We start from the raw sequence: 72,089 nt of genomic DNA, 5'->3' as shown, positions 1-72,089 counted from the left end.
AGTAAAAACTAAGCAGACGAACAAAAATGCTTTTAACCAATCATGAGCTCCCTAACCATAGATAACATCTTTAGTGCCAGACCAATCGGCGACGGCTATTACTATTTTCTTGCATGGGACCTCGACTCGACCTTGCCGTTGACATAACCGGGAAGCCCGGAAGGCAAATTTGCGGTAGTTCGGCAGTCGTTATAAAATATATAACGTTTTAAAGCTCAAGCAAAAGCTACCCAGTTTTATAACATTTTAAAGACTTACTCCCAAATAATCTTTGGTATTGTGAATAGTTTTGTCTAAAGAATATTAGTAGTAAGATTTTGAGAGTTAGACCTGTGGGGGAACCGGGGATCCGGGGGAACCGGGGGATCTGAGTTGGCGCTTGGCGCTGTTGGAGCCACTGCCGCCGTCGAGATCGTTGGCACCCAAGGGTATCTTATCATAACTGATAAGGAGAAATGTTTTCGATGGCACCCTCTTATTGACTTTGACAATGTGATGGTGGAAATATATCTAAGTATATTGGCTCGAATGTTTTTCAACGCCATGTTGACTTTTGGTAACGTGGTGGAACAATGTGGCGGGGAAATACGTACGGGAAAATACGTGTGGGGAATTATTTGCTTTCGATGGCGCCCTCTTATTGTCTTTGCCAATGCGGTGGTGAGATATATTTGTGTTTAAATATATCTACCAAGCGCCATATTGACTTATTACAACGTGGGGGAAATATTTCTATAGTAAACTTCACCTAAAACTAGAATTGATCATTATTTTGTGGCGCCTTCTAAAGTCAAAATGATTAGAGTATAAAGATCCCCCAAAGATTAGAGCATACTTTATTCTGTTCCTGACTTCAGACTTGAATGTTTCTGAGCTATTATCCCGAGCTTTTTCTTAGTAAAATTGTGCAGAGGGTAGGATTTTACTTTCTTTTACAAGTCTTAGGAAGAGAGATTACAAGTTTAATTTTAGATAATTTAAATTTTAAGAATGTTTGAATGCAAAGTTTGCAAGCGTCAGTATACTACGAATAAGCTTCTCATGAGGCATATTCGTGAGAAGCATGAGGGGATTAAATTTCCTTGTAGTGATTGCTCCGCAATCTACACAAGACGTCAGAAATTAACGCTACACCGGGCCAAGTTTCATAGCGATAATAAAAGGCGGAAAATTGATGACGCCGGTCCTTCGACCTCATTAACCGTCCCCGTTCGAGACTCCCACCCCGTTGCGGACGCCACTCCTAGAGCGTCGTCGAGTTTATCGGTCCCCACGTTAGACGATCCGACTGGACAGGCGCGATGCGCTGATTCTGATCTTCTGGATGACCTGACAAGCCAGGAGAACGAGGATATCCACGATTTTATGGATACGATGGAAGCGGACAACCCGCAACCCTCCACCGCCACACCTGTCGTGCCCATCCACGATCAACTAGAGGAGTTGAACGTATTGCGTAATGCAATCTTCTGCGCCAGATTCACACCCGCTGCGGTGGAAACCGATGTAGAACTTTATGTTAACAGACATAGGGTAGCTATCGAGAATTATCTTAAGCATAAATTAACCCAGGATAGAGGGATAAAATGGTATTTAACCGTTCGAGTGTGTTACACGCGTGATTTAGCGAATTCAGAACAGGAGGTAGAATGTCTCATTTATCACAGAACCCGAAATCTCTCTATTATAACACCCAACGTTATTCCGAGACAAATTGATTTAGGGGTTTTAACCTTAAAACGTTTAATCGAGGAATACGAAGCGCAAGGTAGTGGTTGGGTATTAGATAGAATTATGTTTCTTCAAATAAATATTATACCATATATGCCACTACATGAAGGTACGTATTTCGCCACCCCAAAAAAGTTAGCTTCTAAATGGGCTATTCTTAACATTAAAAACACGGACAATAAATGTTTCCTATGGTCCATACTAGCGCATTTACACCCCGTTAACGCCCGAAATAACCCCAATTTCGTTGAAAAGTACGTGAGATTCCAAAATGAACTAGATATAGCGGCAATCACATTCCCCGTAGAAATAAAGGAAGGGACGTTAGAAAAGTTCGAGCGAGTTAATAATCTATCGATAAATATCTTTGGCTACGAAAATGAGGTTTTCCCTCTCTACATTAGCTCGAACAGGGTTGACGAAGCACGTCAAATAGATCTATTACTATTAACCCAGGGGGAAAAGAAACACTTTTGTTTAATTAGCAAACTGAGCCGACTCTTGTCGGATTTCACTAAACATAACGGTAAAGCCTTCTATTGCCGATATTGCATGCACCGTTTCACCGGAACTAGAGCTGAGATGAACCATAAGGAACATGTTAAAGAATGTAGTTTACACGGGCCACAAAAGATTCGCATGCCGGTAAAGGAACCCATCTTGGAGTTCAAGAACATCGCCTGGCAACAAAAAGTAAGTAACTTTACACGTACTAAACTGGGGAGAAAATGTTGATATTAATATGTTTTCTTTTTTCTATTCCGTTAGGTAAAATACGTCATTTACGCCGATTTTGAGTCTGTTCTCGAAAAAATACATAGGTGTGATCCGGATGCCAACCTCTCTTCAACCACCAAAACCTCACAGCACATTGCTTGCGGATACAGTTACGTCATAGTTGCACATGACGGAACAGTGTCAAAACCTGTGACGTACCGAGGGATGGATGCAGCCGAAGATTTTTTGCATAACCTTCTTCTTGAAGACGAAATCATCCAGAGAAAACTCAAGAACAACACGCCCATGAACCTGACTGACCCGGAAGTAGCGGATTTTGCTTCCGCCCAAGTCTGTTACTTATGCGGGAAAGAGTTCACACCGGATAAGACCACGACCACACGGACGGAGCCTACAGGGGAGCGGCTCATAATTCCTGTAACCTCAAATTGAAGACGTCGAATTTCGTCCCCGTCTTTATGCACAACCTCTCCCGCTATGATGCTCATCTCATCATGGACAAAATTGGACTTTTTAAGAATGAGGAAATTAAATGTATCCCGACGAATTCGGAGACATACATTTCATTTTCCTTGGGTAACCTGCGGTTTCTAGACTCTATCAGGTTTATGCCAGCCTCGCTCGACTCTCTCGTCTCCAACTTGGCCAATGGAGGTGCGGACAAGTTTAAATGCTTGAACTCTGTCTTCAAACCGGACGAAGTGACGCATCTACTGAGAAAACAAGTTTACCCATACGACTACTTTGACTGCGTGGAGAAATTTAACGAGACGGAGTTACCACCGAAGGAGGCTTTTTTCAACTCTTTGACCGATGAAAAGGTTAGTGACGAGGATTATTCTCAAGCTGAAACGGTTTGGGAAAAATTCCTACTAGTCGCTAACCTCGGCGAATACCATGATTTATAAGTAAAGACGGACGTTTCACTCTTGGCGGATGTATTCGAAAATTTTCGAACCATGTGCTTGGAATATTACAAGCTAGACTGCGCTCACGCCTTTACCGGTCCCGGTTTTTCTTGGCAGAGCGCTTTACATATGACTGAGGTTAAACTGGAACTATTATTAGACCCTGATATGCATCTTTTTATCGAGAAAGGTATCAGAGGAGGGGTTTCTCTAATAACACACAGGTTGGCCGAGGCCAATAACCAACATCTTCCTGAAACCTACGACGATACGAAACCAAGCTCCTACATCACCTACCTGGACTGTAACAATCTTTACGGCACAGTAATGTGTCACCACCTACCTATGAGGGGTTTCCGATGGTTGGAACCAAGTCAAGATTTCACCAAAGACGTTGTTTGTAACCATCCTGACGATGACACTCAGGGTTTCATTCTAGAGGTAGACCTCGAGTACCCGGAGAGTTTACACGAAGATCATAATTGCCTACCCCTGGCCCCTGAAAGACGGGTTGTTACCCCCGGCGAGCTATCTCCATATTAAATAGATCAATTGAACAAACTAAAACTTAAAATTAAAGACAGTCTTCCCAAATTAGTTCCTACTCTTCATAGCAGAGAAAAATACGTGCTCCATTATCGAAATCTCAAGTTCTACATCGCTAAGGGTATGAAATTAGGGAAGGTTCACCGTATTCTCACGTTTGAACAAGGTGCTTGGTTGAAACCTTTTATCGAGTTTAATACGGAGAAGCGGAAGATGGCCGCTAACACGTTTGAGAATGACTTCCTCAAGTTGTGCAACAACTCTGTGTTTCGAAAAACAATGGAGAATCTGAGGAACAGGATAAACTTCGATCTTGTACAGACCCGGGAGATGGCAATCAAGAAGGCGAGTTCCCCTGCGTTTGAGAGGTTTACCATCTTCAAGAATGAGTTAGTTGGAATTCACCAACTGAAGAAATCCCTGACCCTCGACCGACCGATTTACACAGGCTTCGCCATTTTGGACTTATCGGAACTGGTTATGTACGATTTCCATTACAACACAGTGCGAGCTAAATATGGCGAAGACGCCAAACTTCTTTTCACCGACACCAATTCCCTGACCTACCAAATATTCACCGACGACCTTCCCCGAGACTTTGCTGAGAACAAGCAGATATACGACTTAGGGACCACCCACTCTTCAGCGAGGAGAACAAGAAGGTTCTAGGAAAGTTCAAGGATGAACTTAATGGGGTTCAAATAAAAGAATTTTGCGGTCTCCGTCCCAAGATGTACTCCATCCTGTCGTCGAAGGGGGAGAAGAAAACGGCGAAGGGGATTTGTCGTCGTGTGGTGAGAAAGAAAATACGTCATGCAGACTACAAGGAATGCCTACTACAACGGAAACTAACCGTAGAAGAGATGAACAGGATTTTGAGCTTGAAGCATGAACTTTTCTCTGTAACGCAAACAAAGCTTGCGTTGAACCCGAGCGACGATAAGCGATACATCATCGACGGTGTATCCACTTACTCGTTAGGACATTTTAAAATTAGGGATCTATAAAAGAGAGTTTTCCTCCGCGGCATAGCCCGGTTTCTCTCTTGAATTATTTTTCAATCGTGTAACTTAAATATCTTAGAACTGTAAATATCTTAGAATTGTATAACTTAAATATCTTTCTTGTAAATTTGTATCTGTTAATATATATATATATATATATATATATATATATATATATATATATATATATATATATATATATATATATATATATATATATATATATACTTTTTTTCTTTATCCTAATTTTTAAAATGTTGTTGAAAATAAAAAATTATAATTATGTTTAAAAAAAATGAATTCTTATTCAAATTTTATATTTACCTAAACAAAATTTCATTTGCTTTCATTGTGTTTTCAGTCATTTTACACCAGTTTCAATAGTATTTTGCTCATGTTTTCAATCATTTACAACACTTTCAAATGTATTTTCGACATGTTTTCAATCATTTACAACACTTTCAAATGTATTTTCGTCATGTTTTCAGTCACCCCCTTAAGTCTAAGAACTCGGAGATCTGATCCTCCCCTGCAAAGGTTGTGTCTTATCAGTCGTCAAAGAGTTGTGACTAATCAGTCATTGATGGTACGATATTCTATTTTGTTTAGGTAAATATAAAATTTGAATAAGAATTCTTTTTTTTTAAACATAATTATAATTTTTTATTTTCAACAACATTTTAAAAATTAGGATAAAGAAAGAAAGTATATATATATATATATATATTAACAGATACAAATTTACAAGAAAGATATTTAAGTTATACAATTCTAAGATATTTACAGTTCTAAGATATTTAAGTTACACAATTGAAAAATAATTCAAGAGAGAAACCGGGCTATGCCGCGGAGGAATACTCTCTTTTATAGATCCCTAATTTTAAAATGTCCTAACGAGTAAGTGGATACACCGTCGATGATGTATCGCTTATCGTCGCACGGGTTCAACGCAAGCTTTGTTTGCGTTACAGAGAAAAGTTCATGCTTCAAGCTCACAATCCTGTTCATCTCTTCTACGGTTAGTTTCCGTTGGAGTAGGCATTCCTTGTAGTCTGCATGACGTATTTTCTTTCTCACCACACGACGACAAATCCCCTTCGCCGTTTTCTTCTCCCCCTTCGACGACAGGATGGAGTACATCTTGGGACGGAGACCGCAAAATTCTTTTATTTGAACCCCATTAAGTTCATCCTTGAACTTTCCTAGAACCTTCTTGTTCTCCTCGCTGAAGAGTGGGTGGTCCCTAGGGTAGTCGGAGAAGTCGTACATCTGCTTGTTCTCAGCAAAGTCTCGGGGAAGGTCGTCGGTGAATATTTGGTAGGTCAGGGAATCGGTGTCGGTGAAAAGAAGTTTGGCGTCTTCGCCATATTTAGCTCGCACTGTGTTGTAATGGAAATCGTACATAACCAGTTTCGATAAGTCCAAAATGGCGAAGCCTGTGTAAATCGGTCGGTCGAGGGTCAGGGATTTCTTCAGTTGGTGAATTCCAACTAACTCATTCTTGAAGATGGTAAACCTCTCAAACGCAGGGGAACTCGCCTTCTTGATTGCCATCTCCCGGGTCTGTACAAGATCGAAGTTTATCCTGTTCCTCAGATTCTCCATTGTTTTTCCAAACACAGAGTTGTTGCACAACTTGAGGAAGTCATTCTCAAACGTGTTAGCGGCCATCTTCCGCTTCTCCGTATTAAACTCGATAAAAGGTTTCAACCAAGCACCTTGTTCAAACGTGAGAATACGGTGAACCTTCCCTAATTTCATACCCTTAGCGATGTAGAACTTGAGATTTCGATAATGGAGCACGTATTTTTCTCTGCTATGAAGAGTAGGAACTAATTTGGGAAGACTGTCTTTAATTTTAAGTTTCAGTTTGTTCAATTGATCTATTGAATATGGAGATAGCTCGCCGGGGGTAACAACCCGTCTTTCAGGGGCCAGGGGTAGGCAATTATGATCTTCGTGTAAACTCTCCGGGTACTCGAGGTCTACCTCTAGAATGAAACCCTGAGTGTCATCGTCAGGATGGTTACAAACAACGTCTTTGGTGAAATCTTGACTTGGTTCCAACCATCGGAAACCCCTCATAGGTAGGTGGTGACACATTACTGTGCCGTAAAGATTGTTACAGTCCAGGTAGGTGATGTAGGAGCTTGGTTTCGTATCGTCGTAGGTTTCAGGATGATGTTGGTTATTGGCCTCGGCCAACCTGTGTGTTATTAGAGAAACCCCTCCTCTGATACCTTTCTCGATAAAAAGATGCATATCAGGGTCTAATAATAGTTCCAGTTTAACCTCAGTCATATGTAAAGCGCTCTGCCAAGCAAAACCGGGACCGGTAAAGGCGTGAGCGCAGTCTAGCTTGTAATATTCCAAGCACATGGCTCGAAAATTTTCGAATACATCCGCCAAGAGTAAAACGTCCGTCTTTACTTATAAATCATGGTATTCGCCGAGGTTAGCGACTCGGAATTTTTCCCAAACCGTTTCAGCTTGAGAATAATCCTCGTCACTAACCTTTTCATCGGTCAAAGAGTTGAAAAAAGCCTCTTTCGGTGGTAACTCCGTCTCGTTAAGTTTCTCCACGCAGTCAAAGTAGTCGTATGGGTAAACTTGTTTTCTCAGTAGATGCGTCACTTCGTCCGGTTTGAAGACAGAGTTCAAGCATTTAAACTTGTCCGCACCTCCATTGGCCAAGTTGGAAACGAGAGAGTCGAGCGAGGCTGGCATAAACCTGATAGAGTCTAGAAACCGCAGGTTACCCAAGGAAAATGAAATGTATGTCTCCGAATTCGTCGGGATACATTTAATTTCCTCATTCTTAAAAGGTCCAATTTTGTCCATGATGAGATGAGCATCATAGCGGGAGAGGTTGTGCATAAAGACGGGGACGAAATTCGACGTCTTCAATTTGAGGTAAAGCTAGATTCCCACTCGACCGAAAAAAACCGGCGGAAATCACACAGCCAACGGTAAAAATTTTAACTTACGCCGGCGTTCGGCGGTAGACCGTTCACACTACGACTGAATTTTCTGTTTGGCGGTAGATATTTTTGGGTCACGTGACAGATTTGAGTTGTTTCCACAACATCTATTTCACACTCTGAATTGGTATCTTTGTCCCCTTGTCGCTTAGATCGTACAAGAAGGGATATTTTCTGTTTCTCGGTAATGTCTTCCTTATTAACATCTTATCTCTTTTTACTTCCGTTAGTTTAATTTTTCTTTCTTGGTGGTATGTTTCCGATAAGCCTTGGTCAACCACAAACAAATGGCGGCTATCAATCGATCTCGCGTGTGCGTGCGCTCTTGAAATTTATGACGTGGTCAGTGCTATAATTTCATCCCCAGTAGCACAAGCCTTCCGCATAACAGTCGGTTAAAGGTCGAATAGTCGGTTTACGGTCCAGTCAGCTGTAACATGCTTATTTCGATACTTTTCCGACTCATGAAGGCGACTACTTCTTTTAGTTGGCAATGCCGACATCTATCTGACAGTTGGAACAGAGATGGTTTAAAGTAGGCTTGCCTACCGTCTAGAGAATTTCAACTTATTTTTTGCCAATTGATTACCGACTCTCTCGCGCTAGTCGGTATTGTGACGTTTAAGAAGAGTAAAATTAAAAGCAAAGTTATGCTTAGGCCGTTTAGTAACCGACATTTATCCGACTGTTGGAACTGTGGTGGTTTGATGTAGGCTTGCCTACCGTCCTAAACACGTAACCCACTTTTGCCAATTGATTACCAACTCCTTCCCGCTAGTCGGTATGGTCACGTTATAAAAGAGTAAAATGAAAAACGAAGTTGTTGTATAGGCCTTTTTCCGTGGGACGGTTCTTTTGACTTTTACTATTCCGCATATGCCACCAAATTTTTTTTGGTTATATATTTAACTTATACTATATTTCGACCCACAAGCAGAAGTTGATAATACTATATTTTTGGCAACACTAGAAACATAACGTTACAAAAAAACTGCAAAGCAAGATAACACATCTGATTTTCTTGTTTGAATTTTCCCTCCTGTAATTTCTCGGGTCAGGTGAGACGCCTCTGTTCTATTGGCGAAACCAAAGAGGGTAGAAAGAGGGAGAGTAGAAGGCTTGGCTGGAGTGTTCTCGCTTTGAAAGTTTACCTCTAAGCTTCCGGTGTGCGCGCGCATCTTGCTCAGCCCTCTTATTGGTTGAAATACCGTCAACCGGATATTAGGCGGAAAATATAACCAATAAATAAAAAAGAAAAGCGAGAACACCCAAAATGCCTTGCCAAAGCCGCTAGCTTCTACTCCCCCTCTTTCTACCCTCTTTGGCGTAACTAAGGTAACGCCATTCACGTCATCATCGAAGAGGGCGCTGCTAGTGCGAAAACAAGTTAGCCTTTCCAGTATCTCTGACGCGGCTGGGTCGTCAGAATGTTTTAACGAGATTTTTGTGGTCGAAAATGATTAGTTCTAGGCTTGCTAACTGTTAATTTCATCGCTAAGGTTCTTTGTCACACTATATAAACTAGAAACGTCTTCGTTTGTCACGTAAGGTTTGAATTTTGTTATTGAATTATAAATTTATCTACTTTTTAGAGCCAGTTTTATGCATAAGCCTTTGCTTTTTTACCTAGCTTCTCATCTGCTGGGAACCACACCCCTATAAAGTGAAACCAAAACTTAAACGTTTATGTATACCTTCCGTTTCTTTGTTTGAATATAAAAGAAGCAAGTGCTTTGGGGCGCTTGAAAATCAAAAACCTTATATATTAAAGATTTTTGGTTGTGAAAATAATACTGAATTCCAAAATAGATCTCAATTTGTTTTAGTTACAGAATTTTTTGCGGTTTCAAACATTTTAAGAGAAAAATGTGTGAAATAATACCCTTTAGAACTGTATGTTTTTCTTTTTCCTTAAGAAAACCTGTAAGTGTATATCAAGGTTGCCACAGTGCCTGGATATCCTGGAAAAGTCAGGGAATTTAAAAATGGGCCAAAAGGTCAGGGAAAAGTCGGGAAATTTTAAAAAATTTAGCAAATTCTGGGAACTTGATTTTAGTGGGTAAAAGTTTTTATTGAAAGAGTAATGAAAGTTTCTCCTTATCCTCTCTTAACACAGAAAACTCCATGAGCAATCCTTAAAAATGTCTAGAATTGTTTTTATAAAGTAAATGCCTTCAAAAAAGCTCTTAAGACTGTTATTTATAGTTAAAATGATTCTTATTCATTTTGGTGCAACAAATACATTGGAAAACTTAATGTAGAGAGTTTATTTAATTATAAGCACTTAAAACGTGCTGTAAAAATTTACCCTACCGCCCTAAAAGGTCTGGGAAAATCTGAGAAAAAGGTCAGGGAAAACCTGGAAAAGTCCGGGAATTTTGTTCTGAAAATTCCGTGGCAACCCTGTATACTTTTCATTAAGATTTTTGTAATTTAAGAGACAGTAACTGGCCACATCGAAGATATTAACAATGAATATTAATAAATGCTTTACTTGATGTAAATATTATACTCGCCCTGAAAAATTTTACTTTTGGTTAAAACCAATTAGCTAGGCAGCTAATATTTCCATTCGACTAGTCGTGTAATATCGAATACATTGTTTAATATTTGAAATTGCTATAATTGATGCTCAACCTGTATGTTACTTGAAATATTCAAAGTACAAATTCTAAAGTGATTTTCATTGAAAATGTATTAAAGAAATTTCAATACTTGGTATCAGTATCCTTTACTATAAGCGAATGAAGCCTCGAGTTAAGGCTTGATCGTCGCAAAACCGTCGGGCCTCGAGTTAAGGTTTGATCGTCGCAAAAGCGTCGGACCTCTTGCTGACAGGCGGTTAAGTCGACTCTCAAACGTGTTGGATGAGGGTCCTATTTCATTCGTGTCGTAACAGTCGGTAAACCAGTGGGCCGTCGTCCCACCGGGCGGACATTTCGATTCTCAAACCCTTACTCTACCATCCCTTTACCGACGATTTACCGTTCCTATACTAAAAAGCCGCGAAATCGTCGGATTGAGCCCGGCTTTAGGTAGGCATAATGACGCCAACCTATAGTCGGCCAACAGTCGTTTTATAGTCGCCTCATAACAGTCTGAAAACCGGCGGGCCGTCGTCCCGCCGGGCGGACGTTTCGAACCTCAAACCCTTACTCTACCAGCCCTTTACCGACGATTTACCGTTCCTATACTAAAAAGCCGCGAAATCGTCGGATTGGGCGCGGCTTTAGGTAGGCATAATGACGCCGAGATATAGTCGGCCAACAGTCGTTTTATAGTAGCCTCAAAACAGTAGGAAAACCGGCGGGCCATCGTCCCTCCAGGCGGACATTTCGACTTTCAAACCATTACTCTCCCGACTTATTAGTGACTTTTTACCAACTCGTCGGTAACACACAAAGCCGACCATGTAGGCCCTACGTCGGCAGTGCTACTGGGGATTGGCTGAAACACCGGCGTAACGCCGAACACGACCGAAAAAATAGAACACAACTTACGCCAGAGAGTATAGACCACCGTATACCGATGAGATTCTCGGTATACGGTGGTCCTGTGAGGAGGAGGGGGTTTATTACCTCCCACTCTTCGTTCTTCTCTGTAGGCGGTGGTGCGCCGGAGGGTAGGGGGGGGATTGCTAGGGGGGGGTGAAATTGATGACATCACGTGATATTGTTGGCGGTAAATTTGATTTGTAACGCCCCCCTAGTTGTGGCGGGAGATTTAGTTGATTATTAAGGTGATGGCGCGAAATTTGAATTTATATTTTAGTGTATTGATCTGACGTGACGTGACTTGGCGATGGTAAAGGTATGTAGTGCCCATAGTGGTATTGTAGGATATTGTATACATTTAGTGGATGATTTATATAGGTTCAGTAGACCCTTTCTACACCGTCCTGTAATGCTATTCTCTGTATGATTTTAAGGTATCTCCATGTCTGCTTATGTCATACTAAAGAACTAGTTTTAATTGAGATATGGTTTACATTGCAAAAGGTACCAATTAAGCTACGACGCGGTTCTACAGCAAGGGTGTTTTGCATTGGTTATTATGGTACTGAGTTAAAACAATAGTACATTTTAATACCATAAACGAGGTATTACAACAGTTTTTTGCACAGTTTGGTAGTTGATTAGAAGCTAAAATGAAGCAGTACTACTAAAACATCATAAATAAAATTTGATTCACATTAGTTTTAATACGAATTTGGAGAATAAGTACAATTACTCGAGTAAAAACGCGAAATATTCCTAAAAAAACATCAGAAAATACGGGTTACATAGCATACATCATATAAAAATAGAACAATATTACGACATGCGAGATCATTAAGTACATATATACCCATATACCATCATAAAAAATATAGCAATACTACTTTTAATATGGTTTAAAAGCTACAATGGTTATTATACGATTTTAGTACAAATATGAGGCTAGTTATTAAACTAAAATGTTCACAGGATTGACGAAAAAGGGACCGTCCATAAACTACGTCACACTCTTATGGGGGGGAGGGGGTTTCTAAATTTGTGACGGTCCGTGACAAGGGTGAGGGAGGGGTTCTTCGATGCGTGACGTCACATTTAGCATTGATTTTGTTACGAAGTCAGTAAGAGGCCGATTGGCTCTCTAACGTTATAGAAGAAGAAAGACAACATTCCATAGTCCACCGTTACAATAATTTACCAAAATTGTTATTCCATCATCGCTTAAATAGTAAAAAAATTTAACCAATTATCTACTATTGAACCTTTATAAATCCAATTAAAATAGCGCATTTAAAATAAATAGCGTAAACTCTCTTATATCTCTGTTTATTCGCCCCTATTATTTGTGAGGATGAATCAAATCCCCTGCCGATTGAAATGGTTTCGATTCTTTGGCAAATTTTCTAAATCTCAAGCTCGATTAGTCTGTTTTCGGTGACAGTGTCGAAACCTAAAAAGTGTTCCCCTTTAACTAAGCTTTATGGAACTTTTTTGAATCTTATAAAAAGCACATCCAGACATTAAAATTCTAAAAGTCAATCAGAGTGAAAAAGCTTTAAACGGAAGAGAACTTGAATTTTCAGCCGAGCAAAATATTTCAGGGAGGGCGGCATATCACTCAAGAAATTGATCAAATTAAATTTGTAAATTAAGACAAATCATAGTGCGGTGGGGGGGGGGTTTAAGAAATGTGACGTGGTTTTTAGGGGAGGGGTCTGAGAAAAGCGTGACGAAGCGTGATCTGGGGGGACGGGGGGGTCAGAAAATGCTTTTTTTCGTGACGTAGTTTATGGACGGTCCCAAAATATATTTTTCCTGACGCGCTATACACGTTAAAATACTGATATACGATTACGGATGAAAATATCGAAATATTACTAAAAAACGTTACTATAATTATCATCAAAAAAATAAAAATTACACTTATACAAAACAGTATACTAATTTTTAAACTATAGTGCTAATATATACTAATTAAAAAAAGCTTACTAGATGCAAAAACAGTACCAAAAAACACTGTATATTCGTTAAAATATTGTTACATGTTAATAGTTAAAATACGTTAATATTACTATAAATAATACTTGAGATACCTATTAAAATACTGATACTGGGTATCTAAAATATGTACAAGTAACTTATGTGGAAAATGTCAAAGATTCTATTTAATATAACCGTATGGGGTAGTTTTATAATCAGGTAGAACTCTAACTTTATCCACTACGACCTGATATGTTTTGGTCTGGTTGATCGTGATCAGTGTGTGATCTTGCAGACGTCTGATTTGAGGGCCAATAGGGACTTGAATCGTGTTCATTTGAGGTTCACCTTCATTGTTTACCCCCAGTAGTTTCTTCATTGTTTCAAAATTTATATAATTTTCTGTATAGGCGTTTAAATAAAATCCTTTAACTTTAATAATGTTGGTTTTTTTGCCCGTTTTAGGGTCGAGAATGTCCATAGAATAGTTCTTTGGTCCAGCACTCTCCCATTCACAAATATACGCATCTTGTCCATAAGGTTCTAACTCATTTTTAAGTTGCCCCAAATAATCGCCTGTGGGTAGCAAATGAGCGCCGTCTGGCGAGAGGTATAGTAAACTATCCGTGTCATAATAAAAACAAAGGTCACCGACCTTTTCAAGATGTTTTAGTAAATGTAATCGGGCCATAGTCGTAGTAAAACAAGCGATGACTACGTTTGTGTGTTTGTGCACAATCTCGTTTTCGAGAATGTGTTCGTACTTTACTAGTACTGTGTTTTCGTTGATTGTTAATAAACTTTTCACCTCCAAGTCTGGATTTAATATTAATCCGTACAATTTGTTGGCATCTTTGATTAATTCGGTAGAGGTGTGTCTTGTTTTCTGGCCAAATTTACCCCAAAAAGAGTTGAGCATAAGTTTGCTAAGGCATCTGAGACCTTCATTTTTCTCTATTCTTGTGATATCCAGTTCGACGCCCTCTTCGTCTTTGAAGTTTTTAACGTAGTTCTCCTTATCTTCTAGAGTCTGGCAATCTGCAGGAAAGCCACTAGCTAGGGTTTTATACTCTAAAAAGGTATTAACATAATCTTTAAACAGTCCACCCTGTTTTGTTTTGGGATCGTACTGTGTGACTTTGTATGACCAAGCCTTGTACATTCGCGTGATTGTGTAACCATTCTCTACTGCATGGCGTAACTCATCGACTACCCATGTACCTCGCAATTCTCTTTGTTCTGGAGTATGTTCACAATCATCTTGAAATTGGGTTTTGCAGCAGGTGTAACATAATGGAAACGTTAATTTTCCATTAATACGAGCCGGCAGAACGGGATGAATGAGGTTTTGCGCCGGTAAGATGTCACATTTAAGAAGTCCATCAAACGAAAATATGTTGGGAAAGTTGTCTAATATTATTTCAGGGTGGCCTATAGGTATCTTGGTGGTTTTGTTAATGAAAGGGTATAAACTTGTGAAATCCACGTAATGAATACGCTCTGATCCTGTTGTTTTATGGTATAATTTCGTGGCACAACATCTGCCTCCGAAGAATGCATCACGGGGGTCTAATCTTTTTACTATTTTAGGCTTAATATCATTATGGTTTAAAAACTCTGTTATTTCGGGTTTATTCGCTTTTTCTTTCTGCCATTCGCATTCCCATTTGATATTTACTATATAATTGAGGGATTCAAATTTGGATAACACGTTCATGCTACTAAAATATCTAGAGTTCAAAGTCTGAGCAGGGTCTCCATGCAAAGCCTTGTTTCTGTTTAAAGGAAAGTGTATTTTGCACCCATGATAGAAACACCCCCAGTATTCGAATATTTCCTTGTTGATTTCACAAAAACCGTCTACTTTGAGTTTTTGTATTCTGGTTTCTTTACCTCTAAAGGATGATTTGATAGATATATTTCGTTTGTGTGCGGTCCACTCAAGCCATTCTATAGCACCCATTGACTGATTTTCACTAAGTCTATAATAATTTGCCGGTATGATGCCTATAGTATCGGGTTTAAGATAATTTCGGCGAAACACGTGAGAGCACACGCCAGGAAGAGTAATTGCGCCGCAATTAAATGGATCAACGCCTGTTACTTTAAGCAGTAGGGTACGAAAAGTTAAACAACCTAGGAATAGTAAAACCGTGTCGTTCTCACAATAATAATTGAGTTCCTTCAAGAAGTCGAAACCTTTACCTTTACAATCTTCTGCGTTATGCCATTTTAAGAAGGCATCTAAATTCTTCCTTGTAAAATATTGACAACCATAAGCTTCGATAGGGGGCAGATTAGTCTCTATAGCATAGTTGGTTTCATTCTGTCTATTTACATCAAAATTGTGTTCTATTACATTGAATAAAAAATGGGGGAAATACCCTTTGACTGCATCAGGTATACCAAAAGTAGCGGGAAACTTTGCTAAGGCTACAGGGATGAAATTATAAGAATCCAGAAATAACAAGTTAAACAATTTCATTTCTAAAATTCGAGTTCCGTTAATTTTCAAAGATGGAACGAATTTTTCATCTCGATTAATGATTTCTCTAATTAGTAACTGATTATCATAATTACTGCCATAGTGAGACAGTATGATGACGTTCTTAACGGCATGCAATTGCATTAAATAATCTAAAAATAAAGCTATAGGATTTCCGCCTGAAAATTGCTGTTTACGCTTACCAAACTGACTACACATAATACAGTTAAAATTTAGGGATGTTTCATCTATACAAAACTCACACACTGTTATACTGACTAACAGGATAGCCTGGTGTTCATAGGCTCCTAACTTTTCCTGACAAACCTTAGTTTGTATACATTCTATATCAAAGAAAATATACATAAGGTTGGGCTGATTAGGTCTAGGCTTTTTAACGGATAGCACTTTCAGGGGTTTATCTTTGATAACCTGGATATAACATAAGTGATTGCTAGGTTGATATTTCTTACAGATCTGACAATATATATCCCCACACGTATGCACCTCAGTTCTTCGGGAAAAATCAATAATATTTAAGCAGTCTTTACAGTGAAAAAGACGCTCACATAGCGGCTTTTTACTGCTGGAAGATGCTAAGTGGCTTTGATAGCAATCGTCGCCTAAGAACTTTCGTAAACAAGATTCACAAGCTATCTTGGGGCCTTGGCATATAGTGGGTCTCATGCAACTAAAACAAAAGTCATTACATTTATGCGACTGTATTCGCCAATAGGGTACGAGACATTTTTCGCAGAATCGGTCATGATTAAAAAGTGGTCTTAATCTTGTAATAACGTTATAATGGTTATTTTCATTCAATAAAAAGAGGCGGGGCCTAGTATCATCGGGATCGTTTTCACCTAAAATCAAAACAGGGACGCTGTTTTCGAATTTGTAGACGAAAATCGAATATTTATTTAAATAAACTTTGAACTTTTGAAAAGATTCAACCGTCCCACAATCACTAGCCCTTACTCCTGCCTTAAGACATAGTTCTAAAGCAGCTTCTTGCTGCATTTTGTTCTCATCTCTATATGTAGATAATGATTGGTAATGGGTCTTTATAATCTTGTCTCCGGTTGTATCATTAGCATAATTTCTATGAGATATAGCTACACAAAGAGCTCGGGCAAGACAGATGTTATCTGAATTAACTATACGTACAATACCACGTCTATCTTTGCAAAATAGATTAAAAGGTTTAATACCTCGGGGTAACGTGAGGGTCTTCGTACAATGCTAAAAATCAGTTTAATAGGACCCAGGAAAAATGATTCCATTTCGTCATCATATAACATAACACTAAGCTGGTCAAAAAGAATATTAGGGTCGACTTGATCTGCTCTTCTAAAAGATAATTCTAGTTCGGACCTACAAATAGTTGCCACACTCTTTAAAGTAATTTGAACGTAATCTGTAGGCCTGTACTTACTAAGAACACATTTGGTTACGGTACATACACTAGCGACGGGATCTTCAGTAATTCTGAGAACCACCTCCCGACCATACATGTTAAAATGTTTGTAAAATCTCTCACTTTGTCCTAGTATCTCGCAAGAGGATACGGTGTCAATAGGTATGGGCGGGTCCGTTTCTCCTCCTCCCCATTGTACATCGATTTCATCGTCAGAAAGCGCCTCTTCAGAACCGTTCTCCCTCTCTAAGGTATCGTTCAATAGTGTCTCTTCTACGGGTGGTCCTTGATCCGTTCGGTCTAAAAACTCGGATATCTCTTTGTCATATTGTGAGCTGTTGAAGTCGGCGATTAGTGTTTCTTCTTCTTGTATAACCCGTTCAATTTCTTCTTGTCGTTTCGCCATACGATCTGAGTATTCAGTTATTAAGGGACTCGGAATTAGATTCCTTAGGTTTTCCAATTGTTCTAGGTTATTACAGTCCTCGGGTGTTCGAGCAACTGTTTTCATATATTCGAGTAAGTCGAGGCAAGCTTGACTAACATTTAAGTCACCTTGTACTACGAATTGTGGCAGAATCTGAGGTCCGTGCACTGGATCTATTCGCAGATAGGCGCATAGGTAGAAATAAAACTCGTATATTAAACGTAACGGCCAGGGTCTATTTATAGTCAGTTCGTTCAAAGTTGTACGGAGAGTTTCAGGATCCATGTTTATCTTTCGGTGTTTGAAGATCGACTGTGTATTTTGATCATTTCCTTAGCCCCTTTTATACTAAATTTCATAATAAAAACGCGCAAATTCCTCAATCATTTAACAATAGCCCTTATTGCTTATCAGTCATCAGATGTTTTACTCTCAAGGAATATTCTTACAAACACCGTAAATACCTAATTTTATTGGGATAATAAATAAAAAACATGGTATGTAAAGTATTTATAGAGATTCTCAAATGAGAAAATACCCTTTGTTATCCTCACGTCTGTTAAATAATAGCGTTCCGAATTTTTCTAACAGGTCATAAAAACCATTGTAAATTTTTCAAAAAAAATGCTACCTTAAGCTAACGAAATTTCTTAATAGACACGCCCACATTATTCAATCGTTCAACAATAGCCTGATTTATTGCTTATCAGATGTTTTTCTCACTATGCATTTTCGGACCCATGCCTGTTAATAGTTTAGATCAAAAGAACGATGGATTTGCTTTATGTCAAAAACAATGTCGCCAAAAGAGTGGCCTATAAATAGAATTTTGTTACAAACACCGTAAATACTTAATTTTATTGGGGTAATAAATAAAAAACATGGTGTGTAAAGCGTTTCTAGAGATTCTCAACTATGGTAGTATCCTTTGATATCTTCACATTGTACACTTTTCAAAAAGTTACTTTCAACTCTACCTTAAGCTAACCTATGACCCTATAGTTTCTCACGGTCCTGAATATGATTGTGTAGGCGAGAAGTCGGCCTGCTCCATGACATAAACTTGGATATAACACATTTGTGTGAGCAATAAATCACAAAATAAATTCCAATGATAACAAATGGTTCGACCAACCCCCAAAGCCATTGCATGAACGTGTTAACGGAATAGGCAATAATCAGCCCGGTAGTAACTAGGCATTTAAATATAACATATTTAATTCCTTAAGAGGCTAAATTTCTAAACTTTTGAAAAAGAGACAATGCCAATCGAAATAGTATTCGTTACATACCGACGATATAGTGCAGTGTTTTGGATGCAAACTGCATTTTATTAGCCTGGAAACCCATTCCTTACGAAGATAGAAGAAATTACTATAGGTTAAATCAAATGCAATTTAAAATGAAAATTGAAAAAAATGACTTTTTTTATTAGAACTTATACTTTTAAAGAAAGTAATATTTTACTTTATATTACGGTCTTTATAAATTTTATTCCTACAAAAGCATCCTTTGTTATAATCTTACAAAACTATAAGCCTACACAGTCAGTCAAATATTGACAGGTAAAAAGAGGAGACCGGGAAAACCCGGTCCACAGTACCTGCCTTCTTGTTTTCTTGCATATTTATGGAATTACAGAAGATGTAAAATATTATTTTCGCTTTGGTCGGTGGCATAGTAATTGATTCAAAAAAATTGTTGCTTATGGTGTACAGATGGTGTACAGAACTAGGTGTTATCTTTTATAAGTTTCCAATTGAAAAAAAGGGGAGGGGTTGCAAGAGCTGAAGAAACTTACTATCGACCAAACATCAAAGGTAAACCGAATTGAACCTTGCGTTGACAAAACATCCACCCCCAGGCCTGTTGCTTCTAGATTTGTATGGTCCTGTAGCGCGTGTAGTAAGATACAACTGATTCCGTATATATCTTACATTTTTTAAATGTTTATATAGCCTTCCCTAATGGCGTTAGCTTGTTATCGAATTTATTCTCCAACACGGTTGCATACTGCGGAAAAATAACGCTATAAAGGAAAACTTTTTAGAACTCCAAAAGAAGAATTTTATGGTATCCGCCTGTTAGGTAATCTCGGGATTGGAAGCGGCGATGTTTTTACATGCATTGTACTAAAAGATCCTAAAATAGAATACCAAACAGTGAACATAGCCCCCCCCTCCCCGACCAAGCCTCTTCAAGAAAAAAATATATCACAATAGAATTTTTACTAGTTGTAAAGGGTCGTAGGACGCCATGAACGCGTTGAACTCATTCTAATTTAGGAGTGGAACCTTGCGTTGACAAAACATCCACCCCCAGGCCTGTTGCTTCGATATTTGTATGGCCCTGTAGCGTTTGTAGTAGGATACAACTGAGTCCGTATATATCTTACAATTTTTAAATTGTTTATATGGCCTTCCCTAATGGCGTTAGCTTGTTATCGAATTTATTCCCCAACACTGTTGCATACTGAGGAATAATAACACCGTAGGAGCAATTTTTAGACTTCTACAATAGGAATTTTATGGTATCCGCCTGTTAGGTAAGCACGGGATCGGAAGCGAAGATGTTTTTACATGAATTGTACTAAAAGATCCTAAAATAGAATACCAAACAATGAACATAGCCCCCCCCTCTCCCCGACCAAGCCCCTTCATGAAGAAATATATCACAATAGAACTAACACTAGTTAAAAAGGGCCGTAAGACGCCATGAACGCGTTGAAATCATTTTCAAAACTAAGGACATCATCCTGCCTTCCACTATAGTAACCTCTATAAGCTTTTAACGTGGATTGTTACTATTCGAGACTGTAAATACGGTTAAAGAAGCTTGTACTGTTAAACCAAAGACGGATGATCAAAGAAATGTTGAAGGGAGTTTTTCCAAATATATCCAAAAAGAAAGACACCTGAAAAATAGTCCAATAGCAAGGCTTCGGACCAATTTTCCCGCGAAAATTTTTACCCTTGTACATGCTAACCATCTTGGAGTGTCGTGTTTGATCTCGAACACGCCTTGACCCTAGTAAAAAGTATAAAATGAAGAGGTCGAGCCTCCAAAGGCACCACTTTCTCTCAAGCCAAAGTCAAAAATGAACCAGCAGCAACAACCCATGGACCTTTCTTCAACAGGGTAAGAAAAAAACTTTTTTAAAAAGTTATCTTTTTAAGAGAAGACTTAGAAAATCTTTCTCTACAGCTACGTCCACGGAGTGGACACTCCGTACTCCCCCTGTGAGTTCTCCGACTCACAGGGGTCGTACAGTTCCGGGACACCAGAACCCGACCGCCGACGCCCTCAGTGCGTCGTCGGGCCGCAGCGGCGACCGGACAGCCCAGCGTTATCAACGCCGCCACCCCCTTACAAAAATCTTCTTAAGAGTTCTAAAGGAATTTCTTTGGAACCCTACGGAGCCCTTGGGATCATTTTCCAAAGAAACTATTTCCAAAGACTTCCATGGAATTTCCTAAAGAATTCTTGAGATAAATTTCCAAAGAATGGCTTGGGATTATTTTCTAAAGAAAATCTTTAGGAATTCTAAAGATAAATTTCCTAAGAAGGTCTAGGGATTATTTTCTAAAGAAATTCTTTAGGAATTCTAAAGATAAATTTCCTAAGAAGGTCTAGGGATTATTTTCTAAAGAAATTCTTTAGGTATTCTAGAGATAAATTTCCAAAGAACGTCTTGGGATTATTTTCTAAAGAAATTCGTTAGGAATTCTAAAGATAAATTTCCTAAGAAGGTCTAGGGATTATTTTCTAAAGAAATTCTTTAGGAATTCTGGAGATAAATTTCCAAAGAATGTCTTGGGACTATTTTCTAAAGAAATTCTTTAGGAATTCTAAAGATGAATTTCCTAAGAAGGTCTAGGGACTATTTTCTAAAGAAATTCTTTAGGAATTCTAGAGATAAATTTCCTAAGAGGGTCTTGGGATTATTTTCGAAAGAAATTCTTTAGGAATTCTAGAGATAAATTTCCAAAGAATGTCTTGGGATTACTTTCTAAAGAAATTCTTTTGGAAGTCTAGAGATAAATTTCCAAAGAATTTCTTGGTATTATTTTGTAACGAAATTATTTAGGAATTCTAGGGATAAATTTCCAAAGTAGGTCTAGGGGTTGTTTTCCAAAGAAGTTCTTTAGAAATGCTTGAGATAAATTTCCAAAGAATGTCTAGGGAATATTTTCCAACGAAATTCTTTAGAATTCTTGAGATCAATTTACAAAGAAGGTCCATGGTTTATTTCCAAAAGAAATTCGTTAGCATTATTGAGATAAATGTCCAATGAAGCTCTAGGGTTGGTTTTCCAGAGAAGATCTAGGGTTTATCTTCCAACGAAATTCGTTTGGAATTCAAGAGATTAATTTCAAAGGGCCAGATATATTGCAATTATGTTTTACATATAATTATCTCAAAATATTTTTACCCAAATTGTTTAGCTAAAGTTTTCCTAGATAGACATTAACTTGATGGTTAAAAAAATTAAAAACGTTTCACGAAGGCTTGTCCCGTAGCTAAGGCTAGGCAAGCGCTGAAATGGAATGTTACATTTACCCATTTTTTTATTATATTTTTTTGCCTTCAATAATCCGTGAGGTGTTTATGTAAAGGATAAAATAGATTAAAAGTAAAATAAGAGTAATTAAAATCGTTATGTTTAGATTTACAGGGAATCTAAGCTGTCAGTCGGAAGTTTTGCTTAATTCTCTTATGGCATGTTTTATCTTTATTTCGAGCGTAATTAAGAGTCCAAAATAAATATTTTTTTAAAAACATTGTAGAGGAAATTAGGTTAAACGCGTTTCTGATACTCGAAAAACTCTCAGTGAATATACATTATTAAATTTAACAACGACGTCTGTATCTACTGCTTGGCCGTTAAAGCCTCCAAAACCCACTTAGTACCCCATACAATTGCACAAGGTTTAAAACTTTCTGCCGTTTACGGATGTTTTTAATACGTCGATTAAATGTCTGACTTTTAAAGCAACTTCACTCTGCATGCGAGAACTTCCCTCTCTATAAGGGGTGTAGTTCAGCGTATAAGAACTACACTTCCTGTATTGGGATATGGTTCTGCATGTAAGAACTATCCTCGTTTCAAGTGGCTAAATTAATTTACCCACTTCTCTATATATTTCCCAAGAAAATTCCAAAGATATTTCCCAAGAACATTCCAAAGATATTTCCCAAGAACATTCCAAAGATATTTCCCAAGAGAATTCCAAAGATATTTCCCAAGATAATTCCAAAGATATTTCCCAAGAAAATTCCAAAGATATTTCCCAAGAAAATTCCAAAGATATTTCCCAAGGAAATTCCAAAGATATTTCCCAAGAACATTCCAAAGATATTTCCCAAGAAAATTCCAAAGATATTTCCCAAGAAAATTCCAAAGATATTTCCCAAGAAAATTCCAAAGATATTTCCCAAGAAAATTCCAAAGATATTTCCCAAGAAAATTCCAAAGATATTTCCCAAGAAAATTCCAAAGATATTTCGCAAGGAAATTCCAAAGATATTTCCCAAGAAAATTCCAAAGATATTTCCAAAGTAATTTCCAAAGAAAAAGAGGCCAATATTCCCCAATTTCCTAAAGAACGCCTTAAGGATTTCCAAAGAAATTTCCCAAGGAATTTTCTTAAGAGTTCTTAAGAAGATTTTTGTAAGGGCATCGCCACCACCGAGTCCATCACTTCCCCCTACCCCACAGCCGACGCCCGAACCTCAACACTATTATCAACCTCTTCCGGCCATACACTATCCGTGGCAAACCATGCCTCGGCCGGGAGAGGCTGACTTAAATGTCAATAGTGACTTGTAAGTGAACCTTTTATCTTTGGGGTAATATAACGCGAAATTATAATTTCTATTTATTCGTAGCCTCGTTTACCAAGTCCAATTGTACCTGGTGGTACTTTCGGAGGTCATTGGGGATGCTGATTATTTAAATGACCTGCTGAATCAGGTTCGGCAGGTCATTTATAATCATTCGATCTTCATCCCTGATGAGTAAGTATTTTTAAAAGGTTTTATTCCGTAGATATTTTAAACTAAATTTTTAAACCAAATTTTATAATTTTTATTACAGCCTCCTAGCCTTTAACTGCCGAGGGTTCCGGTAAGCTAAATACGTTTCTTATACATAATATTAACAAGTAATAACTAATTTTACTCTCTCTCTCTTCCTTAGTGTAACCCTCGAGCTAGGGCAGTTGGCCTTGTACCGCCGGGTACGTTTTTTGGAGGTGCCGGCGCCTGCTGCACTAGTGTTCGAGAACTGGGATGACGTACTATTCCATGGGTTCTCGGCACTAGTGCAGATCCTCAGCCGACCGTGAGGCGGCGGGGGGGGGGGTAGGGGGGGGCTAAAAAAAAATGTTAAAAAAATATTTTTTTAAATTTTTTTAAAAAATTGTAAATTTTTTGAAAAAATAAATTCTGATTTGACCTTATATACTTTTCTTTATTTAAATTAAGCTTATATTTTTACCTTTCAAAGTTTAGTTTATTTTTCTAAACTCTAATTTCATAGGCTTAAATAGTAAAAGGGAAAAAGATAGCTTAAAAATGTATGATCCCTTACAAAAATCTTCTTAAGAGTTCTAAAGGAATTTCTTTGGAACCCTACGGAGCCCTTGGGATAATTTTCTAAAGAAACTATTTCCAAAGACTTCCTTGGAATTTCCTAAAGAATTCTTGAGACAAATTTCGAAAGAATGTCTTGGGATTATTTTCTAAAGAAATTCTTTAGGGATTCTAGAGATAAATTTCTTAAGAAGGTCTAGGGATTATTTTCTAAAGAAATTCATTAGAAATTCTAAAGATTAATTTCCAAAGAATGTCGTGGGATTATTTTCTAAAGAAATTCTTTAGGAATTCTAGAGATAAATTTCCAAAGAATGTCTTCGGACTATTTTCTAAAGAAATTCTTTAGGCATTCTAGAGATAAATTTCCAAAGAACTTCTTGGGATTATTTTCCAATGAAATTCGTTTGGAATTCAAGAGATAAATTTCAAAAGAAGGTCTAGGGTTTATTTTCTAACGAAATTAGTTTAGAATTTTAGAGATGAATTTCAAAGGGCCAGATATATTGCAATTATGCTTTACATATAATTATCTAAACAATATTTTTACCCTAATTGTTTAGCTAAAGTTTTCCTAGATAGACATTAACTTGATGGTTAAAAAAAATAAAAACGTTTCACGAAGGCTTGTCCCGTAGCTATAAGACTCAGCAAGCGCTGAAATGGAATGTTATATTTACCTATTGTTTTCTTTTTCTATCTTTTTTTGCCTTTAATAATCCGTGAGGTGTTTTTGTAAAGGATGAAATAGATTAAAAGTAAAATAAGAGTAATTAAAATCGTTATGTTTAGATTTACAGGGAATATCTAAGCTGTCAGTCGGAATTTTTGCTTAATTCTCTTATGGCATGTTTTAGCTTTATTTCGAGCGTAATTAGAGTCCAAAATAAATGTTTTTTAAAAAATATTGTAGAGAAAATTAGGTTAAACGCGTTTCTGATACTCGAAAAACTCTCAGTGAATATACATTATTAAATTTAACAACAACGTCTGTATCTACTGCTTGGCCATTAAAGCCTCCAAAACCCACTTAGTACCCCATGCAATTGGACAGGTTTAAAGCTTCCTGCCGTTTACGGATGTTTTTAAGTCGATTAAATGTCTGACTTTATAAGCATTTTCACACTGCATGCGAGAACTTCCCTCGCTGTAAGGGGTGTAGTTCAGCATATAAGAACTACACTCCCTGTATTGGGATATGGTTTTCCATGTGAGAACTATCCTCGTTTCAAGTGACTAAATGAATTAACCCATAATCTTCCCTATATATTTCTCAAGAAAATTCCATAGACATTTCCCACGAAAATTCCAAAGACATTTCCCAAGTAAATTCCAAAGACATTTCCCAAGAAAATTCCAAAGATATTTCCCAAGTAAATTCCAAAGACATTTCCCAAGTAAATTCCAAAGATATTTCCCAAGAAAATTCCAAAGATATTTCCCAAGAAAATTCCAAAGATATTTCCCAAGAAAACTCCAAAGATATTTCCCAAGAAAATTCCAAAGATATTTCCCAAGAAAATTCCAAAGATATTTCCAAAGTAATTTCCAAAGAAAAAGGGGCCAATATTCCCCAATTTTCTAAAGAACGCCTTAAGGATTTCCAAAGAAATTTCCCAAGGAATTTTCTTAAGAGTTCTTAAGAAGATTTTTGTAAGGGATATGTATTTAGAAAATATATAACCGTTTTTCGGTTCAATTCAATTTATTTTAAACATAAAATTAAATACAAATAAAATTAAAAATGAGTTAGTAAATGCATACGGGTTTTTAAGTATGTTATTTGACCCGAAATTACAGAAAATAAATTATAATTATAAAAATAGTTTTCAAGATTTTCTTCTTGAAGAACATTGTTGAATTTCGTCACGACCTGGTAAGACGTTATAAAGTTCGTGAAGTACCCAACCACGGCGTCAAATTTCTCGGGTTGACCATCCAAGCACGGTATGCGTTCATAATCCCCGTATAAATTATCATAGATGGCGTTATAAAACTCTATGAGTATATCTGCCATGTATGTAAACACAATTTCATGGTCGCTTATCTTAATAAGATGCTCCTTTACAGCTCCCGAAATGCGATTCAGGGCCATTGTCTCCATACTGTTCAAAACAATAGACTCCTCCTTTAACATGTCTTTAATGTGACATGTGTTATGGTATGCCACAACCGTTGTCTTTTCATTGGGGTTATCGTTTAACACGATTTCAAAATTGTTAGTTTCGTGGGCGGCAGTCCAACCCGCTAATACGGGTAAACGTGGAATCAGCTTTTCCCATGTACTAGTGGAAATGGCGAAGCTTTTTAAAGATTGTTTCCTACATAGCCGAACTTCGGGATCCAGCGTACCGTTTCCAAATCCAGTTGTTAAGAACAACTCTTTAGATATATGGAATCTCCCGTTAATTTTACGTTCGTTAGTCACAACTATCTTCCTTTTGCCATTTTCCATCTTGTAAGTTTAAGGTCTTCTCGAATAATGATACTCGACTCTATTTAGTCAGGGGTTTTTATACTAAATTTCTTACAAAGCTATTACGAAATATTTATTGTCCTTAACTATTGCAGTGTTAGACTGTAAACGTATTTTTATGTCAAAGTTCTGAAACCAAAGATAAAGGTATTCCAGCATTCCCAAGATCAATAAAATAAATAGTACAAAAAATAGCTTTTAGGGGGTTCATCTCCAAGATCTTGCGTATTCTTGACAACCTTTGTGTACTTGACTTCATAACAACTCACAACATACAATGGGGATGGGGAGTGTGTAACAACCTCCCGTACCTAATGGTAACGGACCCTTCAGCGTGTAAGAGTGAGTTATTTTTACAATCATTTTATTATGCCCTCAAGATATTTATTGATCCCCTTCATCCCTTGGGTTGAGTATGCACCGTTAAGGTATGTATCCTAAATTCTTAATCGGTGTTAAATTAAACGTTTTTTTGTGAAACATAGAGTAATTTTGATAAATCTTAGTAGAATTTAACTCAACGTTTTTAACAATTTGAAATGTTTTTCAAACGACGTTTTTCGTGTTGGTAGAATGTAATCTAGAGGACTGATTTCGTGTCGGTGGTTTATTCAATTCACCATGTATTCCTATGGGATTTTAGAAATTCTAAATGATCTATTTTGTTTCGATAAAAAGTAACACCAATGATCAAAAACGTTTTGATTGTTTTTTACTTCTAACACTAAATGCGTTGGGTACATTATTATATATCATAAAATTTTAAGGCAACTAAAGAAACAAAGTGAGTTGGATTAACTGAAGTCAGTACCTTTTCAAACTTTGTATGCAATTCTTTGGGAATTTAGGAAACCCAAATAAGCATTTTTATATGTTAGAAAAATGTTGGGTACAATATTTCCTTCTATTGCTAGAAATCCAAGATTCATGCACTGACATTAGCTAAATAGCACTTTGTGTTGAACTTTGAACTTTTCGTTGGTGCTATATTCTGTTTTAGTATATAGGGATGTATGTCTTTTCTAAAGGTGTTAGTTAAAAGCTGTGTTTTTCCCTAGAACAGTGTAAATAGCAGTGAAATTCTAGTGTGAAACTATGTAAATGATTTGGCATTGTAAACATATACTTTGGTCTCGTGCTCGAATTGATTGACGTTTCCTAAGAAATACTTAATTAGCTTAGTCTTTGTTATAGTAAAAGATTGCTATACTATTTTCTGCGAAGAGGGGGGGGGGCGGATTCAATAGGCGATAAATTTTTATTTAAATAGAAAATAATTGGTGAAATTTTGCTAAATCAAAAGTTTTTTGGTGAAACATAGAGTAATTTTGATAAATGCTGTGCAATTTTATCGACACGTTTTTAACAATATGAAATGTTTTTCAATTGACGCTTTTAGTTTCGGTTAAATGTAATCGAGATGACTGATTTCGTTTCGGTGGGCTATTCGTTTTTACATGTATTCCTATGGGATTTTAGGAAATTCAAATGATCAATTTTGTTTCGATAAAAAGTAACACAAATGATCAAAAACGTTTCGGTAGTTTTTTACTTCTAACACGAAATGCGTCGTGAATGATGCTTCTTTCAATACCGTTTTACATTTTCCACAAATTTTTGATTACGTTGCCGATAATTTTGATAAATATAGTATAGTCAATGCTTCAGTTTAATGATATATTGCGTTTCTGTTAACGCGACCAAGACATAACTTGTTGAGACTTGTCCAGATAATGCCCTTGGGGGGGGGCAAACACCTAGAATCAAATGTTTGGTGGTAGAGTGAGTCACCAATTAAAGCAATAAATCCGAAAATAAATTATATTCCTAACAATACAACTGGTTCCCCCTTTAAGGTAATAAACCACCTGGTGGGTGGTCCAATTAAAGAATTGACCAAATAAATTCTTTTGTTCAAGTTCCGCCCCTTTTTATGGCCATAGACCCGTCTGAACGTGGTTACGTAAAAAGCCGATGGAATGTCTTAACACGTTGGTGTGAGTCATAAATCACTCAGATTCCATTGTTAACAATACAACAGGGTCGACCAAGCCCCCTTTTAAGGTGCTAAACCACCTGCTTGGAGGTCCACTTAAAGAAAAATAAATTCTATTGATAACAATGCCTGGAATCAAATGGCCCTGCCCCCCCACCCTATCTCAAAAAATCTAGACACGTCTGAAAGTGTTTACGTATAAATAAAAACAGATGGGGATGAATTCTTTTGTTATGTCCCAAGTTCGACCTCCTCCTCCCCCTTAATGTCATATAATATATACCTGTTGGGTGGCCAAAAGGGAATTTTGTAAACTGTAGAGTCATTTCACTTCCGAACTCTGGAGAGAAAGGTTGTTGACAAGATTAGTAAGAAATCACGTGTTTCCTCCGATGCACCTTACGTAATATGTAATTCTTTTTTCGTAACAATATCACTTAAAATATGTGCTAAATAGAAAATATATGAAACAGTCAAGCTATATTCGTGTATACTTTACGCGGAAATGTTAGGATCAGCATTTTATGATGCTTTAGTAGTACTGCTTCATTTTAACTAATTACCAGATACGAAACTGTGCAAAAAACTGTTGTAATACCTCGTTTATGGTATTAAAATGTACTATTGTTTTAACTCAGTACCTTAATAACCAATGCAAAACACCCTTGCTGTAGAACCGCGTCGTAGCTTAATTGGTACCTTTTGCAATGTAAACCATATCTCAATTAAAACTAGTTCTTTAGTATGACATAAGCAGACATGGAGATACCTTAAAATCATACAGAGAATAGCATTACAGGACGGTGTAGAAAGGGTCTACTGAACCTATATAAATCATCCACTAAATGTATACAATATCCTACAATACCACTATGGGCACTACATACTTTTACCATCGCCAAGTCACGTCAGATCAATACACTAAAATATAAATTCAAATTTCGCGCCATCACCTTAATAATCAACTAAATCTCCCGCCACAACAAGGGGGGGGGGGCGTTACAAATCAAATTTACCGCCAACAATATCACGTGACGTCATCAATTTCACCCCCCCCTAGCAATCCCCCCCTACCCTCCGGCGCACCACCGCCTACAGAGAAGAACGAAGAGTGGGAGGTAATAAACCCCCTCCTCCTCACAGGACCACCGTATACCGAGAATCTCATCGGTATACGGTGGTCTATACTCTCTTACGCCCGACTGAACGGAAATTCCGTCGGGCTCGGCGTAAAGATTTTTCGGTCGAACCCCTTTCTGCCGGGTTTCCGTCGTGTTTTCCGTCGAGTGGGAATAGAGCTTTACAGGAATTATGAGCCGCTCCCCTGTAGGCTCCGTCCGTGTGGTCGTGGTCTCTAACTTTGTAGTTATCCGGTGTGAACTCTTTCCTGCATAAGTAACAGACTTGGGCGAAAGCAAAATCCGCTACTTCCGGGTCAGTCAGGTTCATGGGCGTGTTGTTCTTGAGTTTTCTCTGGATGATTTCGTCTTCAAGAAGAAGGTTATGCAAAAAATCTTCGGCAGCATCCATCCCTCGGTACGTCACAGGTTTTGACACTGTTCCGTCATGTGCAACTATGACGTAACTGTATCCGCAAGCAATGTGTTGTGAGGTTTTGGTGGTTGAAGAGAGGTTAGCATCCGGATCACACCTATGTATTTTTTCGAGAACAGACTCAAAATCGGCGTAAATGACGTATTTTACCTAACGGAATAGAAAAAAGAAAACATATTAATATCAACATTTTCTCCCCAGTTTAGTACGTGTAAAGTTACTTACTTTTTGTTGCCAGGCGATGTTCTTGAACTCCAAAATGGGTTCCTTTACCGGCATGCGAATCTTTTGTGGCCCGTGTAAACTACATTCTTTAACATGTTCCTTATGGTTCATCTCAGCTCTAGTTCCGGTGAAACGGTGCATGCAATAACGGCAATAGAAGGCTTTACCGTTATGTTTAGTGAAATCCGACAAGAGTCGGCTCAGGTTGCGAATTAAACAAAAGTGTTTCTTTTCCCCCTGGGTTAATAGTAATAGATCTATTTGACGTGCTTCGTCAACCTTGTTTGAGCTAATGTAGAGAGGGAAAACCTCATTTTCGTAGCCAAAGATATTTATCGATAGATTATTAACTCGCTCGAACTTTTCTAACGTCCCTTCCTTTATTTCTACGGGGAATGTGATTGCCGCTATATCTAGTTCATTTTGGAATCTCACGTACTTTTCAACGAAATTGGGGTTATTTCGGGCGTTAACTGGGTGTAAATGCGCTAGTATGGACCATAGGAAACATTTATTGTCCGTGTTTTTAATGTTAAGAATGGCCCATTTAGAAGCTAACTTTTTTGGGGTGGCGAAATACGTACCTCCATGTAGTGGCATATATGCTATAACTAGCCGTTACCCGCGGCGTCGCTCGCGTGTAATAAGAACTTCCATCTAAAATGATATAAAGAATGTGTAGATTTTACTGATGACTAATATTTTTGTAGCACCCTAGGAGCGAAGGCACTCGGCGTTGCCCGTCAGCCCGTCGCGACACATTTTATAACTTTTCACGCGGACATTATTCCATAAAGAAGGGTTTTTAAGTTTTTGGCCGCCATTTAAAAAGATGGCAACAAATCGAATCCAAAAGACCTTTCAGCCCGTCTATAGGTTAAAGGAAACCATTGTACTAAATATTTGTGAAATCGGTTGAAACGCGTGGACTTTATTGCATAGAGAATATTTTCTTACATTTCTGGGCGCCATTTTAAAAGATGGCGAAAAATCGAACCCGAAAGACCGTTCAGCCCGTCTTAAGGTTAAAGCAAACCAGTGTACTAAATATTTGTGAAATCGCTTGAAACGCGCGTACTTAATTGCATAGAGAATATTTTTTACATTTCTGGGCGCCATTTTTTAAGATGGCGGCGGATTGGAAAAATCTTTCTTAGTACGCGCCTACTACTTATGAGTAACGTTCCTGCAAATTTTCAGCCTTCTAGGGCAAGCGGTTTGGGCTGGGCGTTGATTATCAGTCAGTCTGTCAGTCAGTCAGTCAGTCAGTCAGTCAGGACTTTGATTTATATAGATATAGATATTTATTTGAAGAAACATAATTCTATCTAATGCCCAACCACTACCTTGCGCTTCGTATTCCTCGATTAAACGTTTTAAGGTTAAAACCCCTAAATCAATTTGTCTCGGAATAACGTTGGGTGTTAAAATAGAGAGATTTCGGGTTCTGTGATAAATGAGACATTCTACCTCCTGTTCTGAATTCGCTAAATCACGCGTGTAACACACTCGAACGGTTAAATACCATTTTATCCCTCTATCCTGGGTTAATTTATCCTAAGATAATTCTCGATAGCTACCCTATGTCTGTTAACATAAAGTTCTACATCGGTTTCCACCGCAGCGGGTGTGAATCTGGCGCAGAAGATTGCATTACGCAATACGTTCAACTCCTCTAGTTGATCGTGGATGGGCACGACAGGTGTGGCGGTGGAGGGTTGCGGGTTGTCCGCTTCCATCGTATCCATAAAATCGTGGATATCCTCGTTCTCCTGGCTTGTCAGGTCATCCAGAAGATCAGAATCAGCGCATCGCGCCTGTCCAGTCGGATCGTCTAACGTGGGGACCGATAAACTCGACGACGCTCTAGGAGTGGCGTCCGCAACGGGGTGGGAGTCTCGAACGGGGACGGTTAATGAGGTCGAAGGACCGGCGTCATCAATTTTCCGCCTTTTATTATCGCTATGAAACTTGGCCCGGTGTAGCGTTAATTTCTGACGTCTTGTGTAGATTGCGGAGCAATCAGTACAAGGAAATTTAATCCCCTCATGCTTCTCACGAATATGCCTCATGAGAAGCTTATTCGTAGTATACTGACGCTTGCAAACTTTGCATTCAAACATTCTTAAAATTTAAATTATCTAAAATTAAACTTGTAATCTCTCTTCCTAAGACTTGTAAAAGAAAGTAAAATCCTACCCTCTGCACAATTTTACTAAGAAAACGCTTGGGATAATAGCTCAGAAACATTCAAGTCTGAAGTCAGGAACAGAATAAAGTATGCTCTAATCTTTGGGGGATCTTTATACTCTAATCATGTTGACTTTAGAAGGCGCCACAAAATAATGATCAATTCTAGTTTTAGGTGAAGTTTACTATAGAAATATTTCCCCCACGTTGTAATAAGTCAATATGGCGCTTGGTAGATATATTTAAACACAAATATATCTCACCACCGCATTGGCAAAGACAATAAGAGGGCGCCATCGAAAACAAATAATTCCCCACACGTATTTTCCCGTACGTATTTCCCCGCCACATTGTTCCACCACGTTACCAAAAGTCAACATGGCGTTGAAAAACATTCGAGCCAATATACTTAGATATATTTCCACCATCACATTGTCAAAGTCAATAAGAGGGTGCCATCGAAAACATTTCTCCTTATCAGTTATGATAAGATACCCTTGGGTGCCAACTATCTCGACGGCGGCAGTGGCTCCAACAGCGCCAAGCGCCAACTCAGATCCCCCGGTTCCCCCACAGGTCTAACTCTCAAAATCTTACTACTAATATTTTAGACACCCTACTCTGTCTTTATAGTAGTTCTCGAATTTAGGTACGTGGTAAATCGGCTCTTTAGGCGAGAGGATCGAAAGGATCCGAAGGAGCCTCGTTACTGAACTATTTCCCTCCGCGTAAGGGGACGTTCTTTCCTAGGAGCTTAGAAAATATCGTGTAGCTCCCCCAGGCACATGTTACGTACTTCATGTGTAAAGCCTAATCGGCTTCTGATATTAATAAAACTGTCTTTGTAGACAATACAGCCTTTCGAAAAATTTAGGAGTTGTATGAATATGGTATTTTACTGATTTCTTAGAGATGATTCTATATCTATACTATTTAAGACGCCTATCTTTGAGCGAGGACTGTTTAATGGACTAAATCGTTAACCCGAATTCTACTTCCCTAGAAATGCATTAAAATCCAATATAGGCGATCAGTTCCATAGAGTTTCATAACTAGGGTTTATTTACTTTGGTTGATTAAATTCGTGTCGAGCCTTATGATTAGTTTTTTTCTTCGCATACTAAACACAATTAAGTTTGTAATTATTTTTTGGATAGATTACTTTCGGTCGACAATTATGTGAAAAACCGGGGATTTGAAACATTACTCTTCATATATTATACCCCAAGGGTAATTATACGAAGTTGTCTTCTATCGTTTCGTTTTTGTTACGTATACTGTCAGGTCACTCACTAAAGTAAGCGAATGGCGAAGTGAGTAAATAAACATAATGAAAGAGCTTTTCAACAAAACAGTTCTTGGCGTTTCGGGTAAATGGCATTATTTCTATAAAATTTAGCGACTGAGTTACGGTAAATACTGTATTCACGTGGCAACGGATTTTGGGTAAATTTGATAACTACAACGATAATTCACTTTTCAAAAGCAAACATTTAAAGAGATCAATATCAATATGCATTTGTTTATTTGCACAAGTTTCGCGTAAGTTGGTTGTCAAGCGAATTATTCATTGCGTAGAGGATATTCAAAGATGTCGGTCGCCACTGCTAAATATGAAAAACTGTTTCCCGATAGATTCTTCAAGTACAAGTGAGTATTTATTGGATGTAACCGATAATATCAGTTCCTTGTAACATTATTTTATTTTCCAACAGATTTACGGAAGAGGTCTATCTGAAGTACGGGATTCTTGAGGTATATTTAATAAATTTATTTTGTGGGAAAATATCCAGCTTCATAGAGGAAATAATTTCACCCTATCTGGATCCTTGTGTCCCATTCGACCGAACGCGTTTCCCATTCAACCGAAAACAGTCCAAATGTGCGGTTTTGAGAAAATATATCAAAATTTAAAAAGCAAACGTTTAAACTTTTTCTAAGGAATTTTTTTACCCTACAGTTTTCGTTGTATATATATATTGATGTTTGAAATGCAAAATTTAATTTTAAGAGTGATTGATAATGAAGAGAATTGCATTTTTTTTGAAAAAGGTGGCATCTAACTATTAGGAGAATGTTTAGGAAAAGGTGGCAGCTAACTATTAGGAGAATGTTTAGGATAAGGTGGCAGCTAATTATTAGGAGAATATTTTGGAAAAGGTGGCAGCTAATTAGTAGGAGAATGTTTTGGAAAAGGTGGCAGCTAATTAATAGGAGAATATTTAGGAGAAGGTGGCAACGAATTATTGGAATCATTGTTCTGGAAAAGGTGGCAGCTAACTATTAGGAGAATATTTTGGAAAAGGTAGCAGCTAACTATTAGGAGAATATTATGGAAAGGTGGCAACTAACTATTAGGAGAATATTATGGAAAGGTGGCAACTAATTAGTAGGAGAATGTTTAGGAAAGGTAGCAGCTAACTATTAGGAGAATATTTTGGAAAGGTGGCAACTAATTAGTAGGAGAATGTTTAGGAAAAAGTGGCAGCTAACTATAAGGAGAATATTTTGGAAAAAGTGGCAGCTAATTAGTAGGAGAATGTTTTGGAAAAGGTGCCAACTAGTTAATAGGAGAATACTTTGGAAAAGGTGGCAACGAATTATTGGAACCATTGTTTTGGAAAAGGTGGCAGCTAACTATTAGGAGAGTATTTTGGAAAAGGTAGCAGCTAACTATTAGGAGAATATTTTGGAAAGGTAGCAGCTAATTAGTAGGAGAATGTTTAGGAAAAGGCGGCAGCTAACTATTAGGAGAATATTTTGGAAAACGTGGCAGCTAATTAGTAGGAGAATGTTTTAGAAAATTTGTCAGCTACTTAACAGGAGAATATTTAGGAAAAGGTGGCAACTAAGTTTTGGGAGAATATTTTGGAAAAGGTGGCAACTAATTAATAGGAGAATATTTAGGAAAAGGTGGCAACTAATTAATAGGAGAATATCTTGGAAAAGGTGGCAGCTAATTAATACGAGAATATCTTGTACTCGATTCGGTATTCGTTTCGCGTCATTTCAATTAATCGAACGAATATCGAATAGTGATTTTACTATTCGAGGTTTTTATTCGGTATTCGGTTCCCAAACAGTTATTCGCCTCGGTATTCGATAAGAAAATATTTGGATAATCGATATTCGACTCGACAGTCAAAAAATGGTATTCGCCCATGCTTAATTAAAAACGTCTTCGGAAATTTTCTAAAACGTTTTCTTGCTATCCGCAACCTCGGTTTCACCGCTCTAATACTGTAGCAGTCGACGGGGTCACAGGCTGAACTTATTTTTATTTTACGGCACTAAAAGCGCCACCAAGCGAGAAAACACGGCGAACTAAATTGGTTAAAAAATATTCTCTCTTCGCGATAGGCACGGGCCTATAGATCATTTCGGAGGATCCGATTTAACATTAAAATCACGTTTTATAACATTCTGGTTTTATAAAATTATATTTCCTAGGAGTTGGATTTACTTCCACTACAAAAGAAAAGATGTTTGGATGCCGTCGAATTCGGAACTAAAATTCATAATTTGACGTAAATGGTTAAAATGGTTTGAAAAATAGTTGATGTTTTCAAGATAAGTTTTTGTTCAATAGCGCTCTTTTCGAACCTATCAGCGCCTTGGACGTCATGGACATTCCCAAGGGTGGAGAACTACCATCTGTAAGCTACAGAGTTTAAACCATAGCTTAGGGAAAATCTGATTAGATTGTAGGGTGCATTACCTAGATCGATGCTTAAGCACATAGTGTACATTAGTTAGTATTCAGTTTGCTGAGGAATTTTCAGAGTTTGGACGTCATCCTTGCTCCAGTGGACATGACCACCTTAAGCATGATGAAAGGACTTATTTCCAGTGGTTTTTATGACTCCACCGAGACGATCATATTGTCAGCGGCACCAAAATTATCACTATCAACTTCACTCTCATTCTTGTCAATGGATTGCATGGTATATCTAGTCATGATCGTGTACATGTACGTGTGATTCCAGACTTTTAATCGACTATACTTCCAGTCTGCTGTCGGCATTTGTCTTTTCGCCATTATTATATCATTATTATTAACTCACAAATTGTGGCACGCCCTCGTAACTAAGCAAAGAAATAACTTAAATCAAGTAATCAGGCAATATCTGATAGTTTTATGGGATATCTTTTCTGTATTTTTCTTTGAACGTAAGTAATTTAATCTCTCAAAAACGCTGTGTTCCCTAAATGAAAAGTTATTTTGTCCCGCGTCACGCAGCGTACCCTAGTCAATTGGATCATCTTTTAGAGCGTCTCGCCTACACGTTTTGGCTAATTGGCGTCACGTTTATCGGGTTTCTCATGAGTTGTTTCCTCAAGTCTGAGTTCTTCAGTGAAAAATATTTTTTTATCGAAACGATCGAAGATCTTCAATACATGCAGTTTCACGCCAATGTTCAACCACTTATGTTGAAAGACGGATTGGTTTACCACTTTCTAAGAAATAGAGTAAGTGTTTGTCAGTTCAGTTTTCTCCTAAATAAAACGCGCAAGGTCTGCTTCTTTCTGAAATTAACAAAATGGTCTATTAAGGGCAAGCAAGAGGAAGGGCTCGATAACTGGATGAAATATTATTTGAAAGAGGAGAATTTTTGCGGCATTTTCGACCTGGTTTCGACGGAAGTGTACGAGAAAATTCTGCATGGCCACAAAGCATTGCTTTTGAACAAACAAATATTATCTGCTACGTTGGGTTTCGTTCTTATGCAAGACATGGGCATCATCAGCCAATGGAAAACCAAATTAGATGGATTCCATTTTTCAAAAGCCCTTAAAAGCGATAACATCGTCTTGCCTGCCAATTCATCCGTTTTCACCAACCCAGATTTTCGTGAAAATTACGAAAAAGCGTAATTGATATTCGATATTTTCTTAAATTCTTAAATGCAAATTAATTTGGTATTGATTTTTATTTAGAATGCTCATGTTTTTCGAGACGAAAGTGTTTAGTTATTTTGATTTCTCAGCGGATTACGCTATGAATTTCGTCAAATGGGAACGTCCAATGAAGACCGTGTCCGACCTGACCTTATTTGCTGTTTCTAGCGTGTTTCACCTCACTTTATCGACTCTATCCGTTTGTGTCGCCATGTTGTTCGTTGAAATAATTCTCGGCCGGAAGAAATATGGAAATGGTTAATCGGAAAATCTACCAATCAAAACGTTTTACAAAATGTAGGCCTATACGTTAACGGTATTGAAATAATGTCAAATCGGAGCCTTCGAGATATCTAGGCCCGTGCCTATTGTGAAGCGAGAATATTTTTTTAACTAATTTAGTTCGCCATGTTTTCTCACTTGGGGGCGCTTTTAGTATCGTGAAATAAAAATAAGTTCAGCCTCGTGACAACGTCGACTGCTACAATATTTGGGAAAGGCATAGTCGTAGAGCGGTGAAACCGAGGTCCCGGAGAGTAAAAAAATATTTTAGAAATTTCCGAAGACCTTTATTAAACAATCATGCCAAAGAAGTAAAGGATAAAAAAGCTAAGGTTAAAAAATTAAAGGTTACAAAGGATTAAAAAAATCCTCTTATGGTATAATTAACTTAAGATCATTTAGCAACTTCAAGAAGTCTTGTTTTACTTAAAAAACAACAATGTTAAAATTTCGTATTTAATTTTGTTGTCCACACAATCTAACCAAAAAATTCAATAAAAAATAAATAGCGTCTAAAACAATTACGTTAAGGGTTAAAACTTTCTCTCTCATAATTTTTTTTATAATTGGCCCCTAAAATATGAGCGACAATTTATGGAAGACACCTTCGCAACTGCAATAAAAGCGCTATCTAGTACACGTATTGGGTGAAAACATTTCCTCTATGAAACTGGATATTTCCCCACATAAAAACCGAAACGCACGGGCCTAGATATCTCGGAGGCTCCGGACAAATATTTACAACTACGTAAATTCATAAAACTTTCAATGAAAAAAAATGACTTTAATTTAATTTTCCTAAATTCGAATATCTCTAATCGGAGGGCAGGACGTATGGTAGGGTTCGAATTAAGAAACCCAGTTCGAAAAACCCACGAGTTTTATTGGGTTTTACCCATCATAAAAAATCCACGTAATAAAACTCATTGATGAATTTGAATGCATGAATAATTTCGTTTTGAAGATGGTTTAAGATATCTGTTGTTTTAACTTCGTAAGTTCTATTTAATATTATTTAATATTTTTTATGAAACATTTTCGAAATTCAACTGGCTTCCCGTCGTTCGTTACTTCTTGGTACTACATATTTTCCCCCCAGCCTATCCGACCTAGAGTATAAACAGTACACTAACCGATTATTAACGGACATTGACTCTTCCGAGACTAATGTTATCTTTTTTGGCGACTTTAATTTACCGGGCGTCGATTGGACGCTTTGTAGCAGTCAGGGCTGCTCTTCCCTCATTCGATCTAAAGCTGCACCAATTATTGATTTATGCTTTACTCTTAATTTGACCCAAGTTAACATTCCTTCTAGCACAGTTAATCTCTTAGATCTGTGCCTGACTAATATTAATGGATTACTAGTTGAACCTCTCGATGACCCATTTGTTGAGATTGATAAGTTTCACCCGCCTTTCTCTGTTACACTTACCGTTGACCTTGGCCCTGAGTCTCCACCTCGGGGCTCTGCCTTTGCTTACGCTAAAGGGGACTACCATCTCCTTTATACCACCCTTCGCGATTATGATTGGACAGACGTTCTTACTTCCACAAATGTTGATTACTGTGTCGATACTATTACCAATCGTCTCGTTGACACCATGAATCTGGCAATCCCTAAAAAACCTAAGCACGGCAAATCGCAATATCCCCATTGGTATTCTTCAGATCTTAGAATGACTCTTGGCAGAAAACGTTACTTCTTTCGGAAAATGAAGCGTACTGGTGCGATCACTGATGGTATTGAATTTCGTAGACTTCGTGCTACTGCTCGACGACTTCTCGCTCGTGATCGTGCCGTTATGCTCAAGTCGACGTGCCAGGATGCTCATTCGCATCCAAAGAAATTTTGGAGATTTGTCAAGGGAAACCTTCGGGATAGGACCAATTCCCTTGCTTTAAAACGGGGTAAGGAATTGGTCTCTGATCCTCACACGCTTGCGGAACTTTTCAGGACCCATTTTTCAGCAATTGCTGTCGATAATACGAACCCTGCCGACACTTACACATTTGATAGCTCTCACTTAGTTACACACCCTTACTCTAATCAGACCATATCACTCGCCGACATACACCAGGCAATCATTAAACTTCCAGCTAAGTTCTCAACAGGGGTCGATGGTGTTCCCCCTTTTGTCATCAAGGGTTGCGGGGATATCCTCATACCTCTGTTGGAACATGTTTTTAATTTATCACTTTCAACTGGCATTTTCCCTTCCCTTTGGAAGCAGGCTGTTGTGGTACCCGTATTTAAATCTGGTGCCGCTTGTGACTCCAAGAATTACCGCCCGATCTCATTATTGTGTGCTCTAGCTAAGGTTTTTGATAAGGTGATGCATACCCACGTCCAGCGTTGGTTTACCATGTTCCCAAATGATTGCCAGCATGGTTTTGTCCCTAGCAAATGCGTGGACACAAATCACGCTGCTTTCATGAACCTCGTCGCCCCTGTGGTTGAGACTCGCGGTCAAGTCGACGTGATTTACTTAGACCTTGCCAAAGCGTTTGACAGAGTTCCTCATAGATTCTTACGAGATAAGTTATTTATTCTTGGCATTAACGGTGTTCTTCTGGATTGGATTTGTAATTATTTGCACAGTCGTACAAACGTAATCAAGTGCAATGGTTCATTGTCTTCGGTAACATATCCAGTCAATTGTGGAGTCCCACAGGGTTCGTCCCTGGGGCCTCTACTTTTTAATATATATTTATATGATCTTCAATTCAAAGTTATTCACTCCAACCTGCTTCAGTTTGCAGATGATAACAAAATTTTTAAAGTAGTCGATTCAGACCACGATAGATTGCTTTTGCAAAGGGATCTCGACGCTGTGGCCCAATGGTGTAAACTTAATAATATACCGATAAATCCTTTAAAATCAGTTCATGTTACCTACACTCGACGCATAAGTAAAGCCATTCTCACTAGTTACATTATTGATAATTCTGTTATACCTATCAAAGATAAGACCAAAGATCTTGGTGTTGTCTTTGATTCAAATCTCCTTTTCTCTGATCATGTTCACGGATGTGTCAATAGATGTAGGCGCACTCTAGGTGTAGTCCTAAAACTTACCCGGAAACTTGGCTCACTTGTACATTTCCGACTATTGTACCTTAGCCTTGTACGATCTCGTGCCGTATTTGGATGGGTTGCTTGGGGTGGCGTTAGTGCCTACCTCTTTGATAAGATTGAACGTATTCAGAGAAAATTTGTTGAATATTGCCACACGTATTTCATACCCAAAGCTCGCTATGACTATTTATTTTTACTAGATATTCTAGCCCTTCCAACTTTGCGCTGTCTCTTAGATCTTTATGAAATCAAATTTGTATATAAACTCCTCCATAACTTTGTTTACTTACCAGCCCTTTTAGAAAAATTAAAATTTCGGGTCTATCGGACATCGCGAAACCGCTCCACCTTTTATTTACCGAAAATTAGCTTAAACCCATTAATTCGAATGCAAAGCACGTGTAACAAATTTACTGAACATTTTGATCTTTTTTCTATTAAATTTTGTGAACTTAAATTTGAATTGTTTAATCTTTAAATGTTATCTCAACTTGCTGTAATTAGCTTCTCTTTCTTAAAATTTTCATGGTTTTTCTATTAATTTTGTGTATTTCACTTTGAATTGTTAATATTTATGTTTTCTCAATTTACTGGTAATAGTTCCTCATTCAGTCACTCTGTAAATTTTGTAAATATTCCATTTATTATTGTTACCTGACATTTTTTTTTTTGTTTTTTAATTTGTTCCTTAACTTGCTGTAAATAGTTTCTAAAATATGTATATACCCCTTCCCTGTGTATAATCCCGTGAATCCCCCGTGATTCTTTTTATGCACATTAAACTTCTATTCTATCATTCTATTTTAAGACTTTTTTATTAAGAACTTATTTTTCAATGACAATTTATACTATGCACACAACTACTGAAGATAAAAAACCCAAATATCCAATAAACCCCGGTGGGCTGGGTTTTTTAAATGCCAGGTAGCAAACAGAAAGTTACAATGAACATCGTGACGAGTAAGGATAATTATCTATTTCAGTTTAGCTACACCCATTAATTAGCCTTTGTACGTACCTTTATCGGAGAGATATATACCAATTCTTTCACGGAGATGGAAGGGTACATATTTCCGGCGAGAGACTTTAGACTTGCGTTTTAATTCTTATTTATGATCAGTGTATTTGCAAGGGCACGAAAGTGACTAAAATCTCAAGCTTTTAAACTATAACTAAAATCAGATGAATTTTTATATTTAACCAAAAATAAGTACAAACATTATTATGAAAAATGGCGACCAGAAACGTTAATAATCAAAAATATGTTCTTATTTCAAAGCTATAAAAATAGCAGTACTTATTTATATCTAATAAAATATAATTAAACATGGAACAGAGTTTTTAATCTATTCGAACAACAATTAACAATAATTCATATTTGAGCAACTTATTTCTATAAAATATTACGAACTTTTAGAAAAAGAGTGGTAGCATCGAAGTACAGAAGATCCTATGGGCTATTTTGTGTCTTTCGATTACTTAGTTAAATTTAATTATACATTCGTAAAATACTCTAATTATAACTTGTAAACGGTATACTCCTATTGGATAGAATCCTGTTGGACCGAATTCAGATTTGTACAATTGTAGCCAAATTTAAAACAATTTATAGCCCAAAGAGCGATTTTCGGCTCAATGGGAATAGTTATATGGAATAGCTTTCGACTGAATGGGATGGGTTTACACATATAAAATAACAGCGTTTTCCTTCAGTTGCCGAGCTCCAGTAGCGCAATGGATGAAGTGAGTTGGATGATCGAAGAAGTTAAGCGGCATCGAGCGCCGTCAGTATTTGGGAGGGAGTTGTCTTAAAGGTAAGGTTGGGTTAGAGTTAGGCTAGTAATATTTCATAAGAAAAACTAAAATGTTACGCCTTTTCCAAAGCATTGAAGTTTATCTTCATTGACTATCCAAATTAATATGCCTTTTCCAAAGGTTAGGTTAGAAATATTTTATAAAAAAAAGTAAAATGTTACGCCTTTTCCAAAATATTGAAGGTTATCTTCATTGACTTTCCAAATTAATATGCCTTTTCCGAAAAATTACATTTTATATTCACTTCCGATATAACGTTACTCCTTTTTTGAATAATATTGTTCTTTATTTTTGTACTAAGATATTCGCATTTCAAATGAAACCATTAGCTCTGATCATACGAATAAATACTAACTTAAAAAACAAAAATTTGAAAAAAAACCCCACACAAATTAAAGGAAAATTCATCATTGGAAATCCGCCCAAATTGCGGTATTCGGTCCAACGGGATTCGGTCGAACAAGACATTCTATCCAATGGGATTCGACCCAATGGTAGACAATCCTTGTAAACGGGTGCTTTAACGGGAAAATGTGATAAAGAATTTTGGGACTCAAAATTGGCCATACAACTGCGCTTTATTTCGGTCACACCATTCTTTTTGAAACAACCTGTATTTCTATTAAAAACATTTGACACACTCAGATCGATGAGTTTTAATTACCTGTGTGGTTTCCATTGCCTAAGATTGCTAGGATATTTAAAAACTTAATTATTCAACATCAAAGAATTTATGGGGCGCCGTTCGAGACATAATTCGTAAATAAAGGTTTTTATGTAATTCTAAAAGGTTTTCATATAATTCTAAAAGGTTTTCATATAATTCTAAAAGGTTTTCATATAATTCTAAAAGGTTTTCATATAATTCTACAAGGTTTTCATATAATTCTAAAAGGTTTTCACAATAAAATTCTTAAATAAAGGTTTTCATGTAATTCTTAAAGGTTTTCATGTAATTCTTAAAGGTTTTCATGTAATTCTAAAAGGTTTTCATATAATTCTAAAAGGTTTTTATATAATTCTAAAAGGTTTTCATATAATTCTTAAAGGTTTTTATATAATTCTTAAAGGTTTTTATATAATTCTTAAAGGTTTTCATATAATTCTAAAAGGTTTTCATATAATTCTAAAAGGTTTTTATATAATTCTTAAAGGTTTTTATATAATTCTTAAAGGTTTTTATATAATTCTTAAAGGTTTTTATATAATTCTTAAAGGTTTTTATATAATTCTTAAAGGTTTTTATATAATTCTAAAAGGTTTTTATATAATTCTAAAAGGTTTTTATATAATTCTAAAAGGTTTTTATATAATTCTAAAAGGTTTTTATATAATTCTAAAAGGTTTTCATATAATTCTAAAAGGTTTTCATATAATTCTAAAAGGTTTTCATATAATTCTAAAAGGTTTTCATATAATTCTAAAAGGTTTTCATATATTTGTAGTTCTAAAAAATATAATTTTCTACAGGAATAATATTTTAGAAGAAATAAGAACCGTTTCTGTGCGCAACATACCGGCACCCACCAGTGTCTTATTTACGGCGGCCTGCTAAAGCATTGCTTGATACCGCGTGGTGATGAAGTTGTGTCAATCTCTCGATTTTATCATTTTTATGTACCTAGTTTGAATCTCCAGTCTTCGTTAATACTAATTCATATAAAATGAAGCTCGGTAGTTTCATATGCATAGTCGTGTTGGTCGAGTTCGTTTTAATTCGAGGAGCTTTGTGTAATGAAATAAACGATTATCTGCTTGAACTGCAGCACGCTTTGGAAGAGAGCTTAAGACATAGGTATTCCAACGATATTAATGTTTTAGAAATAAACCACCGACGATTGCAAGGTCACTGCAGAATTTTAGAAGCGCTATTATCTTCTTTGCAAAATAATTGTCATCGCCAAGACAGTTTACTCGAGTTATTCGAAATCGTTTACCGTGGAGTCTCGGCGATGGTTAATGAGATAGAAGATGCTCTGCTAAGTAATGAAAACATAGATGAACCATACATGTGCCCTATTCTCTGCCAAGGCTCTGCAGGAAGACCTAGTTATAATTTAACTAGAGAACAGATAGTCTTTTGTAGGGACACACTTCAGTTTTCTTGGGTTAGGACAGCTGCGTTTTTAGGTATAAGCACGAGAACACTGTTGCGCCATCGTACAAATCTTGGTATTGTGAATGAACGAACTGAACCTCTTAATGACTTTCAACTGGACAACCATATTATTACCATTTTGAATTGTAACCCTAACATTGGAGAAACATATGTTATAGGGGGTCTAAGAAGCTTGGGAATAAGAGTTCCGAGATGGAGAGTTCGTGAAAGGTTAAATTTACTTGATCCAGTCGGCAGGGCTTTGAGACAAAGACACCCAATAACGAGAAGGCGATACAACGTTCGATGTGCCAACGCTCTTTGGTACGTTCATGAAACTTATTTTACCTAGTTTAGATATCCCTGTGTGCAACAGCTGAAGTTCCATCTGTATTCGGTTTGACACAAAAAGCACACATAAACGGTTTTTAAACGTTATTTTGGGTGTCGAAAAGGTACTTGCCTACTTTACTCCCCGAATAATTGGGGGACAGTTTAGAAGCAATTGGTCTAATGTATAGAGACCCCTAGAATTCCATAGACGATTGTTGGAATACTGTAGTCGATGAACGGTTTAGCTCACCACAAAATTTAAATTACCCGTCAAATCGCATTATCCTTTACAAATGTTAATATTACTGATATTTTTTCAATAGGCACATGGACAGTAATCATAAATTAATAGCTTGGAGGCTCGTTTTCCACGGTTGTGTTGATGGGTATAGTAGATATTTAATTTATCTTCAATGCCTATCAAACAACAGAGCAGACAGCGTTTTAAAGCTTTTCGACGAGGGAGTTCAAAGTTATGGCCTTCCACAACGTGTTCGAGGAGATAAAGGTTCCGAAAATGTCGATGTTGCAAGGTACATGCTTCTAAATAGAGGCCTTAACCGCGGTAGTTTTATTACTGGTCTATCTGTTCACAATCAACGCATAGAACGCTTGTGGAGAGAAGTAAATCGCCTCGTCTCTTCTCATTTTAGAAATATTTTCTTGCATATGCAAGATCAAGGGGTATTAGACCCAGATAACGAAATGCATTTGTACGCTCTACATTTAGTTTTTGTACCAAGAATTAGAGAATCTTGCCAATCACTCATGAACTCCTGGAACCACCACTCCCTTAGCACAGAAAATTCCCATTCTCCAATACAATTATGGACTATGTCTCGAATGAATTCAATAGACTTAGAAACCGAAAATAATGAATACGAAAATGACCCTGTTCTTTATGGGGTAGATGACATAATTCATATACCGATGGAAACTGATAACACTGTTCTTGTAGATGAGTGCCAATTTTTTCCTGGTAATGAAGTACACGATGAGATAATTAATTTAATTGAATCTGCTGTCAATGATGATAGCCATGGAGTTAATGTTTATGCTAGCATTATAACTCTTTTATCATTCCGTGGGTTTGTTAGTTTTACTAATGTGTCTTAATACCATAAAAATATCCCCTTCATTTAATTTAGTTGTTTGTTTAAGACCGGGGAACAACAGAGTTACATTTAAATAACATAATTTGAAATTTGTATTATTGCTCTTTATTATTTTCAAAATAATGTAACTAGATACATACAGTATATTAATAACCTAACAAGAAAATGTCTTCATGATTATTATAATGAAAAGTGTTGACTTAAACACATTTAAAATATAGAATATATTCAACTTATCACTGATATCTTCCTTTTAAAATCTTGATTACTCTATATTTTAATAACAGTAAACAGTTTTAGTATTTATTAATAACTTTTGAAGGCCATCACATTATGTTAAAATAAATGAAAAAGAAAAACAGAAAATAGTTTCAAATACATATTTTATGTGGAAGCCAATAACGCTTTTAACGGATTTTTACCGTACTTATGGCCATACGTAATAGAAAGGTGAAGTGTTATCTTAACATATTTTGATGAATCTACTTATGGACGTATAACTATCTTTTAAGTAACAATCAGAACTTGATTATTACATATTTTGAAACGGTTTTAGCATTTAATAAAAAGTTTGAAAGCTATCAAAATAGGTAAAAATAATAATAAAAAAAGGTAGAAAAGTCGCTCCAAATTATCATGGTATGCCAAAGCCGAAAGCGCTTTTTACGGCTTCGTCCATACTTTCACAGAAAGTCTCGTAGCTTTCATGAATAACAGGCAGATCAAGCCTAAGTGCACACGTACTAGCCATAGGAACAGAGCTTGCCTTCTTTTTAGCTTCAGGGGTATTTTCTGAAGGATGTAAAAAACCAATGGAAGGGGTTGCATTAAATCCTAATGGTGGTATCGCATCGGCACCAGTTGAAAAAATCAACCATTCTTTGACAGTCGATTTCGTGGCTCCAGCTTCACATTCAAAAATGTAATCTCGGAAGTACGCCATAACATCCATTTCTAACGTGAACTTGCTCAAAGGTTCATCAGTGTAGTTCACGATGGAAAACAAATTTACGAACTCGAACGCTGATATGTCATTCTTTTGGTAACAAAATAATGGCTCGAACGCATCGATGTGCTTGCTCATAGCCTCATGTAGTCCGAGTGTTTTTAAGCCGTTGATGAAACACTGTCTAGCTTCGACAGTAGTCGTAAATACGCAAAAATGTAACAAAGCTTTCGATACGCGCTCTTTGTCTTCCATTTTCAGAATCGGTTTAGTACAGCCAGCAAGATATCGAAGATCGGAAATGTTTGAAGCAGCATCTTGCAACGACTCTAGATCTTCACTGTCCATAATGGCCTTCAACTTCCCTTTAATTTCGTAGTCTCCTACGTCATCTAGCGAAGGTTCCAAGTCTTTCACATCTTTAACCAGTGACTTGTAAGTTAATTTCGATAAGCTTTGGGGACCCGATCCTCCATGGACCAAGGAAACGGCGAAAGCTTGACCAGCGTAGAAATACATGTTTTGAGCTTGAGCTGCAGTGTTTTGCGAAAGAATTCTAGCCTCGTTCGGGCCAGTGAAAACATGACTGTTAACCATTTCTTTTACCAACAGTCTTAGAAATTCTCTTGTCGGTCCACCAGCATCGATAGTGGTAGTACCACGGTTGTTCAAGCAATCCGTAAAGCAGACTGACATTTTGAAAGTGGGATCGTAACCCTTTCTCTTAAAAGCTCTCAATGTACATTCCATGAATTTCTTGCGATTAATGGTTATACAGAAACGTTTATTTGGATCTATTTGTTCCGAAAGTTCTTTCAAAATATCTTTTATATCGGCTGTCGCTTTAACGATTTCTGTATTCGAAACATCACCAGAAGGTATGTTATTTGGTTCGCTTTCCTCGATGATCTCGTTGAGTTCGCTTGCATCCGCATAATCATCAATAGCATATGCCTCCAAAGTCTCATCATTAAACAGCCCCAAAAATTTATCATACTGTGAAGTCTCCGAGTTGCATTGATTCTGGGTTTGGTTACTTGCAGATTGAAGTAAGCCATCACCACTGGACGATTGACTTAAGTAAAAGTTTGGTATACCTATTATTTCTGAACTAGCTTCGGTTATTGGTGAAATAGTTGGTGTCTGGTCTAAAGTGTAATCCACCGAAGGAACTGTTGCGGAATGGTTTTGGTCGTGAGTCGAATTTCGACGTTTCTTGTGAGTTGGCAAGATATTTATTAGAGGCAATGAATCTTCGTCGCTTGATATATCTTGAACATATTCACTTTGTGTATCTTCTGAACTGTCAGATGGCAGTAGTTCTACACTGGGTCTAACATAGAGAGGTTTCTGCCTCCAAATACGATGAATTAGGGACGCGTTTAGTTCATCGCCTTCCACGTCTGCGTACACTAATGCACCACCACACGAATTGAGAAGCTCAATTCTAGAATGGATCAATGATGTAAAAATTTTGAGTCACTTTGCATTTGGCAATGAATTAAACGAAAACTCACTTTATTCCATCGTCTATTTGATCCCTAAATGCTCGCCTTATCTCCCTTAGTACATCCATCTCGGTCCAACTCTTTTGAAACTCCATAGAGTCACGAATAAATTTATTTTCGTGCAAAACCTTTTTCTTCTTTCCTTTGGGGACAGTTACCGTGCTTGGTCCAAGAAGCAGAATAACAGGCATTCGGAAAGTTGGATTGCTAGAGCCAGAACAGCCTTTAAATTGATCAGATCTATCAAAAGACAAAACCAATTAAGTAACGTGGAGAGGGTAGTAAGCTGTTTCGGTCTTTTTGAAGAAGTTATTGTTGCTACAGGGGAGGTTTAGCTTCAAATTATTACTTAATATTTTCAAACAAAATTTAAGTCTAAAATAATCATAAAATTCAGTTGAGGTTTTCAAAGTCAAAAGGGATTACGAGTAAAGAAAAGAAACGGGTCTGATGTGTTTCTTTACCAAATTAGAGAAGGGGTTACGTAATATGTAAGCGACGCCTTAAACCGTTAAAATTTGTCATATACTACATTCCCCCGTTTTCCGTTGAAATGTTAAACTTGTATTGCTTACATTTAAGCTTAAAAACCATCCACGGTAATAATTTGAAGAAACGTTTAGAATTAAAACTGCAATTAAAATCTCACTTGAATTTGGATCGCTTATTCCTGGTCATGCTAAGTTTAGGCTTGAAAACACTCCTCCTGAAACTTGGTTGAAAAAGGTTTCTAAGACCATCGTTTACATTGGAATTAAGATTGCAGTGACTCGAACTCGCTGAATTACTAATTCCCGGCAAAACTGTGCACTGCGGTGGAATTTGTGTCGAAACAAGTGGTTGAAAGCTTGAGCCACTGTAGTTAGATTCTAATGCCTGGTTCCTCTGGGAGCTCGATAATTCAGAAGTAGTGGGTGGGGATAATCTGGTGCCTTGATGACTACGAGCATTTAACTGTGGACCACTGGTGAAGGCTGTACTGGTAGAGGGAGAATTTTGTTCTTGTCCAGATAAGTTTGGAACTGAATAACTTGGAAAATTTGGGCGAGTAGTTGTAGTAGACGATAGTAACCTGGGCATTGGCGAGATAGTGGCAGGAGAATGTTGTTGAGAGGTTGCCGCTTCATTTATAGATCTTACAAAATCCGGATTTCTGATTATGTTTTGTAGCGCGTCTAATGTTATTGCTCCAATATTACCACCCAATGAATTCCTATTTAAATTTTCTTCATCGGCCATTTTAATTGCCAAAATACGATTTTCAAAATGTCAACTAAAGATTTTTACTAACTCTATCCAAACTATAGCCTGATTCTAAGCGCGACTCGCCAAACAACTGAAATAGACCGACTAAAGGGTCGGGAAAAACTAGCGATTTTGGGCTCTTTTACGACCGTGGGAAATTCCGTTTCGAGATGGTCACAGTAGACCCTTTCAGTCTAATAATAATATATTTCGCCTACAAAACACTTACTTTTAAGGGCAACAACCTCTGTAAGATTAAAAATATTTAATGGATTTACGGAGAAAAACAACGTGATTATTAAATAAATAAACTTTATTTAAAACCAAAAGTTGTTACGTTTGAGCCACAATGCCGTTATATAGATATAACTATTTAGAACTGTATGAAAACCTCTTAGAATTATATGAAAACCTCTTAGAATTATATGAAAACCTCTTAGAATTATATGAAAACCTCTTAGAATTATATGAAAACCTCTTAGAATTATATGAAAACCTCTTAGAATTATATGAAAACCTCTTAGAATTATATGAAAACCTCTTAGAATTATATGAAAACCTCTTAGAATTATATGAAAACCTCTTAGAATTATATGAAAACCTCTTAGAATTATATGAAAACCTTTTAGAAATATATGAAAACCTTTTAGAAATATATGAAAACCTTTTAGAATTATATGAAAACCTTTTAGAATTATATGAAAACCTTTTAGAATTATATGAAAACCTTTTAGAATTATATGAAAACCTTTTAGAATTATATGAAAACCTTTTAGAATTATATGAAAACCTTTTAGAATTATATGAAAACCTTTTAGAATTATATGAAAACCTTTTAGAATTATATGAAAACCTTTTAGAATTATATGAAAACCTTTTAGAATTATATGAAAACTTTTTAGAAATACATGAAAACCTTTTAGAATTATATGAAAACCTTTTAGAATTATATGAAAACCTTTTAGAATTATATGAAAACCTTTTAGAATTACACAAAAACCTTTATTTACGAATTATGTCTCGAACGGCGCCCCATAAGAATTACGTTACACTTATCTAAAGTAATAAGTAAGTGAATGTATGAAACATACATATCTAATAATATTTTTTTTCTAGTTTCTCAGTAAAGGGGTATCTTTTTTAATCGAAATAACTTTTAAAATAATGAATATATCAATTAGAACCATGTTTTTGTCTACAATATTGAAAAAGATATGAGAAATCACGTTTTCAATATGGCCAATACTCTTTCTGTTTTCCAGTGAAGCACGGGACTACCCCTATTGTAAGAATCCGTTAGGTGGTACCAGTCGCCCAATAGAGTGCTGTCAGTTGTGACGTCAGATCGAAGGTTAAACGTCACAACTCTGCCTTTAGCAATGGGCGGCCATGACAGTTACCGTTTTTTCTTTTAGGGAAAATAGCATGGGTGACGTCACACCGGCGCTTCTGACAGCACTCTATAGAGGTAGTCTCCAGTGCTTAGCAGGAAGCCTATCGCGTAGTCACCATTACTTATATCTTTTAAATTATTTAAGATGGGAACATTGCTTTGATCAGGAGTTCATAATAACGGGGAAGTACGAAACTGGTTAAAAAGCCCGTAACAACAAAGTTTCGCCATAAAGCTCAGCGGATTTATACACCGCTTAACTCCCAAAGAAATAGTTACCCCAATTTTTAGCGCCCACGCGCATTAACTTCCACACTTCCGCTTTTACCACTAATTTTATCTTGTGAATTTGGGAGCGAAAATAGCTCGCGTCTGTCGGCGCGGTGGAAATTAAGCCTTGGCTAAGAAGTTTATCGATGATTTCTAGTTTTCTACAAAACATTTAAAGGATCGTCATTAATGTTTTGTTGTGATAAGTGTGAGTGAGAATTCCGTGGTTAGCTTAAGACGGTATGGACAAATTTATTACCAGTATCTTTAATATAAGAATTCCATCGTGTTTCTACGTCCACCATAGTCGCCATTTTTATTTTTGCACACGCCAGATGGCGTTTGCAAAAATTTTAGTCTCTATACGGAACAATTGACGAGGGGAAAGCCACTCGGTAATAAAGTATTTCTAAGGGTGTAAGATGGGAAGAGTATTACGCCGTTTAACGCGGAAATACACTCGGGATTACTTTTACAGTTTTTATTTCAATATTAGAACGGATTAAAGGCATATCGCCCGAATTTACGGCATTAAAACTTCCAAAGAGGTAATACCGGGGGAATACGCCAGTGGCTGATCCCTCGGACGAGGTTGTTCGCTTTTCGACTCTTTCGAGCGATGGTCGGGGCTCGCGAGGTTCGCCTAGGCGCCTCGCTATCACGGCGATTCGATATTATGTACGTAGGTAACCTCGTATTTTAAGCTTAAGATGATACTGAGTGGAGATTGCAGCTGTGAAGAGCCGTGCGCTGTTAGGGCGCCTCAGGTTTATCGGGAGACAGACGGGAGTCTATAGTAATGTACGCGGGAAGCTAATATTTTCAGTCGGCAGCTCTAAGCCTTTGCTTAACTGAATTTTCTACTTTGATTTAAATATTAATTTTTTAAGCTAAGTATAATTTTTGTGATCTATGTGAAACCATTTTTGTTCGTAATATATTCTTTTACTAATAGCTCAAGTGTTGTTTATTTACTACTTGAAGTTCCGATATAATTTCATAAACAGATTAGCATCATTAGCCGAGCCGATATTGTAAATTAACGGATGTCAATATCAAAGCTTAACTAATATTTTAACTCAATGAATCTAAAATAACAATATAATCTTTAATATTTAAAAAATATTCAGGTAGTATATTATGAAATATTAATTAAAAGACGCAGTAATTGTCTCGATTAGTAAAATCAATTGTCGGTAAGTGTACTCATACAAATGGGCAATTGATTTAAGTTCCTATATAAAAACTAGTTCAAATAAAACAAAAATTATATATTTCTCTTTTAATATCAAAAAACGTTAAACTTCTATTTTAGAGCTGAAAATTAAGAATTAAGCAAAGAAGCTGGAAATTTTTGTGTCAGAAAATAATAAATTTTATATTCTTTTAAATTTAACATGATATATTAAAAATAAAGAATAGCATGATATCTTTTCCAGTAGAAAATTGTTTGATATTGATATTTTAGTTTCATTGATTTTAAATAAATTGTTTCTGACATCGGTTAATTTACGATATTGGCCAATTGATCATCACTAATAGTTTAAATAATTTCAATTAAACGGTTCAAAACCTTTAGGATAAGCTTAGTTTTATAATGAGTAAAATTCTAATGTAAAATTCTAATTTTAAATTTATTTATCGTAAATAATCAATTTGCCGTAGATAATTATCGTAGATAATTAATTTATCGTACATAATTAATTTATTACCTTAGTATAATTTATGCTGAAATAAAAATACCGCAATGAAAGAGGAAGTGACGTACATATGGGATGGGTAAATGTTTGGCGGGAGATTCAAATGTCGATTTGGATTTGGGTTAGAAAAATAAGAGAATACGGTTTAAAACGCTCTTGTTTTAATACTAATACTAATACTAATACTATTCCAATCATATTAGAACGCCAAAACGACTAAATCTGAACACTTCATTAGCTCAAGGCGGTTATTCAAAATTGTATGGGATAAGGATTCATTTTTGAATGGTAATATATAAGCTGTCCAAAAATGAATGCTAGAGTTAAGTTTTGATCGATATGACGGTAGTTTGATCAAAAATGAATGCTCATGGTTGGTTTTGAATGCCTAAAACACTCCTTGTTCAAAATTAAATGTCTCTGTTTGAATGTGAACGCGTCAATAGAGGCTTGTTCAAAATTAAACGGCCACTATCATTTTTGAATGGCTAAAGTACGCTTATTTTTTACAGTGTAGTTGACAAAAACCTCAGGGAAATTTAGAATTTTTAGTAAAATTCAGGGAAATCGGGAAACTTTGCGTCAAACAGAGGCCGAGTAATTAAGCAAAATGTTCATGATATGAACATACCCTCAATTGGATTAATATTTCACTAATCTTTGGAGGCTCATAGCTCTGGTTCTACTAGAGATAAGGGGATGTCCTTCGAGTATGTTATAATCTTATTTGCCCCCATCCAACGATACTAAAAACTAGGGATTTCGTCAAACAGGGGCCGAAAAATTAAGCAAAATGTTCGTGAATATTCCCTCCATAGGATTAACATTACAGTATACTTTGGAGGCTCATAACTCTGATTATATTAGAGATACGGGGATGTCCTTTGATTATGTAATTGTCCTATTTACCCTTCCTCCTTCGTTAACATTTGCTCCATAGGATGCTCCATATACGGGAAAAATCTGGGAAACTCAGGGAAGTATATGGGGATAAACCTGAAATCTCAGGGAAATTTGTTTTCCAAAGTTTTATGAACCCTGCCTATTATGTCGGTTTTCTTTTTATCAGGAACGGAAATAAGGTAACTTTGAGACACTTATAGGGGTCACTGCCTGACTGGACCAATGTCCTAAACATTGATTGGGTGTGCAAAAATGCCCTGGTTGCTGGACCAGCTTGTTCTTAAAGACGGAGATCCCAGCCAACGGAAGTTTTGGAACGAGAACCAAGGAGCATAGATACCTTTACAATGTACTGTAAAGTTGAATGTCCATCAACAGGCTAGTCCTTTCTATGCGCAAAGGCAAAATCTTGTTGTTCGCGATTTTTACCATTAGCTCTATGGCCAGTAATTCAACCAGGAATGTATGGAGGGGCTGGAATGACTAAGGCGGCTCTCGTTAAACCATTGATGGTGGAAACATAAGGCGAGTCCTTTTTTATTTTGAAAAGTGTAGCTCCTCCCCCTACGTCTGTTTAGCTGTCTATCGAAGGCGAAAAATGTCATAACTCGTTAAAAAAGGCATGGCAGAAGTGACCTTTAAGATTTTTTAAAGTTAAATGCGCTGATTCGCCGCCGTTCGCGTTCATATTCGATTATCTAAGCCTAGGCAGAGGACCTAGGGTAGAGGGCGGAGAATTATAGCAAACAAGTTTTTTTGGCAGCCAATGAATGAATGAAAATAATTTAAGTGGTAAATACGATTTTTACGTCAGGCTATGACTTCACTAGCGTGTAAATTAAGCCACGTCAGTTGCTTCCATGATCATTTCACGCCGATATTGCCATTCCAACCCCTCCATGCATTCCTGATTCAACCGATAACCAATACTTTGGACCGTATACGCAGAGTGTGGGCGTCGTGAGCACTTAACGATTAATTAACCTTGTTTGATTGAATTAAAAATGTTAAACCCGGGACGCAATGCGTCAAAACAAATAATGATTATAGAACTTTATGGGTAATGTCAAATAAGGTAGACTTCGAAACTGTTCATTAGATATTAAGCTGAAAGGATTTAAACACACTTATTTGAACAATGGGTTTCGAAAATAAGAATGAAAAATTGTTCAACAGAGGCGCAGTTTAACACCTTTTTAACTCGTCTATCGTACTAAAAGATAATTGTTACTCTTTAATGTGTGTTGTGCAATTCCTTACAGGATGTGTCTCAGCACCTTTGCGAGCTTAAAATAACACTTTTAAGCGTGTGGCATAACAACTTTAAGAGTGTCGCGTAACGCTTTTAAGAGTGTCGCGTAACGCTTTTAAAAGTGTCACATAACACATTTAGCCGGTTTTATAAAGCTACCATACCACCTGATCACCAATTCCTTAGCTACGTGTTACTCAGGGATAAAATTATTTTCTTAAGAAAATATCATATTTTTAAAATGCTGTTATATTTAATTTAATACGCACAATTAAGTCTATTTCCTTGACTTTATAATCTTTGGATTGACTTCAAAATTAAAACATATACTGAAGACCTCATTTAAGAAACAAGTTATTGATTTTCTAACACGCAGTATTATTATTTAATTTCCATGTTTAATTTCAAACGCTGTTTTGAAGCTTTTTATTACCGAGTTTACACCTTAAATTGTCGGGAAAAACTCAAGGCGACGAAACTCTATTTTGAGTGTTTTTAATTTGTAAAAGTGTTTTCTTAAATTAAACTCTTTTGAAACTTCCATTTCGCTAAATATTAATTATCCACAGAACTATTTCATATTAATCATAATCATAATCATAAATCAATGAAAAGATGCGAAATGGTACTCTCGCCGCTCTCGCGTTATTGTATGGTACTGTATGAGAAAGTTTAACTATATATAGCAATGAAAAATTTATACAGTTGTGCTAATAAATACCAGTTTATAAAATTTAAAGTCTGAGATCTACCATTATAACACCCTTTCCAAAAAAAAGGAGTATTTCCAGATAGATTTTACACCTTTATTAACTAAGGTTTTTGTCGTAGATAATGGTCACCATTAAAAAACCAATATAACACCGTTTTTGCTATTCATGTGAAAGTGTTAGGCGTTATCAGGGAGGAGAGACTTGAGAGGGAGTGTTAAAGTGAATTGGCGCGTTCTTTCGCTTCGTGGCTAAACTCATCTCTCTCTGGAGCTGACTCGGGGACTCATCGCGGTGTCCGCGCGCATGCGTCAAATTTAAAAACAGGCTTTGAACTAGAAGGGGAATGTCGTGTTTGAATTTCTGCCATGGTTAACTGTAAGAAGTGTTGTTTTTTAATTGTTCAAGTAACCCTAAGTATTTAACAAGACCCGACATGTTAAGTATCGTTTTCAAACCATTTCCCAAACCAAAATCAAAGCTTGAAATTTATTGAAAGTGAATAGAAGCTAGTGGAAATCGGTCTTCCACAAGCTAAAATCCATCTTTTACATTTTTCTATCTGGGTTTTTGGCTTTGGAAACGCGTGGAAGGATATTCCTTTCATATATTTTTAAGCGAATACCTTGAATCATTCCTACAACCGTTACAAAACCAATTAGGCATTTTTATTAAGCCTCGGTTTCCTCCCAACAGACGTTGATTGTTTGTCGGTTGAACAGAGTGAGTGGGGCAGCAGTCGATGGAAGCGGAAGATGGCGGAAGAGACAATTTTTAAATTCTCTCTGTCAACACTCCCTCTAACGTTCCTTACTCCCTGGCGTTATCAGGGAGTAAGGAACGTTAGAGGGAGTGTTGATCTAATGCTAAAAAAACGTCATACAGTGGCAAATGGGAAAGAAAGTGGGGGTAGGAATTTTTATCTCCGTTCCGCAATTTTAGCTAACGCGCAGGCGCGAGTGACGTCGTTTACTACCGCCAGCAGAGAGAATTTAAAAATTCTCTCTCCCGCCATCTTCCGCTTCCATCGACTGCTGCCCACTCACTCTGTTCAACCAACAAACAATCAACGTCTGTTGGGAGGAAACCGAAGCTTAATAAAAATGCCTAATTGGTTTTGTAACGGTTGTAGGAATGATTCAAGGTATTCGCTTAAAAATATATGAAAGGAATATCATTCCTCGCGTTTCCAAAGCCAAAAACCCAGATAGAAAAATGTAAAAGATGGATTTTAGCTTGTGGAAGACCGATTTCCACTAGCTTCTATTCACTTTCAATAAATTTCAAGCTTTGATTTTGGTTTGGGAAATGGTTTGAAAACGATACTTAACATGTCGGGTCTTGTTAAATACTTAGGGTTACTTGAACAATTAAAAAACAACACTTCTTACAGTTAACCATGGCAGAAATTCAAACACGACATTCCCCTTCTAGTTCAAAGCCTGTTTTTAAATTTGACGCATGCGCGCGGACACCGCGATGAGTCCCTGAGTCAGCTCCAGAGAGAGACGAGTTTAGCCACGAAGCGAAAGAACGCGCCTATTCACTTTAACACTCCCTCTCAAGTCTCTCCTCCCTGGCGTTATATAGGTGTATTTAAAAAGCACACCATTTTCACTACAAAGAAACACTCAATTTTTTTTGTGTGTATAGGTAGAAATTTTTTGAACCTTTGTAGCACCAAAATTTTTAAAAAATTGATAGACCATTGACACCGCTTAACTACAATTTAAAAAACACGGCGTAACTTGCAAACATAACTTCTTAAATAAGAAAACGACTGTGATGTTTCAAAGCGTTTTTTTTTGTTGTAAAATATCAGTGATAGATTTACTTTTAGAAGTAGGAATGGAGAACTGTTAGCCCCTCCCTCCAGGTTTCTAACATTTTTTTCTTCATTCATGCCTTTTAAACTAAGTAACAATATATGGGGAAACAATTCTAAATTATTCTTACTGTTGCGCGGATACAAGCTGTAGGCATTTTTCTGTAGCCCACAGTTGAAAGGGTAGAAATTACATATTAATTTTTACTATGATCAATGTATTTGCATTGGCAAGATAGTGACTAAAATATCGAGCTTTTCATCGCAACCCATTTGTTTCACGCAATTATGTTTCCATAATGCCCTTTGCTTTTACGCATTAGGCTGCTCCACGAAGAATTTTGGATTATCCCTAGTGTTCAATAGTCTTAGCTTCAATGGCTCGTAACTATTTAATATTGATGCAGAGATCCACATAAACACCTTCCCAATTTTATACTCGCGTGATACAGTTACCACTATGAATTTATTCACTAAAATAAATAACTGACGGGCTTATGCTAGGTCACCTCTTACTAGGCGATTTCAGGAGCCTTTTTAATGATAGCATTGCAAACTCTATTGCTGCGCAGATGGATCCAAGCTGCTCAGCTTATCCATGCTGCTTAATTGTTGCCCTCCTCCTTCCTTATAATAGGCTCTTTGATCTACTCAAAACGTGGCATCGCCAACACCAAATTTAAATCGACAGGTTAGAAGAGTTATAGCAGATGGATGTCTATTCATTGTTGCATAAATTCATGATATTCTATGAGAGCGGTTGCTCTCTTAGATAAGACTTCATACTGACTTTAATGTATAAGGAGGGTTTTTTGTTTGGATGCAACTTTTTCGTATTATGTTTACTGTTTTGAAAAATTTCCACGGATCTACAATCCAGGCCCTTAATTTGTGGTTAAAATTTCAAAGAGATCCATTGATTAGTTTATTTTTTATTAAGGGTGGTTTTCATTTCCATAAAATTAATCAGCCCTTTTGACGAAAAAAGGGAAATGTTCCCTTAGGAATAACAATGTTTGCCGTCATAGCCAAAGTTTCTCGACCATTTTTTGAAGACTATTTGTTCGATAGGTCTGAAAACGGTTTTAAATGAAAGGTCGAACATTAAACTGGTGCCTTTTGAAGTTTCATTAAAAACAATTAAGTTGAAGTATTGTTTTTCTTAATTTTAATTACTCTAAATTGCGTTGTTTACCCTGAAACTGTGGAACATACGACTTCTTAGTGGTATGGGTTAGGTCGTCGTTTCACCCCAATTATAGCGCCTTTATAGACGATTATACTAGGTTAGCGATCGAGGGTGATTGAACTTGGTTAGCGATCAAGGGTGATTGAACTTGGTTAGCGATCAAGGTTAATTGAACTAGGTTAGCGATCAAGGGTAATTGAACTAGCTTAGCGATCAAGGGTAATTGAACTAGCTTAGCGATCAAGGGTAATTGAACTAGCTTAGCGTTCAAAGGGTGATTGAACTAGGTTAGCGATCAAGGGTGATTGAACTAGGTTAGCGATGAAGGTTAATTGAACTAGGTTAACGATCAAGGGTGATTGAATTAGGTTAGCGATCAAGGTTAAATGAACTAGGTTAGCGATCAAGGTTAACTGAACTAGGTTAGCGATCAAGGTTAATTGAACTATGTTAGCGATCAAGGGTGATTTAACTACGTTAGCGATCAAGGTTAAATGAACTGGGTTATCGATCAAGGTTAATTGAATTAGGTTAGCGATCAAGGGCGATTGAACTGGGTTAGCAATCAAGGGTAATTGAACTGGGTTAACGATCAAGGGTAATTTTTTTTTATTATTTTATTTGTCAATAGTATAAAACACAAAAAAATTCCTACTAGCCACATGAGCAATAATGCTCGTGCGTGGCTGGGAATATTAGAATTACATAATTAGTGTTTAACTATAAGTTGTTTTTAAATTAGATAGTAAGTTTAAGAGTTTATATTTGCTACACTAGCATCAAAAATTTGTTAAATTTACAGATCAAAACAAAACAATTGGGTTAGCAAAAGAATTTTCAAATAAGCGCGTGACAAAGATCAGAAATCCATGAGTTTATATAGATGAGGTATACCGATAGATATGATCCAGTTATTAATTTTCTTTTTGAACGAGTTTACTTGAGGGCATTGATTTATACTATTGTCCAGGAAGTTATAAAGTTTTGGTCCTAAATATATGGCGTGTTTTTGTCCGAGGGATCTATACATTCTGCTCCCTAATACATTACCACTATATACATGTCTTGTGTTATAATTTATATTACATGGTAATATTTGATTACGTATATTAAAAGTATATATTAAGATTGCTTTAGAATAAATTTGCCTGACTGTAAATACCCGAAAATCATTATACAATGCTAGTCGGGATTCCAGGTGGTCTCTTTTTAGACAAGCTCTCAAAATTTTTCTTTGCATAATTTCTAAGCGTTCTATGTGTGTAGTGAACGTTCCTCCCCATCCTATAATTCCATAAGATATAACTGACTGCACTATGGCATAATATACAGTTCTTAACCACTGCAAGGCGAGAAAATTTCGCAATTCGTAAAACCTAGGTAAGCTCCTACGGAGAGTAGTATATAAATAAGAGAACGGGATGGGTATGAATTTGCCATAGAGATAACATGGGGTATGATACCCTATGGGAAAATTAACATTGGGTATGAAAATTCGACGGTCTCAAATTTTTCCGAAGCGGCTTTTTTGTGCACCTTGGACGGCATGGAGAGTACGTAAGTTTTACGGTAAAATGAGAATAGAGCGGGACGGGTTAGTAATAACATTGAGGGAAAATTAACATTGGGCATGAAAATTCGTCGGCCTCGAATGTTTCCGAAGCGGCTGTTTTGTGCACCTTGGAAGGCACGGAGAGTACGTAAGTTTCACGGTAAAATGAGAAAAGAGCGAGACGGGTTAGTAATAGCATCGATGGTATAATTTTGACTCGATTTCTCTGAATTGGCTCTCTTGGACGGCAAGGAGAGGACGTAAATTTTACGGTTAAAAAAAAGAGAGAGAGATAGCTCTAGTTTCGTTACGATGAGAGAACTCGAGGTTTGGAATTTCATAAATTGTTTATGCGTGCATTTCACCCATACGAGACAGTTGTCTGCGGCGGTGGTGTTTTTTTTTTAAATTAGATAAATCGGATTATAGGAGTGAAGAAAATTAAGTTAAATTTTGACGGTCTTTGAACAAATCGCGTACGGTTGGATATAAGAGATGGGGAAAGTTGGGTATACGTACAGAGTGATAGAAGAAACATGAGGCATGGATGAGGGATATACCCTATGGAATATTACCATAGGTATATACATATTATATGGATTATAGTATTTTTAAGGTACAGTTTTCAAATAATTTCTTGTTTAGCCGAGCATAGAAACGGTTTAAAAAATAAGAAATACTTTTGTGCTCTTCAAAAATGTATCCTATTCTCCACGTGGATTTATAAACATCAAGATTATGTAAATTCTTTATTGGTAAATGAATAAGTTTTGCCACCTCATAGTACGGTACAGGCCGTCAAAGGTATTACGGAGGGTCCGTACACAAATCGACGAGGGGGATTGGATTCTTACCGTTTCAGAGTACGGGGGAAGACCGAATTAATTGTTCGACAATTATATGCCTAATCATCGATGCTTCCCAGGGATATTACGGGAGTCTGGTTTCGAGACAGAGCGACGAGTTCTCAAATTTCCCTTCCGAGAGAGAGGAGAACGTTTTTAGTATAAAAGAGCGCGCATTATAAATTCTCCATAGGGATTGTACATACAACATTGACTATAGGGTATATAATTTTTCTGAACCAGGTAAAAAGGGGATTGTTTTTAATTTCACCGATCCAAGGGTACGGGAGAGGCCGACTAAATATTACGGTTAGTGCATACCTCGGAGTCGATGGAGGATTCAAATATGGATTAATTTTTACCGGTTCTATAGTAAATCTTGGTATAATTATAAATTATCCATACCAGTTGTACAGTATACATATAGGGTTTATGATTCAGAAGTTTATGCGTGACTTTCACCCATACGAGGCAGTTGTCTACGGTGGTGTGTTTTTTTTTTAATTAAGAAAAGAAAATCGGATTATAGGAGAGAAGAAAAAGATTATGTTTTTGGCGTGATGCAAAATTAAGCTAAATTTTGAAGGTCTTTGAACAAATCGCGTACGGTGGGGTATAAGAGATTTGAAAAGTTGGGCATACGTATAGGGTGTTAGAAGAAACATGAGGCATGGATGAGGGATATACCCTATGGAGTATTAAGAGAGATGTATACAACTTTTAACATGGATAATACATGCCTATGGATTATAGTATTATTAAGGTACAGTTTTCAAGGAAGATCTACAGTATATCTATAAGCTATATTTCTTAAAAACGAATTGCGTGATGTAAAATTAAGTTATAGCATGACGGTCTTTGAGCAAATCGGGTACGGCGGGGTATAAGAGATCGGGAAAGTTGGGTGATAGAACGAACATGGATCATGGATGAGGGATATACCCTATGGAATATATCGAGTGGTATATACACCCTTTAGAATATAACATGGATGGATATTATTAAGTTATAGTTTTCAAGGAAAATATACGGTATATCTATAAGCTATATGTTTCAAGTTACGAATATAATGGGTGTTACTACCCATTTAATTTCATTCTTTATTCGTATCTGGTTTCGCACACATTTTGGAAAACGACATATAATATGGCTGAAAATGTTGTCAAATACTAAATTCAATTAAAAGGTGCGGTTGGATGATATTTTCATTGAAAATTACTGTTAAATAACTAATTTCAATAAGAAATTCTGCTTTTAAAATAAAATTTGGTTGAAACTATTGTAAAATTATTAAAACGTGTTGTTAAATAAGTAAAAATTATATAAAAGTGTTGTTAAATTAGCAAAAAATAGATAATTGTTAATAAATTACTATAAATTATGGTTTAAAGTTTCGATAAATGAGAAAAATATGGTTACATGTGCAAACAAATGATTTAAATGTGGTTGAAAATTTCGTTAAATGACTAAAATACGCTAAAACATGAATGAAAATGTCGTTAAATGGCTTTAATATAAAAGGAAACGATGTTAAATGACTGAAGAGCGGTTTGAAGTGTAGTTAATTTACTGAAGTGCGGCTTAAAGTGTTGATAAATGCCTAAAAAGTGGTAGAAAGTGTTAATAAATGAATAAAAAAGTGGTTTAAAGCTACGTTGAATTACGATAATATGATAGAAAATTATGTTAAAGGACCGAAAAGCTGTTTGAAGTGTTGTCAAATGACAAATAAAAGTGCTAGGATGTGTCGTTAAATGAATTAAAGTTAAACATGAAAGACAAGGCTTTAAATTCCTCGATATCCAAACATATATGAAGGATGCTATGGGACCAGAATGAATACGAATTGGACGAACTAATTAGAATCGTCCCAAGCATATCGGAAACAGGGGCTAGAAAAACAAGTATATCATTCCGAATATTTTGGAAAAACAATTATAAACTTCGAAGACTTAGGCTGCCCCAAGTACAAAGACTTGTCTTATCACGGTTCAGATTGGGTGGAAATATCACTCTGATAATAAATTGTGCATTATTCAAGCGCACAAATTGAAACTATGGAATGTGTAATATTTATCCCACGAAATAATCAGGGTGCGATGTTATTATCTGATATATATTAGGCCATTTGGCCAACATTTTCTCCCAAGCCTCAAGAGGAAGCGAAAATTCTTTAAGGTTATTCTTATTAATGTTTTATGAGGTCCATCACCACATGATATCCAATAAGGCCTACAATTATTTTGCGGAATTTTTTTTAACTATGTCTAACCTCGATTGTCTAAACGTATAAGACTTTTATCAATATAATATGGTTGAAAACTTTTTGAAATACTAAATTAAATTAAAAGGTGCGGTTGGAGGACATTTTCATTAAAAATTTCTGTTAAATAACTAATTTCAATAAGACGTTCTGCTTTTTGAACAAAACGTGGTTGGAACTGTTGAAAATTATTAAAATGTGTTTTTAAAAAAGGAAAATTATTAAAATGTGTTGTTAAATAAGTTAAAATTAGATAATTTTTGATAAATTACTATAATATATGGTTGAAAGTTTCGATAAATGACAAAAAGATGGTTGCATGTGCTAATAAATGATTTAAATGTGGTTGAAAGTGTCGTTAAGAAACTAAAAAGAAGTTAAAATTTCGTTAAATGACAAAACCCTGAATGAAAATGTCGTTAAATGCCTATAATATGTTAGAAAATGATGTTAAGTGACTGAAAAGCGGTTTTGAGTGTTGTTAAATGAATAAAAAGTGGTTGAACGTGTCGTTAAATGAATAAAAAGTGGTTGAACGTGTCGTTAAATGAATAAAAAGTGGTTGAACGTGTCGTTAAATGAATAAAAAGTGGTTGAACGTGTCGTTAAATGAATAAAAAGTGGTTGAACGTGTCGTTAAATGAATAAAAAGTGGTTGAACGTGTCGTTAAATGACTATAATATATAATAGAAAACGATGTTGAATGACTGAAAAGCGCCTTGAAGCGTAGTTAAATTACTGAAAATATTTGAAAATGACTAAGAAATGGTTGAAAGTGTTGATAAATGATTAAAAAGTGGTTCAAATCTTCGTTAAATGACTATAATATGATAGAAAATTTATATTAAAGGACCGAAAAGCTGCCTGAAGTGCTGTCAAATGACAAAAATTGCTAGAAAAAGTTGTTAAATGACTAAAAACAGGTTGAAAGTTTTGTTAAATTAATAAAATGGTGATGAAATTGTTGATGAATGCCTAAAAAAGTGGTTGAAGGTTTCGTAGAGTGACTAAAATATGAATGAAAATGTCGTTAAATGACTGTAATATAATAGAATACGATATTAAATGACTGAAAATCGGTATGAAGTGTAGTAAAATTACTGAAATGTAGTTGAAAGTCTTGATAATTGACTAAAAAGTGGGTGAAAGTGATGATAAATGACTAAAAAGTTGTTCAAAGCCTCGTTAAATGACTATAATGTGATCGAAAATTATTTTAAAGGAACGAAAAGTTGTTTGTAGTGTTGTCAAATGACAAAAAAGTGCTAGGAAGTGTCGTTAAATGACTATAATATAAAATAAAACGATGGTAAATGACTGAAAAGCGGTTTAGCGTAGTTAAATTACTGAAAAGCAGTTGAAAATGTTGATAAATAACTAAAAAGTGGTTTAAAGTGTTGATAAATGACTAAAAAAGTAAAACGTGGTTCAAAGCTTCGTTGAATGACAATAACAGATAATAGAAAATTACGTTAAAGGACCGAAAAGCTGTTTGAAGTGCTGTCAAATGAAAAAAAAATGCTAGGAAGTGTTGTTAAATTACTAAAAACTGGTTGAAAGTGTTGCGAATGATAAAAAAGTGGTTGAAAGGGATAAATGTCTAATGTTCGACTCTAAGGCGCTGTAAAAACATACGGAAAGCGTGTTAAATTAACAAATTCAAAATTTTCGTTCTGTGTAATGAAAAACAAAAAAAAAAAACCAAAAAAAAAATAAATAAACAGTTTATAGGAAGAGTTGAATGAAAAATTTTTCTAGCATTATTTAAAACATAGTATATGAGATTCGCCAGCATGTACGTGATTGGTTGAATTTATCATATTATAGAAAGACGCTACATGGTATGACCTTATAAAATACAACCCAGATCCCAAGATAAGGCAATTCTTCAAGCTGTCCACAATATTTCTAAATAGGTCAACCAATTTAATACCTTAATGTAATTAATTAAAACCGTTTAAATCGATTTAACCAGCTTTGATCAAATATTTTCTATACGAAGTGAAAATGTCACTTTTTGGTGGGCATCGTCCACCGATACATCACTAATTTAAATGGTGTAGGTGCCCCAATGCTGATGAAGTCGTCGGAGATGGACGGCTGAGCACGTCATATATATGCATATAAGTCTAACTTTAAAGATAAGAAATAAACGTTCGTATGTAAGTCCATCACCACACAATATCATACCCGGCCAATAGGGCCTATAATTGTTTTGTGGATTTTCTTTAACTATGTCTGGCCTTGAATTTCTAAACGTTAATGATATCTATCAATAAAATATGGTTGAAACGTTGTCAAATACTAAATTTCATTAAAAAACGGTTGGACGAGAAATGTTTCATTGAAAATTGATCTTAAATAACTAATTTCAATAGGAAGATCTCCTTTTCTATAAAATACGGTTGAAAGTGTTTTTATGTGAGTAAAAGGTAGTTGCAAGTGTTAATATTGACTAAAAGTGGTTGAAAGTCTTTATAAATGAGAAAAAATGGTTTTAATGACTTTATAGTGGTTGAAAGACAACAACAAGGTTGAAAATATCGTTAGATGACAAATGAATTGGTTGAAAGTCTAATAAAACACGTGCTGAAGGAAAAAAACACGGGTGTGGTGGCCCTCCCCTGGTCCTGAGGTTTGGTCCCCTGACACTTTCTTCCAATGGCTTTGGTATATCATACTCTACTCAATCCAGTAGCGTCGCTAGGATTTGAAATTTGGGGGGGGGGGGCTAAATCTGGGCAAACTAGTTATTATAAGAACTTAATATAAAAATTGCATTATGAAGGATTTTCACTCGTCTTTAGTTTACTTTAGTTTTGGTTAGGTTTTAGTCTACACTATTGGGACTCCCATCGAAAGAACATGAAACATTTTACTAGTCTCCATCTGCTCTTTTGTTCAAAATTGCACTGTTTGATATTGAAATTCATCTCTGCAGAGATGAAACATAACGAATCTATCATTATAATTTTTTATATAAATTGCTACAGAATTTTAGGTTGCTAACAGCAAATTTTTTTGCTAGGGTTTACGGATTATTTTTTTTGGGGGGGGGGGGCGACGCTACTGGATTGAGTAGAGTATGATATACCAAAGCCATTGGAAGAAAGTGTCAGGGGACCAAACCTCAGGACCAGGGGAGGGCCACCACACCCGTGTTTTTTTCCTTCAGCACGTGTTTTATAGAACTTTCAACCAATTCATTTGTCATCTAACGATATTTTCAACCTTGTTGTTGTCTTTCAACCACTATAAAGTCATTAAAACCATTTTTTCTCATTTATAAAGACTTTCAACCACTTTTAGTCAATATTAACACTTGCAACTACCTTTTACTCACATAAAAACACTTTCAACCGTATTTTATAGAAAAGGAGATCTTCCTATTGAAATTAGTTATTTAAGATCAATTTTCAATGAAACATTTCTCGTCCAACCGTTTTTTAATGAAATTTAGTATTTGACAACGTTTCAACCATATTTTATTGATAGATATCATTAACGTTTAGAAATTCAAGGCCAGACATAGTTAAAGAAAATCCACAAAACAATTATAGGCCCTATTGGCCGGGTATGATATTGTGTGGTGATGGACTTACATACGAACGTTTATTTCTTATCTTTAAAGTTAGACTTATATGCATATATATGACGTGCTCAGCCGTCCATCTCCGACGACTTCATCAGCATTGGGGCACCTACACCATTTAAATTAGTGATGTATCGGTGGACGATGCCCACCAAAAAGTGACATTTTCACTTCGTATAGAAAATATTTGATCAAAGCTGGTTAAATCGATTTAAACGGTTTTAATTAATTACATTAAGGTATTAAATTGGTTGACCTATTTAGAAATATTGTGGACAGCTTGAAGAATTGCCTTATCTTGGGATCTGGGTTGTATTTTATAAGGTCATACCATGTAGCGTCTTTCTATAATATGATAAATTCAACCAATCACGTACATGCTGGCGAATCTCATATACTATGTTTTAAATAATGCTAGAAAAATTTTTCATTCAACTCTTCCTATAAACTGTTTATTTATTTTTTTTTTGGTTTTTTTTTTTGGTTTTTCATTACACAGAACGAAAATTTTGAATTTGTTAATTTAACACGCTTTCCGTATGTTTTTACAGCGCCTTAGAGTCGAACATTAGACATTTATCCCTTTCAACCACTTTTTTATCATTCGCAACACTTTCAACCAGTTTTTAGTAATTTAACAACACTTCCTAGCATTTTTTGTCATTTGACAGCACTTCAAACAGCTTTTCGGTCCTTTAACGTAATTTTCTATTATCTGTTATTGTCATTCAACGAAGCTTTGAACCACGTTTTACTTTTTTAGTCATTTATCAACACTTTAAACCACTTTTTAGTTATTTATCAACATTTTCAACAGCTTTTCAGTAATTTAACTACGCTAAACCGCTTTTCAGTCATTTACCATCGTTTTATTTTATATTATAGTCATTTAACGACACTTCCTAGCACTTTTTTTGTCATTTGACAACACTACAAACAACTTTTCATTCCTTTAAAATAATTTTCGATCACATTATAGTCATTTAACGAGGCTTTGAACAACTTTTTAGTCATTTATCATCACTTTCACCCACTTTTTAGTCAATTATCAAGACTTTCAACTACATTTCAGTAATTTTACTACACTTCATACCGATTTTCAGTCATTTAATATCGTATTCTATTATATTACAGTCATTTAACGACATTTTCATTCATATTTTAGTCACTCTACGAAACCTTCAACCACTTTTTTAGGCATTCATCAACAATTTCATCACCATTTTATTAATTTAACAAAACTTTCAACCTGTTTTTAGTCATTTAACAACTTTTTCTAGCAATTTTTGTCATTTGACAGCACTTCAGGCAGCTTTTCGGTCCTTTAATATAAATTTTCTATCATATTATAGTCATTTAACGAAGATTTGAACCACTTTTTAATCATTTATCAACACTTTCAACCATTTCTTAGTCATTTTCAAATATTTTCAGTAATTTAACTACGCTTCAAGGCGCTTTTCAGTCATTCAACATCGTTTTCTATTATATATTATAGTCATTTAACGACACGTTCAACCACTTTTTATTCATTTAACGACACGTTCAACCACTTTTTATTCATTTAACGACACGTTCAACCACTTTTTATTCATTTAACGACACGTTCAACCACTTTTTATTCATTTAACGACACGTTCAACCACTTTTTATTCATTTAACGACACGTTCAACCACTTTTTATTCATTTAACAACACTCAAAACCGCTTTTCAGTCACTTAACATCATTTTCTAACATATTATAGGCATTTAACGACATTTTCATTCAGGGTTTTGTCATTTAACGAAATTTTAACTTCTTTTTAGTTTCTTAACGACACTTTCAACCACATTTAAATCATTTATTAGCACATGCAACCATCTTTTTGTCATTTATCGAAACTTTCAACCATATATTATAGTAATTTATCAAAAATTATCTAATTTTAACTTATTTAACAACACATTTTAATAATTTTCCTTTTTTAAAAACACATTTTAATAATTTTCAACAGTTCCAACCACGTTTTGTTCAAAAAGCAGAACGTCTTATTGAAATTAGTTATTTAACAGAAATTTTTAATGAAAATGTCCTCCAACCGCACCTTTTAATTTAATTTAGTATTTCAAAAAGTTTTCAACCATATTATATTGATAAAAGTCTTATACGTTTAGACAATCGAGGTTAGACATAGTTAAAAAAAATTCCGCAAAATAATTGTAGGCCTTATTGGATATCATGTGGTGATGGACCTCATAAAACATTAATAAGAATAACCTTAAAGAATTTTCGCTTCCTCTTGAGGCTTGGGAGAAAATGTTGGCCAAATGGCCTAATATATATCAGATAATAACATCGCACCCTGATTATTTCGTGGGATAAATATTACACATTCCATAGTTTCAATTTGTGCGCTTGAATAATGCACAATTTATTATCAGAGTGATATTTCCACCCAATCTGAACCGTGATAAGACAAGTCTTTGTACTTGGGGCAGCCTAAGTCTTCGAAGTTTATAATTGTTTTTCCAAAATATTCGGAATGATATACTTGTTTTTCTAGCCCCTGTTTCCGATATGCTTGGGACGATTCTAATTAGTTCGTCCAATTCGTATTCATTCTGGTCCCATAGCATCCTTCATATATGTTTGGATATCGAGGAATTTAAAGCCTTGTCTTTCATGTTTAACTTTAATTCATTTAACGACACATCCTAGCACTTTTATTTGTCATTTGACAACACTTCAAACAGCTTTTCGGTCCTTTAACATAATTTTCTATCATATTATCGTAATTCAACGTAGCTTTAAACCACTTTTTTATTCATTTATTAACACTTTCTACCACTTTTTAGGCATTTATCAACACTTTAAGCCGCACTTCAGTAAATTAACTACACTTCAAACCGCTCTTCAGTCATTTAACATCGTTTCCTTTTATATTAAAGCCATTTAACGACATTTTCATTCATGTTTTAGCGTATTTTAGTCATTTAACGAAATTTTCAACCACATTTAAATCATTTGTTTGCACATGTAACCATATTTTTCTCATTTATCGAAACTTTAAACCATAATTTATAGTAATTTATTAACAATTATCTATTTTTTGCTAATTTAACAACACTTTTATATAATTTTTACTTATTTAACAACACGTTTTAATAATTTTACAATAGTTTCAACCAAATTTTATTTTAAAAGCAGAATTTCTTATTGAAATTAGTTATTTAACAGTAATTTTCAATGAAAATATCATCCAACCGCACCTTTTAATTGAATTTAGTATTTGACAACATTTTCAGCCATATTATATGCCGTTTTCCAAAATGTGTGCGAAACCAGATACGAATAAAGAATGAAATTAAATGGGTAGTAACACCCATTATATTCGTAACTTGAAACATATAGCTTATAGATATACCGTATATTTTCCTTGAAAACTATAACTTAATAATATCCATCCATGTTATATTCTAAAGGGTGTATATACCACTCGATATATTCCATAGGGTATATCCCTCATCCATGATCCATGTTCGTTCTATCACCCAACTTTCCCGATCTCTTATACCCCGCCGTACCCGATTTGCTCAAAGACCGTCATGCTATAACTTAATTTTACATCACGCAATTCGTTTTTAAGAAATATAGCTTATAGATATACTGTAGATCTTCCTTGAAAACTGTACCTTAATAATACTATAATCCATAGGCATGTATTATCCATGTTAAAAGTTGTATACATCTCTCTTAATACTCCATAGGGTATATCCCTCATCCATGCCTCATGTTTCTTCTAACACCCTATACGTATGCCCAACTTTTCAAATCTCTTATACCCCACCGTACGCGATTTGTTCAAAGACCTTCAAAATTTAGCTTAATTTTGCATCACGCCAAAAACATAATCTTTTTCTTCTCTCCTATAATCCGATTTTCTTTTCTTAATTAAAAAAAAAACACACCACCGTAGACAACTGCCTCGTATGGGTGAAAGTCACGCATAAACTTCTGAATCATAAACCCTATATGTATACTGTACAACTGGTATGGATAATTTATAATTATACCAAGATTTACTATAGAACCGGTAAAAATTAATCCATATTTGAATCCTCCATCGACTCCGAGGTATGCACTAACCGTAATATTTAGTCGGCCTCTCCCGTACCCTTGGATCGGTGAAATTAAAAACAATCCCCTTTTTACCTGGTTCAGAAAAATTATATACCCTATAGTCAATGTTGTATGTACAATCCCTATGGAGAATTTATAATGCGCGCTCTTTTATACTAAAAACGTTCTCCTCTCTCTCGGAAGGGAAATTTGAGAACTCGTCGCTCTGTCTCGAAACCAGACTCCCGTAATATCCCTGGGAAGCATCGATGATTAGGCATATAATTGTCGAACAATTAATTCGGTCTTCCCCCGTACTCTGAAACGGTAAGAATCCAATCCCCCTCGTCGATTTGTGTACGGACCCTCCGTAATACCTTTGACGGCCTGTACCGTACTATGAGGTGGCAAAACTTATTCATTTACCA

General features: G+C 36.1%; 2 protein-coding genes and 1 long non-coding RNA gene across 3 annotated transcripts; 2 read left to right on the top strand and 1 right to left on the bottom strand.

Moving 5' to 3' along the window:
* Positions 1-599: 599 nt before the first annotated feature.
* Positions 600-2,901, top strand: LOC149616325 (uncharacterized). Its single transcript, XM_089856183.1, has 2 exons — positions 600-2,424; positions 2,500-2,901. The coding sequence occupies exons 1-2, from the start codon at positions 991-993 to the stop codon at positions 2,899-2,901; spliced, it is 1,836 nt and encodes a 611-aa protein (XP_089712309.1). The 5' UTR covers positions 600-990.
* A 6,410-nt stretch (positions 2,902-9,311) lies between these two features.
* Positions 9,312-10,624, top strand: LOC149616324 (uncharacterized). The gene is made up of 2 exons (XR_016375887.1): positions 9,312-9,452; positions 9,539-10,624. It is a non-coding gene; the product is annotated as an uncharacterized LOC149616324 (long non-coding RNA).
* A 36,096-nt stretch (positions 10,625-46,720) lies between these two features.
* Positions 46,721-50,543, bottom strand: LOC149616323 (uncharacterized). The gene is made up of 3 exons (XM_089856432.1): positions 49,471-50,543; positions 48,831-49,061; positions 46,721-48,760 (listed from the first exon to the last, which is right to left on the bottom strand). The coding sequence occupies exons 1-3, from the start codon at positions 50,058-50,060 to the stop codon at positions 47,002-47,004; spliced, it is 2,580 nt and encodes an 859-aa protein (XP_089712558.1). The 5' UTR covers positions 50,061-50,543; the 3' UTR covers positions 46,721-47,001.
* Between the last annotated feature and the right edge of the window lie 21,546 nt (positions 50,544-72,089).

Source organism: Phalangium opilio, unplaced genomic scaffold, assembly GCF_054372755.1.
Source record: "Phalangium opilio isolate 3A_F unplaced genomic scaffold, DU_Popi_V2 ptg000217l_1, whole genome shotgun sequence".
NCBI lineage: Eukaryota > Metazoa > Arthropoda > Arachnida > Opiliones > Phalangiidae > Phalangium > Phalangium opilio.
The sequence above is the reverse complement of the archived record's forward strand: the minus strand, read 5'-3'. Positions and strand labels throughout refer to the sequence as shown.

Coding starts and splice junctions, on each gene's coding strand:
- LOC149616323 (XM_089856432.1), bottom strand. CDS start 50,060: ATGGCCGATGAAGAAAATTTAAATAGGAATTCATTGGGTGGTAATATT. Junction 49,062..49,470: donor AATAAGCGATCCAAATTCAA/GTGAGATTTTAA, acceptor GTCTTTTGATAG/ATCTGATCAATTTAAAGGCT. Junction 48,761..48,830: donor CAAATAGACGATGGAATAAA/GTGAGTTTTCGT, acceptor GATCCATTCTAG/AATTGAGCTTCTCAATTCGT.
- LOC149616325 (XM_089856183.1), top strand. CDS start 991: ATGTTTGAATGCAAAGTTTGCAAGCGTCAGTATACTACGAATAAGCTT. Junction 2,425..2,499: donor ACATCGCCTGGCAACAAAAA/GTAAGTAACTTT, acceptor CTATTCCGTTAG/GTAAAATACGTCATTTACGC.